The 60,948-nt window shown below is 39.5% G+C and overlaps 1 protein-coding gene across 1 annotated transcript; it reads left to right on the plus strand.

The window, feature by feature from the left end:
- The first annotated feature begins 25,297 nt into the window (after window positions 1-25,297).
- Window positions 25,298-41,278, plus strand: LOC147611062 (NADP-dependent glyceraldehyde-3-phosphate dehydrogenase-like). The gene is made up of 10 exons (XM_086785707.1): window positions 25,298-26,010; window positions 26,188-26,381; window positions 26,492-26,620; window positions 37,540-37,659; window positions 37,763-37,899; window positions 39,246-39,401; window positions 39,491-39,701; window positions 40,383-40,550; window positions 40,640-40,756; window positions 40,834-41,278. The coding sequence occupies exons 1-10, from the start codon at window positions 25,866-25,868 to the stop codon at window positions 40,945-40,947; spliced, it is 1,491 nt and encodes a 496-aa protein (XP_086641833.1). The 5' UTR covers window positions 25,298-25,865; the 3' UTR covers window positions 40,948-41,278.
- The last annotated feature ends 19,670 nt before the right edge of the window (window positions 41,279-60,948 follow it).

Here is a 60,948-nt window from a genome sequence, read left to right on the forward strand (position 1 = left end):
TATGAGATGTGATAGGATGTGATAAGATGTGTATGAGATGTGATAGGATGTGATAAGAGGTGTATGAGATGTAGTAAGATGTGATAAGATGCATATGAGATGAGTTAGGATGTGATAAGATGAGTTAAGATGTGATAAGATGTGTATGGGATGAGGTAAGAAGTGTATGTGATGGGATAAGATGTATATGGGTTGTGATAGGGCGAGAATGGATGTGATGTAAAAGAATAGATGTGAAGGCGTATGTGGTTATATGAATGGGAATGTGGATGTGGATGTATGAATGTGAATGTGGATGTGGATGTATGAATGTGAATGTGAATGTGGATGTGTGGATGTGAAAATGAAAGTGTGGATGTATGAATGTGGATGTGGATGTATATATGTAGATGTGGATGTATGGATGTGAATGTGAATGTGGATGTGGATGTGGATGTATGGATGTAGATACGGATGTGAATGTATGTATGTGAATGTGGATGTATGAATGAGGATGTGAAAATAGATGTATGCATGTAGATGTGGATGTATGGATGTGAATGTGGATGTGGATGTGGATGTATGGATGTGGATATGGATGTGTATGTATGAATGCGGATATGGGATTGGATGTATGATGTGGATGTACGAACATGGATATGTATGTAGAATAATGAATGTGAATGTGTGTGAAATAATGTGTCGTCGATATGAGTGAATGGATGAGAATGAGTACACATATGAATGGAATGTGGAATAAGTAATGTGGACTGAGGAGGGATATTGTGGAAAGACGAGAGTTCGATATAGAAACTGTATTTTGTGACCTGTTTGTAAATGACTGTTTTATGTCAAGAATGCTGGGGAAGCATTTTGACCGTCTTGTGGATTAAGGTCATGGAGACCTAACTGATTAAGTTGCAACTGCTGCTGACGGAGAGTCAATGGAGGACGTCTCGCGTAACAAGGTCGACCGAGGTCTTGACCAACCTCAATTCAATTTAAATGGTGAGCTTCCGGTGTACAGTGGATAAGGGACCAAGGAAGTGAAGCGCTAGGTCACCTACGAAGGATCCTAGAGGGTGCTGACCATACGGTGCTCGGGCTCTGGGTCACCGAAGATACCCGCACGTGCGTCGTGGAAGATATTGGAACAAGGAGTAAGAGTTATTTTCTGAAACCGGGCATGGATCTGGTTGATTGACCTTGCTGGTCCTCAACGGATGAGTCCATGGCTCTCTTATATGGATCTGTTGATTGATCTTGCTGATCTTCAACGAGGATTCCATCTTGATTTTTATATGTGAAAATATTGCCGGGTACTATGAGCTAGGAACTATTGAAAATGCCTCTGAGTGAACAGGTGGTGAGCGTTCTGGTTGCCAATAATGCCATAAGTACACCGATGAATGAATAATTGGAAATATGGATTCAACCAGAGATTTCGAGGATTGTCATCAGTGAAATAATGGTTTCATTAAAGGATTGTTTTAAAGTTAGTTGATGTTGAGAAAAAGGTCATTTCATATTGGGTGTGTAAGTGGTGTGACTAGTTTTATGTTTGCATGAACTTCCGGCTAGGGGGCCTGGGAACTCTTTTCCCTGGTACCCGGGACAAAACCTAACCAAATTCCTAATTGGATCCCATCACTACAGTGGTTGGGCGGTTGGCTAACCCATGGGACTGGATGGGGTTAGGCTGGACTGATGGATCCGTAAATCGAGACTCAATTTCTATTATTACAATAGATAAATTAAATCTCGGATAGTAATTGTTCTATGGATAGGAATCAACAGCTGTGCCTCTTGATGGGGAAAAAAGCGTTGATCCCAATGATCCAAGTGCAAGTTTCTTCCTTGATCTGACCGAGTATCTGTATCTTTATAGGTGCAGTCGGATCAGCTTGATCAGTAATGGTCTTGACTACGTTAGAGTAAAAAGTTATTCTGGTGGAATCGCCCATGCTTTTCGGGTAAAGGGAAGTTTTTCCGGGTTCGGTTTTGGAAAAATCGACGGATTAGTCTCTTGTCCGGATATCCGTAGATGAGGCCCCGACGAGTGTGGGACCCTACCCCATGCAAGAATTGCTACTTCCGCTGCTAGCACCCCGAATCCGTTGCGCGGTGGAGACAGGGATCTCACAGTTGGTATCAGAGCTAGGTTGGTTAATAAAGATCAACTGAGAAGCCAAATATGTCAAAAATTTATCAAGAAGCACAAAAAGGTTGTAATTGTGTGATATAATTCATACAATTTGATATTCAAACTGAATATTCGTAAATTAGTAATTGGGTCTTCAGATGGAAGTACCGCAATTGTATGGAACCCTGACTTGCTTGAGGCCTAGACATGATGGTATTTACCTTATAGTTCCAAGTATCATGACTACCCGTATATACTGAGGGTATAACTGTAGCTGTTTACCGGCAGTATATACGAGTAAATCTAAGACTTGAAATTATAAACATTAATGCTATCCAGATGATGATTTAGAATGTGGTTGATATGATTTTTAATTCTGTTTGAGAACTGATGAGTTGATTTGGATTCTGATTGAAAAATGATGATCCCTAAAATTTGGTTGAAATGTAATAAGCTGAGCGAAACCGCAATGAGGATGAATGGGATGAGTCCCTGTGATGATATTCATATCTAGAATGATGATAATGATTTCAGCAAATCACTATGAGATTAGTGGATTGTGCTGTCAAATTGCTACTGTTAACACTTGTCATGGTAGATCAAGTTAAGGGATGACAAATTGAGAACTTGCTTGACTGAAATTCCCGTGGAGGAATGTTCAGAAAGAAATTTTTTAGTCTAAAATGGACCATTATCATGTTAAAGATATGAATGATATGATCTGAATGAATTGTTATTTAATGATGAGTTCTATATAAGGGATATTTATCCCAGTATTCTATGGGTTGACCAGAATATAAGGAACCCCAGAATAAATTGGATCTTAAGAAAAAGAGTTGTCCTCTACTTTGCGAGATGAGGACATCTCGCATTTTTTTTAAGTGGGGTAGAATGTAAGATTCCTCCCCCAGCCTTCGAGGTATACAGGAGTAAGAACCTCCCTTTCTGATCTTATAATTATTCTCTCTCTAAAATAAAAGAAAGATTCTGTTTAAAAAAGGAAGACCCTTTCCCCAGAATACTTTCTTAGGAGCCCCACCTGTTTTAAGGATTCAGAACGATGAGTTCAGAAGTGAGAACCGGTGTTTTGGATGCCAAGGTTTTGGTCATCAGCTAAAAGACTGCCCGACTCCTGCTATGACAAGGGCACAGGGAAGTCAAGAACCCAAATTCAGAGACCAATTCCTTCATACCAATCTAATCAGGGTCCGTCTCGGACAAGATTGCTTAACTCCATTAACTAGGTCCGACCCATTGATTAGGGTCGAGATGACCAGTCAAATGCTTGACGACATGGAGCAACAGATGCAGGCAATTCATAAAGATATAAAAGTTGCCCAGGATTGACAGAAACGGTATGCAGATAAGAAGAGGACAATCAGAAAATTCAAAGAAGTAGATATGGTATTCATTCGAGTACGGCCCAAAAGAAGTTCTTTATCTCTTGGGAAGTATAAGTAGTTATCCCCCAGATATTGTATGCTATATCTGATTTCAAAGAAAGTAGGTGACTTAGCCTACGAGCTTCTTCTACCTCCTTATCTCAAAGTTCTTAATGTATTTCATGTAAGCCTTCTAAAGAAAAATATGCCAAACCCAAATCATCGAAAGACGGTAAAACTTCAGTGTGGTAAGATACACCGTCAGCTTCTAGGTTACGCTAGTTCCTTCTTTTATATAAGTCGTAACTCTTACTTGTCGCTTGCAGTAATCTTACTTCCATCGATCTCCTTTCTTTCTTAATCTCTTTTATGGCTTGGCAGCAGGACTTGGTTTTATCCGTGATGATTTCTCACCTTCAAGATGCAAGCGAGTCTGTGAAGAAGGATTTTATGGAACTGTATGAGCGTTCACTTTTCCCTCACTTGTTGGGAACTTCTGTAGCTCAGACCAAATGGTGGACCTATCGAGACATCACTAGGGTAACACCGTGGGGTCAATAGCACTTTCGTAACAATGTCCGCTTGGCTATGGTTATTGAAGCTTTAGGTTTGGGTCCCCGATACTATTGCGTGATGAGATCAAGGCAAGGTGGATTTTCTGAGCGGGTCTTCTTACTTGCGTGTTTTCTTCCTTACCAGAAGATATGCCTTTATCCCATTTTTGGCTTGCCTCTTAGTGGTCCTTTTATTAGGTCACCTCATACCAATGAGGTAGGTGCTATAATAACCGGCCGAATTATTCCCATAGATGAGTTACCTTATACGTGTGCTGCTTGTGAGTGCTGCTTTTGTGACCATATGATGGACGGGCTTATGGAATTGTAAAAAGTTCTTTTATCTTTGCTGTATATGTTCCAAGAGTGAATAAAGTTGAAATCTTTGTTCTTGTCTTGAGTCTTGCTCTCCTTGAGACTTTTCTTGGTGGTTACTCTTAATTAAATTTTCTCTTAGTCTCATTTTTTGGCATCTTGCGGGATTACCCCCAAATTGCGAGATGAGGGCATCTCGCGTTTTTCAAGTGGGAGAGAATGTAAGATTCCTCCCCAGCCTCTTAAGATGTCCAGCATCTTCCCCCTGTAATCAATTCCCTCTTCAAAAATATAAAAGATCTTGTCTCTGCCTGTTTTGACAGAGAGAGAAAATATTCTAGAGAGAGAATATTCAGAATTTGAATATTTTTAGATAGAAAAATTTCTCATAATATTAAAATGAATTCCCTTGAAACAAAAATTCAAAAAGAACTTTCCAATGTGCAATTGGAATTAATTGGAAATGGGTATAAAGGACCTTAGCCTAAGGGTCTAGATTTTCAGAAATTTTTGGATTATGGTCCAATTAAGGTTCCTATGGGCCAATAAGATCAATCCATGTGTGGGGAGGAGATAAATCTAATTTGTAAAAGAAATTATCCAAAAATGAGTAAATGCTCACATAAGATGAAGAGTTGACTATGTACAAGGTTTATTAGTAAGAAACTATGAGTAATATAAAAAATATGAGATATTTTGGGTATAACGATTCCATTTTGACACATATGTAAGGAAGGGGAGTCCCTTCAATGCTCACATAAGATGAAGAGTTGACTATGTACAAGGTTTATTAGTAAGAAACTATGAGTATTACTAAAAAAATGAGATATTTTGGGTATAATGATTCCATTTTGACACATATGTAAGGAAGGGGAGTCCCTTAAAGGAGGTGCATACTTCACATGATTGAATGAGTTTTAAACTAAAAAATAATGTGATATTTTTATCTCTCCTCTCTCTTGAACCAAACCAAATCAAAAAGGAACCAAACCGAACCAAAAAGGAACCAAAAGTTCTAAGTCCAAATCTAGTCTAAATTCAACCAAACTGAAATCTGAAAAATTCTAGAAATCAGTTAGCTTTGGCTAGAGTTTCCCTCTCCTATAAATAGAACATGAATCCTTTGAAAAAAATAGGAGAATTTTACTATATTAGAATTATGCTGAAATAATGCTAATTTTTACTATTCGCTAAAATTCTCTCCAAATTGGAGAAATTGGAGCTTCTCTCTTTCTTCAATCCCCATTGGTGGCTCCATCAACATACTAAACCAATTGATTGGTTGGAGGCCTCTACCATGAACAAAGAATCAAGCAATTTGTAAGGTAAATGATGAATTTTGATCTTTTCTATAATTTCTCAATGTTTCTCTCTTCTCAACCCCTCTCAAGCTTGAGAAGCTTAATTGGAATGGTTTTTGAATGCTATTGAAGTTAATTGATGAATGGTAGTGAAGAGTTACATAATTTGATGAATGCTATTGAAGTTAATAGATTAATGATAGTAAAGAATTACATAAATTTCTATTTATGCTTAATTCTAATGGTTTTTATGTAATTTCTCTCTCTCACTCAAGAAATGGTCATACTCATGACCTATTCTCAATCCAAATGAAGCTTTTCCTTAATCCAAGATTAATCTATGCTTGAGGCAAAATTAATAGCTTTTTTCTATGCTTTTAGTTTATGTATTTCATGAATATTGTTGATTCAATCCATTATGGATTAATGATCCAATTAGGGATCATTCTAATTATTTTCTTAATGATAAGCTTTCTCACTTAGAATAATTGAGATTTATCAGTCAATAGCAGCGGAGCTATGGTAAAATTTTTATAAAAATTACACATAAAATAATTTCATTCAAAGCATGAAAAGAGGACTTCCTACCATATTCTAGGAATTATCATCCTAGATTAATTGAAAGATATTCATTATAATCATAGAGAAATTGATTTTTATATTATACATAATTGATTTTCATGCATAGAGGTATGCATAAAAGATTATTATTTTAATATAAAAGTGTTACTTTTATCATAATTGATTTTCATACATAGAGGTATGCATAAAAGATTATGTTTTTATTATAAAAGTGTTACTTTTATCATATTTGGATTTCATGCATAGAGGCATGCATAAAAGATTATTATTTTAATGTAAAAGTGTTACTTTTATCATAATTGGATTTCATGCATAGAGGTATGCATAAAAGATTATTATTTTAATGTAAAAGTGTTACTTTTATCATAATTGGATTTCATGCATAGAGGTATGCATAAATAAAAGATTATTATTTTAATATAAAAGTGTTACTTTTATCATGATTGAATTTCATGCATAGAGGTATGCATAAAAGATTATTATTTTAATGTAAAAGTGTTACTTTTATCATAATTGGATTTCATGCATAGAGGTATGCATAAAAGATTATTATTTTAATGTAAAAGTGTTACTTTTATCATAATTAGATTTCATGCATAGAGGTATGCATAAAAGATTATTATTTTAATGTAAAAGTGTTACTTTTATCATATTTGGATTTCATGCATAGAGGTATGCATAAAAGATTTAATGTAAAAGTGTTACTTTTATCATAATTGAATTTCATGCATAGAGGTATGCATAAAAGCTATTTTTTATACTAAAAGTGTGATTTTCATCATAAATGGGTTTTATGCATAAATAGGATGCATAAGAGAAATTCTTTTATTCTAAAAGTGTAATTCCTACTAAATTGGATTTATGCATGGATAGATGCATAAAGAATTTAAATTAATCTAAAAAGTGTTATTAATTCTTAATTTATGCATAGGAAGATGCATAAAAGATTGAATTTTAATTCAAAAGTGTCATTCTCATTTAAAATGAGTTTATGCATAAGAAGATGCATAAAAGATTGATTTTTAATTCAAAAGTGTCATTCTCATTTAAAATGAATTTATGCATAGGAAGATGCATAAAAGATTGATTTTATTTCGAAAGTGTTATTCTCCTTAAAATAGAATTTATGCATAAATAGATGTGTAAAGAAATCTTATATCAAGTATAAGAATTCTCTTGTATTCTATAAATAAATATTAGGATGTGATAAGATGCGTATGAGAAGCGATACGATGTGATAAGATGAGTTAATATGCGATAAGATGCATATGATATGTGATAGGATGTGATAAGATGTGTATGAGATGTGATAGGATGTGATAAGAGGTATATGAGATGTGATAAGATGTGATAAGATGCATATGAGATGAGTTAGGATGTGATAAGATGAGTTAAGATATGATAAGATGTGTATGGGATGAGGTAAGAAGTGTATGTGATGGGATAAGATGTATATGGGTTGTGATAGGGCGAGAATGGATGTGATGTAAAAGAATAGATGTGAAGGCGTATGTGGTTATATGAATGGGATGTGAAAAATGGATGTATGAATGTGAATGTGGATGTGGATGTATGAATGTGAATGTGGATGTGTGGATGTGGAAATGGAAGTGTGGATGTATGAATGTGGATGTGGATGTATGTATATAGATGTGGATGTATAGATGTGAATGTGAATGTAGATGTGGATGTGGATGTATGGATGTAGATACGGATGTGGATGTATGAATGAGGATGTATGTATGTGAATGTGGATGTATGAATGAGGATGTGAAAATGAATATATGCATGTAGATGTGGATGTATGAATGAGGATGTGAAAATGGATGTATGCATGTAGATGTGGATGTATGGATGTGAATGTGGTTGTGGATGTGGATGTATGGATGTGGATATAGATGTGTATGTATAAATGCGGATATGGGATTGGATGTATGATGTGGATGTACGAACATGGATATGTATGTAGAATAATGAATGTGAATGTGTATGTGAAATAATGTGTCGTCGATATGAGTGAATGGATGAGGATGAGTACACATATGAATGGAATGTGGAATAAGTAATGTGGACTGAGGAGGGATAATGTGGAAAGACGAGAGTTCGATATAGAAACTGTATTTTGTGACCTGTTTGTAAATGACTGTTTTATGTCAAGAATGCTGGGGAAGCATTTTGACCGTCTTGTGGATTAAGGTCATGGAGATCTAACTGATAAAGTTGCAACTACTGACGGAGAGTCAATGGAGGACGTCTCGCGTAGCAAGGTCGACCGAGGTCTTGACCAGCCTCGGTTCGATTTAAATGGTGAGTTTCCGGTACGGTGGATATAAGGGACCAAGGAAGCGGCCTATGAGTGAAGCGCTAGGTCACCTGCAAAGGATCCTAGAGGGTGCTGACCATACGGTGCTCGGGCTCTGGGTCACCGAAGATACCCACACGTGCGTCGTGGAAGATATTGGAACAAGGAGTAAGAGTTGTTTTTGAAACCGGGCATGGGTCTGGTTGATTGACCTTGCTGGTCCTCAAAACGGATGAGTCCATGGCTCTCTTATATGGATCTGTTGATTGATCTTGCTGATCTTCAACGAGGATTCCATCTTGAATTTTATATGTGAAAATATTGCCGGGTACTATGAGCTAGGAACTATTGAAAATGCCCCTGAGTGAACAGGTGGTGAGCGTTCTGGTTGCCAATAATGCCATAAGTACACCGATGAATGAATAATTGGAAATATGGATTCAACCAGAGATTTCGAGGATTGTCATCAGTGACATAATGGTTTCATTAAAGGATTGTTTTAAAGTTAGTTGATGTTGAGAAAAAGGCCATTTCATATTGGGTGTGTAAGTGGTGTGACTAGTTTTATGTTTGCATGAACTTCCGGCTAGGGGGCCTGGGAACTCTTTTCCCTGGTACCCGGGACAAAACCTAACCAAATTCCTAATTGGATCCCATCACTATAGTGGTTGGGCGGTTGGCTAACCTATGGGACTGGATGGGGTTAGACTGGACTGATGGATCCGTAAATCGAGACTCAATTTTTGTTATTACGATAGATAAATCAAATCTCGGATAGTAATTGTTCTATGGATAGGAATCAACAGCTGTGCCTCTTGATGGGGAAAAAAGCGTCGATCCCAATGATCCAAGTGCAAGTTTCTTCCTTGATCTAACCGAGTATCTTTATAGGTGCAGTCGGATCAGCTTGATCAGTAATGGTCTTGACTACGTTAGAGTAAAAAGTTATTCTGGTGGAATCACCCATGCTTTTCGGGTAAAGGGAAGTTTTTTCGGGTTCGGTTTTGGAAAAACCAACGGATTAGTCTCTTGTCTGGATATCCGTGGACGAGGCCCCGAGTGTGGGACCCTGCCCCGTGCAAGAATTGCTACTTCTGCTCTGCTAGCACCCCGAATCCGTTGCGCGGTGGAGACAGGGATCTCACAAAATAATTCCCCGTAGCCACTTTAGAATTGGTGTTTGAACCCTGAACCTCTGGTTGGAGTCTTCATGTCTCCCACAGCATTGCCTAACTAGTTTGCCATACCAGATTGATGTCTTGCCATTCCGCTAATAGGAAAATTAGCAAGAAACAGATACCCATACGGTAATTCATAAACATGTGTGGTACTTTCATAAGCTTCCACAAACAAACACATATGCAACACAAATATAACACAATAAGTTTTTTATAAGGGTCTCCATCAGCATGCGACCTCCTTGCAAAAACGGGACTGAGAGCTCCTTGGTTCACCTCCCAACCATAGCCAAACTACACGACTCCCATACATGGACTCACACTCTTTTAATATCAATTAAGCTCTTCACATGTGCCGGTGACTCTTACTGGTGCCCGGTCACCCCTTAAGTCCATAACCGATTGTATTGGCTCCCCTAAATCCTACCCATGCCTTGTCCGGACGGTTGAGCTCTCTAGGCTCCCAATAATGCCGTTGCCATGACATTACTCCCCCCTTAAGAGGAGTTTTCATCCTCACAAACAAAATTTGAGAACCTCTTTCTGAGTGTCCTTACCTTTTCCCAGGTAGAACCTTCTTTTGGTCTATCCTTCCACTTGACTAAATACTCATGTCATACACAGAGTGTCGAGTTCTTTTCTCTTGAAAATCCAAGACTTTTTCTTCTTTGTGTGGTAAGGATGGGGGTTCGATAAGTTCTACTAGGATCTCTTGACTGACGAGATTATCGTCATCACCCAATTTCTTTTTCAGTCTACTGACATGAAAAACTAGATGAACTTTAGAGCTTTTAGGTAAAGCTAACTTATAAGCAACACTACCTACTTTTTTAAGTATTGTGAATGGACCACAATACCTTGGAGATAGCTTCGGACTTCTCCCCATTTTCAAAGATTCGGAGTGTGCGGGAACCTTTAAACACTTGGTCACCCTCTTCAAAGATGATTTGTCTGCAATCTTTGTCTGCATAATGTTTAGCACGGTCTTGTGCTCTCTTAACATTATCTTTTGAGATTTTTGTCATCTCCTGGAGATCCTGAAGAAAATCTTTAACCTTTTGTATCTTTTCTTTCTCGAGTCCAACAGCCATTGGATCTCATGGTTGAAAATCATACATCAACATAAATGGACTAAATCCCGTTGTTGAATGTTTGGCACTATTATAGGCGAATTCCAATATGGGTAAATAATCTTCCCAATTGGTTTGCTTTTTGCTTACATATTCTCGTAGCATGTCCTCCATGACTCTCTCGGTTTAAATCACTTTGAGGATGATCAGCCGTACTCATACTTAGCATGGTGTCCAATCTCTTGAACACTGCATGCCAGAAATGACTATTAAACTTTGCACTAACTATATCGGTAGGTAAGCCATATAGGCAATAGATAATTTTCAATGAGCAGATTTAACTCAGGTGTAGTCACTGTCGTTTTCGTCGGATATTTTTGTCAACCTATCTACGACCACCCAAACCAAATCGTGGCCTCTTCTTGTTTTAGGTAATCCAACTATAAAGTCCATTGAGATACACTCCCACTTGCGGGATCTCTAGTGGACTTAGTAAACCACCTACCTTTAGGCGTTCTGTTTTATTGACCTGGCATTTTAAGACATATACCTGGACGTCCTTACTTAAGCCAGACCAATAAAACGTCTCTTAACTAGTGCATATGCCTTCCGTATTCCACGACGCCCAGCACTCAAACTATCATGACATTCATATAAAATATGGTGCCTAATGTCTGAGTCCCAAGATATACATACTCTACCTTTGTAAAGTAGGTAACCATTATCGATGGAAAATTTCTTTCATCACTTGTAAGTGACATGTCTCCTTAAGACATCTCTCGAGACTCACCGCTAGTTGCAAGTGTCTGTCTCGTGAATGGGGCTATCTTTATTTATAGTCAAGGGATCCCTCTTCTCTATGACACTCCACATGTGGGCATAATGCGGATCATCAACACACTTCCCCTTAAGTGATTCCAAAAAATCACTCTTAATTTGAGTAAAACTCAACTCGTTAACCATGGGCATGCGACTCAGTGAATCATCTACCACATTGTAACATCCTTTTCTATATCTCAATTGAAAGTCAAACTCCTAGAGCAAATCTGCCCATTGAGTTTTACGTCCGTTCAACTCTCTTTGACTAGATAACCATTTGATACTCTCATGATCAAAGACTATCTCAAATCTAGTACCATGTAAATAATGTCTTCACTTCTTTAAGGCATGAATTAAAGCATATAACTCCCTTTCATAAGCTGAATAATTTTGTTGAGCTTTGTCCAACTTTTTACTTTCAAATGCAATAGGTGTCCCCCCTTGTAAAAGAGGACTTCTCCTACTGCATAATTACTAGTATCTGTCTCTACCACAAAGGGTTAATTCAAATCGACAACTTGGAGAACAGGAGCTATAGCTATAGCTACCTTAAGTTTTTCAAAGCTTCTTTGCTGTGGCAATCCCGCTAAATGAAGGTCTTTCCCTTTCCTTTAAGCTAATCTGTCATCGAAACAGCTATCCTAGCATAATCTTGAATATACTTTCTATAGAATCTAGACAAACCAAGAAAAATTTGTAGTTCTTCAAAGTTTGTGGGATGTGGCCATTTTAATATGGCTTCAACTTTCATTGGATCCATACGAATGCCATCTTCTGAGATTATGTGGCCTAAGTATTGGATTTCTTTTACAAAGAATTCACATTTACTCTCTTTGGCATAAAGTGAATGATTCCTAAGTAACTTAAATACTTGTCGTAAGTATTCGAGGTGTTCTTTCTTTGTACGACTATAGATCAGGATATTGTCTAGGAAAACCACGATAAATTTTCCTAAATAAGGTTTCAAGACACTATCCCCATGAGTGTCATGAATTTGGCCAGAGCATTAGTCAACAAACCGAAGGGCATGACTAAAAACTTATAGTGACCAAACTTAGTTCGAAAAGCAGTCTTTTGGACATCCGCTTCCCAAATTCTCACTTGATGATATCCAGATCGTAAATCGATTTTTGCAAAGTACGTTGCCCCTTGGAGTTGATCAAACAACTCATCTATTCGTGGCAAAGGGTTCTTATTCTTAATCGTCTCGTGATTTGATTCAAACCACGGTAGTCTATGTATAGTCGCATAGACCCATGTTTTTTCTTCATCAATAGAATTGGTGAAGCCCAAGGCGGAGTGCTTCATCGAATGAATCCACTTTTAAGGTATTTCTTTAGCTATCGTTCTACTTCTTATGCTTCCTTAAAACTAAGCCGATAAGGAGGATTACTTACTGGCTTTAAGCAAGGTATTACTTCAATTGGATGCTCAACATCACGGACATGAGGTAATCCTTCCGGTAATTCATTTGGAAACATATCTTTAAATTTTTGTAACAATTGCTTTAAGGATTCATTAACTTTTTTATTCTTAACATGCTTAGGACACTGTAGTTTACTATGACCCTTTTCCATGCAGTGAAAACATAAATTTTCTTTTATAGCTCTTTCAAAATCTTCATGCTTCAGAAATTTATGTGGTCCTTTAGACTTCTTAGATTGGTCATTCTTTTGGTTAGGTCCATTTCTTTTATTTTGACCTTGATGCTTGGAACCCTCGGACATACTAGATGTTCGTTGTGCATTATGTGCATGCTTTTTCTTTTTAACAGTGTTGTCAAAAATCTGAGCAAACTTAATTGCTTCTTCTAAAGTTTTCGGCTCATTTTACTTAACTTGATTCTTATAGTCCGAGTCTAATCTGCAAATAAATCCATGAATTTTTTGAAAGTTATCTATTCCTTTCAACTTGAGAATTATTTCTCTATAATTGGAGATATACTAAGTTAATGTGAGATTTCTCGTCTCACAATTGTCCCACGCTTCCCAATTACAATCCATCTCATTCTCAAAAAGAAATTCTTTCATGAATGCACTTTCAAATTCAGCCCACATAGTAGGTCGATTTCCGGACTCCAAGCTCATACATCATTTGTATGTTTTACCTCCTAGAATTAAGCTTGCTTCAAGCGCACGTATCTCCTCTAGAGTTTTACTCAATCAATGCAAATCCTACCACTTTTATAAAAAAGTGTTGGCCACATTCTTATTGTGTTCCTTCTCCTCCCCATTAAAAGTCGAAGGTTTCAAATCTTTTAGAATAGCAGTAGCATCTCTAGAGTGAGATGTACCGACATTCATGTTGCCCCCTTGGGTGGGAGCCACTGGCATCCCTCCCACTGAAGCACTTGCAGTGATAGAAGCTTGCGTATCATCTTTTAACTCCTGAAAGAAAGAGGATTGTCTTATCGTACTTGGCCTCAATGTCCAAAGTATGGGACTCTAGAGCCTTAAGTTGTTTAGTGCTCACCAAATTATCATCTAGAAGGTCATCGTGACATCAGGATCGGCCACTGCCTTTTCCATGGCTAACAAATGACTGGGATCTCCACTTTTAGACTCATTAGGGTTATTAGATTCCATATGGACCCTCTAAATGCGATGCAAGAGAATAAACACAAGCACTAACCTCAAGTCCAAGCTCTAGGAAAGCAACCAGCAGATTGTTAGCTCAAATTGAGATCGTCAGTGCGATATAGAATTCTGAGAGTTGTCGGTGAAAAGCTCCATCTAATCTTCGTAAAAACAACCCCGAAACTCCACTTGGCAAATCCTCCATGGGAATAGCCACTTGGGTACAAAGGTATAAACCTTTGTAAGGCTATTTGGTTTGTTTCTTTTTCTTTCTTTCTTTTTTTTTTAAAAAAAAAGAAGAAGTCCCACAAACGGAGACTTACAATGCTGGCCACGTGGTGTTTCTCCAATCCTACAATTTGGAGATGGAGAAGGCATTGAAACCAAAAATAGATGAAGTCGTCTATGATGAACTTTGTAGGTTAAGCGATGGCATCGACTGGTTACTGAGATGACGTGTTGGTGTTGGCTAGTTACCACTACCCCAAGGAGGCAGCTTCGTCTACAACTGTCTCGCGGCTGCTTAGTCTACGGCGCTACTATGGCTCCACGTGGGTGTTATGCCTCGGCTCTATAGTAATTCTAGCCGGCAACAAGGTTGATAAGGTTGAGCCCCGTTGTGTTGTGTTGGCGGGATTAGTTACATCACAGGTTGCAGTGCTCGGTGAGTAAGACTTTGTCGTAGCACTACTAGATCTACACCCTCTAATACCAATATAAGGGTCTCCATCAGCAGGGGCGACCTCCTTGTAAAAATGGGACTGAGAGCTCCTTGGTTCACCTCCCCCATAGCCAAACTACACGACTCCCATATATGGACGAACACTCTTTTAATAGCATTTAAGCTCTTCACATGTACTCGGTCGCTCTTTTTAGTGCCCGGTCACCCTTAAGTCCATAATAACCGATCGTATTGGCTCCCCTAAACCCCGCCCATGCCTTGTTCGGATGGTTGAGCTCTCTAGGCTCCCCAATAATGTCGTTGCCGTTACATTTTTCAATCAAAATACACCATATTCACATTCGAAGCAATGTAAACCATTGCAAGCTTAACGAGACATCATAGATCTCTAGCCGAAACTTTAAGTAAGCCGAATTCCTCCAGCCACAACATACCCCGGTGAGGTCTCCTCAAGATCTTTCTATCTTGGGATCATTTCTAAGTCTCAATTCTATAAGGCAATCTAATCCATATTGCCTAAAGTTCTTTAAGTACAAAGATGGCCATTCTAAAGTCATTGGTCTATATTTAGGACTTATCCTATATTGAGAATCTCTAAGAAACTTTGATTGTTCTTAAGGATCTTAAAGACTTCTCTCCTTGAAGGTTCCTTAAATTTATTCCAATTCTAATTTCTCAAGTTCAATTGTCTCTTCACGTTTCTTAAGGATTGGGCCTCATTGAATTAAGCACATCAATCCCTACTTTTCTTTTTCTTGATTTTAGTCTTGATCCTTATTCTCTCTCTAGAATTCTCCTTCTAAAGTTTTATCTCTTTTAATTTTTTACACCAATTTTCAAAAGAATACTAAGTATCCAGTCCTAACAATTTCCAATTGAACTAAGGTATTTTTCTTCACCTTAAACCCATTTTCTCTCTCCACAATCCTAATTCCACTTTCTCTCACACTAGGCCTAGGACTAACCCTAAAATAGACCATATTCTTAATATAAAATCTTAGTCATGTTCTTCATGTTATACTCTTTTTTAATTCTCTAAACCTAATATGAAAAGTGTCAATGTACACATTTATGTGTATATTTCAGTGCACATCTCATTTTAACCCTAAATAATATCAAAAATCAAAGCAATTTAACTTATCCTACCTAAGGTTTAAGCTCCTAAATTTTAGATACACAAATATCAAACTGTAGAGTTTTATCCCTTAGTATAAATTTTATGCTAATGTTATTAAATTAACCTAAGGTTAATCTACTTACATTAATCTATGATTAGGGTACTAATATAAAGCTACCCATAATTATTATCATCAAACAAGTTTCTATACATCCTAGGTATAACTAAATTTACCAAACTATCCACAATATCTAGGGCATATTCTTATTAATTTATCTTAGGCTAAGGTAATTTCTATGACCAAGTAATTCTCTATTTTTGAGGGCATGTGTAGAGAACATTCCCTATTCAAAAAATTAATATAATTCTTCAATCTAAATCAAGTTCATGCCCTAGTATTAAGAGAATGTTCAATTAGATAATTTAATTAATTTTTTACATACAACCTTATGAAAATTAATTTCCTAAGGTGAAATCCTAAAGTATTTCACAATTATCTTTACACATAATATTTAATTCATAATATTCAATTTTAAACCAATCAAAAGCAAGAGAATACAAGAAAAAGGTCAAATTGGGATATAAATGCAAATAGTTACTCTTGGTCATCTAACTTTAAAGCTTGAAGTAGATGCTATTAGGGATAATGAAGGCTTGCACAACTCCCTAGAATCCCACAAGATTTTCTTGCACCCTCCTAGATGCTACAGTACTTCAATTGGCAAGAACCGAGTACTTTGGAAGAGTTAAATATGCTACAATTGTACTTGGTTGGGACATGTACAAGATACTGGAAACTATATAATGGACTCACCGATCTCAAGGATAAAAATTCGTAGATTTTACAAGGAGGAGAGGGGTATTTATACATGAATACGGTGGGGATGGGAGCCTCCACTTTATGGTTACACTCAACTTTAGAGTTACATGCATGCACTTTATCTAAAATGAACTAAGGGTGAATGCACAACTCTTGTTTTATATAAACCACATACAAGATACCACTAATAAAATACCATGGGTAATTTAACTACCACCTAGTTTTAGCCAAACTATGGTTTTCTTGATTTTAGATAAATTAACCCTTTGCCCACTAAATTGAATTAATGTGCACACACACATAGTTATGCCTACTTCTACCAATTAATTTTTCAATGGGAACCCTTACAATTTTAGCCTTTAATAATTTTTTATTTTCTTTTCCACTTGGACCTTAGGTAGATTAACCCTTTGTCCACTAAATTAAATTAATGTGGACACACATAGTTATGCCTACCAATTAAATTTTCCATGGAAACCCTTACAATTTTGGCCTTAATATTTTTAATTAAATAATGACACTTGTTCTTATTTTCTTTTTCAAATAAATTTATCATTTTTCCTTTTTTACCTATATAAAATGTTGGCATGAACACTCATGTCCACGTGTGCACACATGGGTTTTCTCATCAATTTATGCATATGAACTTTGCTAATTTTAATTAGACAAGTTTTTTTCCTATATTAATATATTAATTTTTGTGGCCTTGCACATTTGAACATAGCATTTTTTACACCCAACGAAACTCACTACTTAGTAAGAGGGATATTCCATTCTCCCGCACTTGAAGATTCGAGATATCCTCATCTCACGAACTAGGGATAATCTATTACTATATCATTCTCTTTCTCCCAAGTAGTATCCTCAACTGGAAAAGAACTTCCACTTGATCAAATATTCCTTTACGACCTATTTTTGAGGGTCTTCTCTATGACTTCACTATCGTGTGAACCTAGCAGAGTGAGGCATGGATAGATTTGGGATAGATGTGTGACCCAATTGCCTATATATATCTAGAGTTATTCAAGTAGTCTAGTTTTTTTGTTGATGAATCCAGATAGGGTAGATATTATTATAGGTAAAGAATGGTTTCATAACTAGGACGTCCATGTAAACTAGAAGGATCATACATTGTCTTTTCTACTGGAAGATGCTCCAGTTTGTCTCAAGGGTGATTTTGGAGTCCCACCCTCTACTCTTGTAAACTATGCTGAACTTCATAATATAAGATAGAGTTCATATTCGATTTTGAAGTGTTTCAATGTGTTCTTGATCCTCTTTTCATATCATGTTACTCTTGATTTTAAATCTAGTAAGTTACATATCTGGGAGACTCGTGAGTTAGAAAACATCAAGGCAGAGTTCGTTGATTTTTTGCCCACATAATTATTACCTCATCGTTTACTACCCAGTCAATTGGTTGACCATAGGATTTATTTGATTCCAAGGTCTCAACTTGTGAGTATTGCACTTTACATGATGAGCCAGTTGGAAGAGGATGAGATTGCCAAGAATTGTTGGTATATCTTAGGATGGGATATATTTGATAAAGTAGATCCCCTTGGGGATTTACTCTGTCGTATGGAACTTGAAGGATGTGTGGTCAACTATAAAAAGTTGCACAAAGCTATAATTCAAGAATAGATATCCCCTTCCTAGACCGGACGATTTGATTATGCTAGATTTTAAGGAGCCAACTAGTTTACAAAGATTGATCTTCATATGGGTAATCATCAGATCAAGATAGCCAAGGAAGATGTATTTAAGATAAGTTTCCAAACAAGATGTGGTCATTATTTTACAGGTTTCTTGTATTACCTTTTAGGCTCATAAATGCTCCTACTTATTAGTAGATGATGAACGGTCTCTTTTAGGATTATTTGGGGAAATTTATTGTGGTATTATTAGATAATATTTTGATATATAGCCGTACTTTGGAAGAGCATGTAGAGCACCTCAGATACAACTTGGGGATTCTATGGCATGAATGACTGACTATATGAAAAAATCTCTAAGTGCAAATTCTTTTGCAAAGAAATCACATACCTAGGTCATTGGATTTCCAGAGATAGGATGCACATAGATCTTGAGTGGATCCAAAAGGTTTTATATTGGGCTAATACCTCGGACTGTCAAATAGGTTTATTCATTTTTAGGAATTAGTATGTTTCTTAAGAAGTTCATGTGGTTAAGACTTATGCCAATGATTATGCAATAGGGGATGCCTTATTCCAGGAGAGCTAACCTGTGGCTTTTGAAAGCAAGAAGCTTGATGATACCCAAGTCAGATGGCATACTCAAGAGAAAGACTTATATATAATTATTCATAAATTGATAATTTAAAGGCATTACTTGTATGGAGATCCAAATTTGTTGTTATGATAAAAATAAGTTGAGGGGGAAGAAGGCGTGGTGGAAAGAGTTAATGTACAATTGTGATATGGAGATTTGGTATTGGAAGGGCAGCTTAAATAGGGTTGCAGATGCATTGAATCAGATTGGGGAGGTGACTCTTTTGAGTTTCACTAAGATTCAAGTTGACCTCTATGATTTTTTGAGAGAGCTATGTCAGAGTGATAGATATGCTAGTCAGTTCTGGTAGCAGGTCCATACGGAGGTACGTGACTCTTTTGAGTTTCACTAAGATTCAAGTTGACCTCTTTATGATCTTTTGAGAGAGCTATGTGAGAGTGATAGATATGCTAGTCAGTTCTGGTAGCAGGTCCATACGGGGAGCTTCATTATTATACATACTAGAGCTCAGGGATTATCCCACCTGTTGCGGTTGGAGGTTAGTATCTTATTTAGAAAGGGTTCTAAAATGATAGAGTTTATATGCCGGATAGTGCTGAGATTAGGAGAAGGATCCTTTATAAATGTCATGAGGCTCTTACAACAGTTAATTCAGGGGTACAACGAACCTATGGCTTGGTAAAATATATATTTTAGTGGCCCAAGATGAGGGTGAAATTCCTAGACTATGTGGTAAAGTGTCAGGTGAATAAGCCTAAGCAAATTAGGGTTTGAGGATTGTTACATCTTCTAGAGATCCCTTAAAGTAAATGGGAAAGTATTTCCATGCTCACTGCTTTACTACGCTTGCAGAAAGCATAATGCCATTTGGGTGCTGGTAGATTGTTTGAGAAAGATGGCAAGATTTTTACCCGCAAGGAAAATAGTAATAGCTTTTGAATTGGCATAATAATTTGTCGAGTAGCTTTACAACTTATATGGTTTCCCTTATGACATATTGAGTGATAGGAACTCGAAGTAGTTTACTGGACACTTCTGGCAGCTAGTCTTCTAGAAATTGGAAACCAAGCTAAGTTTAAGTTCTTCCAGAAATTGGAAACCAAGCTAAGTTTAAGTTCCTCTAATCATCCTCACTTCGACGGGCAGACGAAGAGGACGAATTAGGTTATGTGAAATTTCATCTAGTCTTTTGTGTCAATAGAATGGAAGAGACGCTGGGAGAGTTAAAAATAGCGTTGTGACTCATCAGAAGCTTGTTGACATTGTGGACTTGTCCTACATTCCACATGAACTAGAAACAGTGATTGAGGGAAAAGCAAGTTGATCCTTGAGTATAGAATTAAGTGGAAAGATAGGGCAAAGAAGGACTCGACTTGGGAGACAGTTGCTAGTACAGAGCATAGGTTCCTCCATTTCTCGCTTAGATAGATTTTGTTTCCAAGAGTGGAAACGTCTGAGGAGAGGAAGTATGTTATGTACATAGAGTTAATCCTCAGATTAGTGGACCTAATTCAATAGGTTTAGGGGTCTCTAGGATCAGGAGATAGCAGGTAGATACTAAGGGCTAAGGTTTATAATTAATAAACTTGGCTACTAGCTATCTATAATAGGTTAGCTATTTATAGTGGCAATTATGTAGAAAAACATGCTTGGAGATGTGGACAACAATCACATGATAGACACAAAATTGAGGCAGAAGGAAGCTGATGTGATTTTATTATTATTATCCTTCAGTAAGTACACTGCCTCATTTATAGGCTGGGCTAGGCCTTGTCTTCTCACACTCTGCATCACATGTGAGGACGAGTGAGGGAATCTCACTGACATCACATGTGATGTCACACAAGAATCAAATCTAGTCTAAAGGTCAAGTGGCCTTGTCTTCTCACACTCTGCATCACATGTGAGGACGAGTGAGGGAATCTCACTGACATCACATGTGATGTCACACAAGAATCAAATCTAGTCTAAAGGTCAAGTGACCCTACAAAGCTCCCAAAGAGCAAACTCACACAAGTGGCTATAAGACACTTCACACCCACACCACTATAGGACACACACACTCTAGGACTCTACTCACACTAGGACTCCGATATCCAACAAACCCCCCTTCGGTGCTAGGGTGAGTGACAATGACACAACCCAGACTGTGCACCCCATGCAATCTCAGAGGCTAAAGTCTAAGCATAATTCAAAGGTTGAACTAAGCACTCTCATGGCTTAAGATTCAACATGATCAGAGGCTCATGTCTGAGCATGCATGCATGACTAGCTCCGAGGTCTAGGGAAATGCACCAACATCCTGGAGCTCGGCCAGGCTTGATAAAGGAAAGACATAACAACACCCCCTTGTCTCCTAACTGGGTGCACATGAAATAAGTGGAGCCTTTTATGAAACAAGGCACACAAAATCACTCAGATTATTACAATCATTTTAGGGGGACTACCCAAGGCAAAGTACCTAACACTCACATAAGACTCTAGAAAGCCCAATCATCATCTATCTCTTTGGAAAGAGATAGTCCAGACACAACAGTAGTAGTGAATGCTTTCTCCTCTGGTCTAGTAGAGGGTCCATCTCCGCCGTCATCATCGTCCTTGCTCTGCTCTGCAACCAAATTTGTATGTTCTTTGAATTGGTTTTCGGGTAACGTTTTGAAGCAACGATCCTCAGTGTGGCCGGGCTTCTGATAGTAATTACACTTGAGTGGTTTCCCACCCTTCTTTGATTTGTTTCTTGAGAAGAAGGCCTTCTCAAGTTCAGGGGACACTCCAGCTTTTTCAGTAAGTCGACGATCCTCATCAATAAGATAGGCCACCATATCTTCATATCCCATGCCACGACCAACTTGGAGTACTGCCAGCATTTCATTGTCCTCAATGCTAGAGAGTAGTACAGCTACTCGATCTTCATCTCCAACCGTTGCTTTCAGGGTAGCCAGTTGTCGAAGGATATAACCGAGATTGCTTAGATATTCACTCAATGTCTCTATTTCCTTCATCTTCAAATTAAATTTTTTTTGCTTAAGAAAAACTTTGGAATTAATGATCTTATTAGCAAAAAGATTTTCAAGCTTCGTCCAGATTTCACTTGCTGTCTTGTCAAAATCCACATGGTGGATTAGGTTGTCAGCAAGTCCTAGGCCAATAATAGCCAAGGCTTTGTCATTCTGGTTCTCCAAGAGAAGGATCCTTCTTTCATCAGAGTCGGGCTTCTCTTCCTTGCCATTTGCCACGTTCCAGATTCCTTCTCGCATGAGAAGAAGCCGGATTTTGGTTTGCCAGGTGGGAAAATTATCCCCCGATAATTTTCATATCAATGGAGGAAGTTTCAATGCTTCCATGATGATTATAATGAGGAAGGGGGTAAACTATTTTTTTTTAATACAATGAACTAAAAAAGAGATCTCAGCTTTATCAGAGAAATCTGATCATTTAACTATTAATGAAGAACTGATGAAAAAAAAATGCAGAACAAATGAAAAAGCAGGTACATCATGGAGCTGAATATGCGGGCAGGTCTAGCAGGTGATTCTTGCCTCTGCTCAGCAACAATGTAGCCAAAATTGCCTCCCTTGAAATGACAGGCTGTATGGAGACAACGTCTTCAAGAACAGATAATGGCGGCTCAGCATCTACAGATTTGGAGAAAGGGCGGCATATTATGGAAGAGATGAGAGAGCTCGAACGCAGATCTGTTGATGGGTCGCCAATTGGCTTGTAGTCTTTAGAAACGACAGCAGCAACGTGTAAACGTGGGCAACATAGCTTGAGAAAGCATCGTTGTTGTAGAATCAAGAGCAAGAGAAGCTGTGCACGATGGCTGTGTAGGAAGATAGCAAGGAGAAACTAAACGCGCTGGAGTAGGCAGGCAGAATGACGTAGCTCAAGAACTCATCAGTGGTGGAGGAGATTCAGGCGATGTCAAATCCAGGGAATGATGAGCCTACTCTGATACCATGTAGAAAAACACGGTTGGAGATGTGGACAACAATCACATGACGGAGAGGCAGAAGGAAGCTGATGTGATTTTTTTAAATCATCCTTCAGTAAGTACACTGCCTTATTTATAGGTTGGGCTAGGCCTTATCTTCTCACACTCTGCATCGCATGTGAGGTCGGGTGAGGGAATCTCACTGACATCACATGTGATGTCACACAAGAATCAAATCTAGTCTAAATGGTCAAGCGACCCTACAAAGCTCCCAAAGAGCAAACTCACACAAGCGGCTTTAGGACACTTCACACACACACCACTATAGGACACACATACTCTAGGACACTACTCACACTAGGACTCCGATATCCAACAAATTATCACTATATAAGTGGCCTTGGGTTACTATTTAGTAGTCAGTCGTCGTGGGTCTGCATGCCTGGACCATAGTTTCTACTCTTATCGTGGACATGGTAGATCACAGATAGTCTTACTAAGGGTCCATAAGGGCAAGCATTGGTGGTATGGGATGCCAATGCTAATTGTACCTGTGGAGTGGAGCCTTAGCCCATGGCTTAGGAGTGGATTAAAGTACTAATCTTATGGTTGGGTGGTGAGCTTGTTTACACCCCTTTTGTTTGGTTTTCTCTAATCTTGTTGGGACTATGTTTAGGAGATGTTGGTTAGACATGCTTGGGAGGCCTCTTACATTGCTCCTACTCTACTTGCTCAATTGTGAGATTTCTATGTCAGACAATGCCACAACTGTCTAGAGCGGCATCTGCAACTCCCCTCCCACAAACCATTGACTTAGAGTAGCTAATGCTGGGTATTTTCTTTTAAGTGAGTCTTTGTAGCTTCACCAGCACCTATGTGGTTGTCTTGTCCTTGCCAAATCTCTTAAGGAAAGCACTCTTGAGCTCATCAAATATCTAGAAGTGGTCTAGACGAAATGGTTGCTTTACTTCCCAGTATTATGTTAAGATTAGGCTTGGCACCTCAAGGCTATGGTGATGGAGGTGAAGCTATGGTGGGTGAAACCTAAGCTTACTCATGGTGTGTGAGTGTGTGTGCTAATTAAGATGCACTCAAGCTTACTTATGGTGTGTGAGTGTGTATGCTAATTAAGATACACTCAAGTATAATTAGACACCAAGATGAATTAACTTGGATACATAAAGAGACTTGAGATAAGTGCAAGTGATATTTCATTGCTTGAAAATGGCCCCTTTTATATGGGTGAGTACAAACATTGGCTTTGCCAGCTCATGGTGGGATAAATCCAGCTTTGCTCATGTGGCTTCTTGCTAGGTTTGATACATGTTTGGGCTTACTTATACTCACTCCCTTCCACATGTCTCAACACCCCCCCTTGGTGCCATATTCTTAGGCTATTTTAAGGTGGTCAGATATGAGTTTTACCAATACTTCACCCCCCCTTAATGTAGGTGGATTGACATTTGAACTTTGACATGGAACATCTCCCCCCCCCCTTCTGGGTGCTTAATTAGCTCCTCTTAGGTGGTTAGGAGTGTTTACATTTGCATCACTTCCCCTAGGTGCTCTTTAGCTACTCTTAGGTGGTAAAGCGTGCTTACAAACACATAGACTTGCCTGCTCATTACAATGTTAAGTTAGGGTAGTGGTTGGTAGCTCCTTTATTGCTCAGTGCTGCTACTTGCTTGAGATCTCCTTGCATTTGCTTGATGAAGATCCCTTGTTGCTTTTTTGGCTCTCGGTCTTTTACTCTTGGCTTTGACTTCGGCTTTTGACTGCTTGTCCTTGCTTATCTTCATGTCCACCTTTTGGCGTTGTTTTCATGCTTTGCAATGTGGTCACCTCATGCTTGTGTACTTTTGGCATGACATCGTAGTTATGCTTAAGGATTATGGTATCTAATGTATGACATGTAGTTAGGCTTAAGGATTATATTAGTGTGATTTTTTTTTCAGTCTTTTCTTTGCTCGATGAGATATTTGGCTTAAGACCTTCATGGTCTTTGTATTACGTCTTAGTCTTGTGGGTCATTTTGGCCTTCAACAAGCGTTAGTATAAATTTCTCCCTCTCAAAGAAGAGAATCCTAACCCAAAAAAATACATATAAACAAGGTTACCAAATGAACCATACAACCTGAACATATTCTAAAGACCCATGCTCGCACATATCCAATAATATACAAATGTTGAAGAGTTTATAGTCTTTACATGATTGTAAAAACTCTCCCTTCAAGGCATAATTTATACCTTAATTCTTTGTACAAAAATGAGCATTAAGCAAAAATCACCCAACATTGCACTTTTGAAGCTGCATACCCAGCAACTTATCATGGTTTTAATCGTTGATTTTGTACTACATATACGTATAGCATATTTGATTTTTTATATTGAATAATAAATACTGTCCGCAGTTCACACGTGGGACTCGAGTCTCGCGGGAGGAAGGCGGGCCCCACGTTTTGAACAGAGGTGTTTTTCATGCTCAAAATCTGACGTGGCAGACTAGCAGCCGTACATGTAACATGACCAGTTGGCAAGCCAAATGGGAGGCTGCCATTGGCCAAGACATTCAAGGCAGTTGGAAAGCATCTTGAATGCAGTCGGTTTTTGGCTGCCTCTGAGGGTTTATCTCCACACTGCACAGATTAAGTTTTGACAGAAAGCTAGGGTTTTCTGATTCGGATTAGGGTTTGGCAGAAAGCCCGGGCTCTTTCTGTGCTTTGTAGAATTTATTTTCTCATTGCTCTTTCAGGGTTTTGGCAGCAAATTAGGGTTTTCTGAGCAAATTATTGGACAGGATTGCTCGCTCTACTGTCTCGCATCCTCGCATCAGGGCCGCTTGCATCCGCTTTCTTCACATGGCCGGAACAGGCGTTTTCCATGAGATCATCGACAAGGAGGTGTACAAGTATTACGCAGATGGGGAGTGGAGGGTTTCCGCATCTGGCAAATCTGTGACCATCACGAACCCTGCGACTCGCCAGCCACAGTACAAAGTCCAAGGTATTCTACCAATGCCTTACCCCAAAATGTCATGGCTGCTTTTTCATCAGTTCTGTCGTTCTCATGTTTATGAAGGCTGCATGGTCTCTGCGCTCAAAAATCTTCATGTCAGGCTACATTATGCATATAACGTTTTGCATGCTTTACCTGATTGTGCTCTCCTATGTAACCTTGCAGCTTGCACTCAAGAGGAGGTTAATAAGGCTCTTGAAAGTGCTAAGGCAGCCCAGAAGCTATGGGCGAAGACGCCGCTGTGGAAAAGAGCCGAGGCTTTGCACAAGGCGGCAGCCATTTTGAAGGAGTACAAAGACCCTATAGCCGCATGTCTTGTGAAGGAAATTGCCAAGCCCCAGAAGGATGCAGTGACTGAGGTTGGATTGTTTGTCTGCTTTTCCTTAAAAACATTGTGTTCTTGGTTTTGTCTTGTATGCATTGTGGTTGCATTCTCTGGACCTAGAGTTTGAAGTTTCCTTCGTATCAGGTGGTCCGATCTGGGGATCTGATATCCTACTGTGCAGAGGAAGGTGTGAGGATTTTAGCAGAGGGGAAGCTTCTTCTTTCAGACAGTTTTCCAGGAAATGACAGGAATAAATTATGCCTTGCATCCAAGGTGAAACCGATTTCCTCGACGTGTTTGATTTGGAAAATTTACCTGAATTATTTATTTACTTTTTCATTTAAGCAGTAGGGACTGCACACTTATGTCTTTCCACTTCTGGCTAACATTGAAATGCTGGCTGTGAGGTGAGATCTTTGTGCTTCCTGGTACATCCTAGATAAGGAGTGTGAGCTGGTGAGGTTGGCAAGGTGCCATGTTCAAACAGTTGGGGTGGACCTAAAAAATATGGTCACACTAACAGTAGTGTCTACCTGCTCTCTCGGAGTAGGGTTTTAAATTAATTAGTTAGTAGTTTTTTCAGAGTCTCCGTTCACACTTGTCAATGGGCAACTGGGATAATATTGAGAACACCATGCCTATGTGGGCATGCCCTTTCACACTTCTCAAAGTGCAACTGGGATGGTATTGCAAAGACCATATCCATGTGGGCATGCCTTTCTGTTGGGATGATATAGCAGCACATCAAAGATATGTAAGATATTTTCAACTGAGTAGGCCTGGCAGGTGGCTTTGCCAGAGTTTTCTTAAGGGATCTTTTTCCCCGAGAGAGAGAGAGAGAGAGAGAGAGAGAGAGAGAGAGAGAGGATGTTAATAAATATCATCTAAGAGACTAATACAAGCAACACATCAGTTCGGGAGTGAGGGTATATAAGCAAATTCAAGCCCCAATATTAATTAAGGACTAAGAGTTCATTGGGCTAGAAAGTGAAAAAACAAGGAAAACAAAAATACATGAGTCAGCTAGTGGAATTTTGTGAGCCACAGGCTTACCAATTGAAGACTGAGAATATGCTGATTTTAGGATGCAGAACTCCTGTTTGAGAGCTTGTCCTTCACAGAGGACCGCCACTTTTTTGCTTTACATGCTGCCTTCACTTTCTCTAATTTTGCTCTCTTTTGCGTAAGCTGTGCGGGTATGAGCTCCTCTGTTAGCTAGATCCTTGTACTCTTTAGAGTTCTGTTTGGCAAAGGATTGCTCATTGGGTTGAATCTAAGATATGGCTTCTTCATCCCATGTGATAGTTGATGTGGCGTCGAATACATTCTTCTGTATCTCTGGATTCATGTCTCAGTGCCTCCCCTCAGAAGCCCCCCCGACATGGATTTGAAGGGCACAATGCTCTCTGCTTTTGTGCTCCTCGATTTTCGAGGTCGAGGTCAAGGTCGAGAGAACACTAAGATCAGTTTCTGAGGTGTCTCAAGACAAGTCCTTAATGGGTGTGCCCTAATCAAGCTTTGATTGGGTGGTCTTGTGGGTTGGTGTCTTCCTCAATCTGCATTGGCCATTCTTGGTAATGAAAGAAGTGAGGAGTGTTTGCCTGGTATCTTCCTGCCTGCAATCGTGCTTTTTCAGGTGTTTCTCTTCAGGTCAAGGTTGTCGATTATGTTACGTACCCTCCATTACGAGGGTTGATGGCCAAAATGAAACTTGTGGTCCAAAAATGTCACATGCATCCCACACGTGGATGCCACGTGGACATATTTGTGTACAGGTGCAAGGCCAATGGTGGTTACTTGGTCCCTACATCTTTCGCATTTTGGGGGGCACTAGTGCGTTTGCCCACACCATGGCCGGTAATGCATAAAATATGGGCCCTTTTGCGCAAAGGGCCACTGTTCCACTCATGCCCACAATATTTGAATTTTGCACCTGCATGTAACATACTCTTGCCTACGGGTCTCACAATAGTCACGTGCTCCCATTGCAGGCCTTTGGGTCTCCCCATCTTGAATTTGGAGTCCTGTTAAGCCCCAATTTTCACCAAGTTCAATGGAAATACTACACTAAAAGTCCCAGTTTTTCAGAAATAAAAAACCAAGCCCCAATTTTTGCAGGTTTGTAAAAGGATTAATTTCTGCAAACCCCAATTTTCCCAAATTTTTAAAAGCCTAATTTTTGCAAATTTTCTGCAGGTTGGAGGTTGGGGCCCTGCACAGTGCAGGCTGGGGCCTAGGCATTGGGCCCTACTGTAGCCTGTGATGGGCCATGGCCTAGCCGCCCAGCCAATTGCAGCCATACTGCTGTACAGGATCACGGGTCGTGACCACTGACGGGCGTACCTGGCTGAATGGGTCCTGGTTGGCAGCACTGACGGGTGCAGAGGCACGGAAGCAGAGGCTCGAAGTTGGCACAACTTTGAAGTGGGTGCAAGAAAGTGCACCTGTCAAATACAAACAAAAAAAACCCTGCACATATGAAACCCCAATTTCATTCGCGTTTTTTTCGAACGTTTTCGAACGTTTGCCTCACCAATGATATGAACCAACCATTCGCGAACGATGTGAACTATGGCTGGAAGCCCTTCTCTTTCCAGTGTGACTCTTGCCCTTCGAAGGGTGTTTGGTTTTAGCCTCGAGAATGTAAGCGGGACAATCACCCACACACACAGTGGATGGTATTGTTGAGGTTAGAAAGAACCTTGACCACTCCCACCATGGCGACATCAGACTACAAGAGAGAATAGGTGATGCTCGGAGAGACAGCCATGTCTATAGGTATGGCTTCTTGGAGCACTTGTGGTGTGGAGACCAGTTGGCACTTATGGGGCCTCATGTAGGCCATGAAGCACCAAAGTGATCAATTGCAATAGAATCAAGATAGGATGCTTGCCTTGGAGAATTGGTTACCTCTTCCACCTTCTTCTCCCCCCCTTCGTTCTCTCCCTCTTCCTGCTTCAGTTCTGACCGTGACACCTATCTCTACCTCTTCTTCTTGTACCATTTCTACCACCGATGTAGTGTTAAAGCAGCATGTGCTCCAATAGCAACATGAGTTGAAGATGCGCGAGCTTGAGCTTTGGGTGCAAGTAGTCCACGAAACAGCACCTTGAAGGTTGTGATGCAAAAGCCTGATGGTTGGCTGGAGAATAAGAAGAGCAAAGAGGACACGTGGAACATGATTGATTCCTTGTATTTCTTGACGCTAGGGCGGCACCGATGACTTCCTCGACTTATCTTCATGAGATGGTAAATTTTAGTTAGTATATTGGTGGACTCAATCCCACAGCTTTGTATTCTTGGATTCATTAGTTTGCTGGTGGTAGCAAGTCTTGAATGTAGAAAAGGTTGTGTTAGCAAGTTGTTAGCGTGAGGTAATATCTTGGTGAATTACTTAGCACAGGCAAACACACTGTTTAGGGTTGCTGACTATAAATTGGACCAGTTCTTCATTGACCTAAAGAGGCGGTTCTTACCTCCTCACTATCTTGAGTGACTTGAAGTTGAAGAGGAGCTGAAGCGATTGTGCTAGAACATGCAACCAATTCTCCTGTTTGCCAACTACCACTCACTTGGATTTGCAATTGCCCAAATCCAAGGACAAGAAAGGTTAGTTCCTATTTGGCTTGGACACGCAAATTCAATGGGATGTGTGTAAGTTTGAGCCCACGACCTTTGAACAGGCTCTAGTGCTTGAGCAAAGTGCCGAAAGAAAGTACAACTGTCAAATCCCTAGAGAATCTCCTCGTAGAACACTCCTGGTACAAGACTCGAAACCTGCAAACAAACGAAACAAACAGGACAGGGGTGCAGGTCTGACTCACCTCCCAACCTTGACAGCCGTGGGCAAGTCCACAAGTCTTGGCTGTCTCCACACCGAGCCACGAGCTGAGCTAACTAGATGGACGCACCGACCAATCTCTACCTCGTGACGTCCCATACCGCCACGAAGCTACCCTTGCGGGCCTCGAAACTGCTGTCGGCCTCGGCTGCATGAAGCAGGTGCACGTCTGCACTAGATTCGAAACTGCTGTCGGTCTCGGCTGCATGAAGCAGGTGCACGTCTGCACTATATCCAAGCTCTTGACCATAGAGCTCTCACAAAGACACGCGAGACTCTATATGACTAATGACTAACCTTGGCCACCCTTTTATAGGCTCTTGGCCGGTCATCGGGTGTCCACACTTGGGCGCTCGCCCGTCTTTACTTGGGTGCCTGCCCGCTAGTCTATCCCTAATTCAGCTCGTCAATCAGCCTGCCTAGCTCCAAGCTTCTCCAAACCTCGAAGCTAGTCTTGTGTGTGTGTAGCACATGGTAGATACACACTGTGCACATGACATACTCTCCTTCCTCTAAGAGCTCACTCCTGAGCTCACTAAAAAGCGAGGGTAATCTCTTTGAAGAGTAGTCAATGTCTCCCATGTAGCGTCCTCCTCAACACGATCCTTCCACTTGATCTTGTATTCCGTGATAAGCGTATTACGTAATCTTCTTTCACGAAATCCAAGAATCTTTTCAGGTTCGTGTGGAACAAATGTCATGTCCTCGACATCTATGATTTCTCGAGGAGTAACTAATTGGTCTGTTTCACCCAGTACTTTCTTAAGTCTACTGACATGAAATACAGGATGAACTTTCACATGAGAAGGCAAATCCAATACATATGCAACTGAACTAATCCGTCGTGTTACACGAAATGGTCCACAGTATCTAGGGGATAATTTCGGAGATTGACCTGTTCGTAAAGTCTCGAAATCTTTTAGAACTCGCAAATACACCATCGTTCTTTCAGAGAACTCTCTGGGTGAACGATGTCTATTAGAATAAAATCTGTCTCGGTCTTGAGAACTTCTAATAGATTCCTTCGCAACTTGTAACATTTCTTACATATCTTGCAAAAAATTACGTGCGGCATTATGCTGAAGCCTTGAGAATCCCACTGTAACAGGTGATCTAGGTTGAAAACCATACATAAGCATGAAAGGACTAAAACCTGTACTCGTATGCTTAGTACTATTATATGCAAATTCTAACATAGGAAGATAATCCTCCCATGAACTCTACCTTTTGGATACATATGCTCGAAGCATATCCTCCAAAATTTGATTCACTCTTTCAGTTTGGCCATCAGATTATTGAGGATGATATGAGGAACTCAAATTCAAAGTTATTTTCAACTTCTCAAAAACAAGTTTCCAAAAATCACTCGTAAACTTAGAGTCCCTATCACTGACTATGTATTGCGGTAACCCGTACAGTCTAAACAATTGCTCGATAAACTGCCTTGCTAATTGCGTAGCTGTAATGGTCTTCCGCATCGGTAAAAATCTAGCCATTTTTGCCAAGCGATCTACCACAACCCAAATAGAATTGTGGCCTTGATGTGTTCTTGGCAATCCAGTAATAAAATCCATGGAAATACTTTCCCATTTATTACCTGGGATTTGCAAAGGATGCAACAACCCATCCTGTCTAAAGCGTTCAGCTTTATTTGCTTGACAAACTTGACACTTGAGAACATAATCTTCTACATACCCTTTCATCTTTGGCCAATAAAAAGTGTGTTTCACTAACGATAATGTCCTGTGTACCCCAGGGTGTCCAGCAAAAGAGGCGTGACACGCCTTAAGAATCTTGGACCTAATGTCTGGAATCTGTGATACACAAATTTTGTCATTACGGAATAGTAAACCATTCTGAATCATCCACTGGCCTCCTGCAGTCTGAATGGTAGGCTACTCAGTCATCGAGTCTTGGTCAATTAATGAGCTCCCGTCCTGGATCTTCTGCCAAAATGGACCAAAATAACTATCAGTCCTGCAAAGCCCTCGCAATGACTAAAACAAGTCAGTAGAAATCTCGGTGAATGACAAAGTATTCACCTCTCTAATTCGACTAAGCGCATCTGTGACACTATTCATGGACCCTTTTCTATAACGAATCTCAAAATCAAAATCTTTGGCATAGTCACTGGCATCAATTTCAAGAACATAAGGCCGATTAGGATAGAGTAATGCTAAGATAGGTGCTTGCTTGACTCTATCTTTCAAAAGTCTGAAGGCTATATCCAGATCATTATTCCAAGTGATAGGCTGATTTGACTTACGTCCAACGACCTTTCAACAAGTCGGTCATCGGTAGTGTGAGCTGAGAGTACTCCCGCACAGATTTATGAAGAAAAACAACAAAACCGAGAAAAGAACGAAGTTGTTTCACTATTCGTGGTATAGGCCAGGCCAGAACCTTCTGAACTTGGTCACAGTCAATGCTCAATTCATCTCTAGTGATCTTGTGTCCCAAGTAAATGATGTCTGTCATGAAAAACTCACATTTACTTAATTTAGCATATAGTCGATTTTGTCTTAAAATGATTAAGACAATCGTGAGGTGTCTAACGTGATCCTCAAGAGTACGACTATATATCAAAATATCATCTAGGAACACCACCACAAATTTTCCCAAATGTTCACGAAAAAGATCGTTCATCATCTGTTGGAAAGTGGCTGGAGCATTGGTTAACCCAAAAGATAATACGAGAATCTCGTAATGGCCATACCTAGTCCGAAAGGCGGTTCTTTCGACATGCCTTTCATGAATACGTATCTAGTGATAGCCAGTACGTAAATCTATCTTTGTGAAATATTTCGCTCCTGCTAACCGGTCAATCAGGTCATCTGATCTCTGGAGAGGATAACGGTTCTTAATTGTCAACTTGTTCAATCTCTTGTAATCTATACACATTCTCTAGGTGTTGTCCTCCTTTCTCCTAAGCAACACAGGTGCACCCCAAGGTGATTTACTTGGACGGATCTGGCCTATCCTCAAATAATCTTCGAGTTGTTTGGCCAACTCATCTTTCTCAGCTTAACTCATCCTGTGCGGTGGAATACTAACAGGGTGAGCACCAGGGATCAGGTCAATACGATGATCTACTGTCCTTTCAGGTGGTAAGTCCGATGGCAGTTCCTTAGGAAATACATCTTGAAACGAATCAAGTATCTTTTGTAATTCTTTGCTTTCAAATACACTTAATTCATTGACATCCATAGAAGGTATGAGAAATGAAGAAAGTGGAATCAATACACAATGGAAAGCAGTATACAAAGAAGAATCCATTATATTATCAAAATCAATTGTATTTACAAGAGGTCCCTGAGAGGGATATATACAATCACCTAAGATACCATACTGGGTGTTCTTATGTTCAAAAGAAAAAATATGACTAGATCAATCTATTTGGTCTATTTGGACTTAAAGAGTCTTAAACCACTCAATCCCTAATAACAAGTCTACATGTTCTAGGTGCATAATATAGCATTCCAGAGTATCTTTGTAGTCCTGAATCCGGATCGGTAGCGTCTCCACCTTTCGATCCCATACTTGCCGACCCGCAGGTAGGCGTACCTCAGAGGTATGATTGCTGGGTGTTGTGTCAAGATCCAATTTCTGCACAAGTTTGTAATTAACAAAGTTGTGTAATTAACAAAGTTGTGTGAGCTGCCAGGGTCTAGAAGAATGTGGATTCTATGGCCATTCACTTCTCCATAAACTTGGAGAAGATCATGCAAGCCAAAAACTTTAGAGTTGAACAGACAATCAAAACATGCACTAGGGCGAGAAAGTGCAGTAACTGACGTACCTGTCAAAGACAACTGGTTAGCTGCCTTTGGCTTGGGTCTTGCGTTGGTCTTTGCATCCTTTTGCTTTGGGCACTTGTTACGCATGTGTCCTTTTTATTGGCAAATGAAGCAACGTCCCTCCTTCTTGAGCTTCAAAGCCTTAAGGAGACGTTTCTTCTTTGCGGGTGTCGAAGTTGAATACTTCGAAGGTTGGTTCGAAGACTTTTCTTCGGTCGTGCTAGCCATTGGTGTGGAGAACTTTCTTTTGTGCTTGTTTCCCTGCTCGGTAACGGGTTTAGACTTGGAAGAGATCATTGTATCATCATAGATACGAGCGGAATGAATGGCTTCGTCCAAAGTTTTGCATTTGTTGTTTTTAACCTGTAAACGGTATGAGTCGGGTAAACTGGCTACGAAGAACCCCAAAAGAGTTGTGGGAACCATCTTCGTAGCTTTTATCTACAAGTTCCTAAATTTTTGGAGATAGACCTCATAAGTGAGGTTCTGCGAGGTCATGGTCAAAGTAGTAAACCGAGCAACATCATCCTCTTTCTTGAGGAAATCTTTCTTGAAGACGTCTTCGAATTGTGCCCGAGTCGTTGGTTTAGCATTGAGTTCCTTCCACCAAAGCAAAGCTTTGCCTCAGAGGAACCCTGTTGCCAATTGGATCTTTTTTCCATCGTCATATGGATGAAACTGAAAATGGACTTGCCACTTATGTAGCCAAGTGCCCACTATCTCCTTGGTACGCTGCTTTTGCTCGCCCCCAAACTGTTCCGGAGTAATATTGGGGCCTAAAGCAAATGCCAAGGCATCCATACCCGAAAGAGTAGATAGGGTAGTGGTCAACAAAGAGATGGGAGTTCTGTAAAGCCTGCATCTGCACGGCAATTTGTGCTTGACGTTCCGAGGAAGAAGCTTCGAGAGTAACTTTAAACTCTTGGAAATCTGATTTTGATACATAATCGTTGAAAAGATCGGCATCAGTGGCTTCCGTAGCCGGCAGGTCTTCACGTTCGATAAAGGGCTCCAACTCGGATTCTTGGGTCGACATCTTGAAGAGGGCAAGAGGAGGGAAAATATTTATCTTGCACAAGGAGAGTGCTAGAGAGCTTGAGAACTCGAGAGATGTGTGGCAAGAAGTCCGCTGAAGGGGAATTTATAGGCTTCCCCAAAAGCTAACTTTAGCTTTTGCTTTTGTGTTTTTTTTGGGGCAAAATAATAAAAAAAAATAAATAATAATAATAATAATAATAATAAAATATATATATTCTGTTTTCTTTAAAAAAAAGAAAAAGAAAAAAAAACACTTATAAAGCAATACTTAGGTTTTTAAACCCTTTTTTTTAAACATTCTGGTAATTAGATGGGTCTTGTAAACCCTCTAGCGAAGGCTCAAAAACAAAAGCAACGCGTGTATTTTTTAAAAAAAACAAAAGCCAAAAAATATCGAAAGCTTTTTTCCACCCGGCGACTGCTTTTCTCTGTAGGAACCGTAGCGCCACCCATCGACTACTCTTTGCGCTCGCTTGCAAGCGCCGACTGGAGTGCCTGGAGTGCCGCTGTGCATCTGTGTGCACCGCCTGCTTGCTTGTGTGTACTGCCTGACAGCATGTACCAGCCCGCCTGCCTGAAACTGGTGTAAAGCTCATACAGCTGGCGTCTTCGCTCATAAGGGCTGCGCAACCACTTATGCACCACACAGCTATAACCAGACAGTCCTCATAACCATAGACGCTACTTCTCTCTCTCTCTCTCTCTCTCTCTCTCTCTCTCTCTCTCTTACAAGAACACAACCGACTGGCTTTTACTACTACTCTCTCCTCAAACTGTTTACACAGTTGAAAACACCTAAGCCCTACTTCTTGCAAAGTAAACCAACCCATACAAGACCAACCCTTCTTCACGGGTTCCCACGATGAAAAAGTAACATATTGAATCGGAAAAAACAGTAGTATGCACAGAAAGAACAGCAACTTGGATGCCACGTGGACATACCTGTACGTTACAAGTGCGAAGGCCTATGGTGGTTACCTTGTCTCTTGTGAGCCCTTGTCCAAGGGATGAGTTAGCCAGGAATCCACTGTAGAGCGTCAAGTCAGGTGTGCATGTCCCGCACGTATTTGTAACCCTCTAAAATGATGTAGAGGTGTTCCGGGAACTTATTACGCCTGTAGCCGGGTGTACATACTAAGAACCAGTCTAGGACTAGGAGTCAGTATTCTGGAGCGTGCACGTGTGTGAACCTATCCCAGGAATCGCAACTTATTAGGCTTGCAGCCGGCTGTATAGGCACCAAGTCTAGGACTAGGAGTCAGTGTTGGAAGCGTGCATGTGTGTGAACCCATCCCAGGGATGGCATCTAGCAACATGTGGAAGGCGGAAGATGGTGAGCTGAGGGCCATGGGTTGTGGAAAGACTTTGGCCAGGTCCATGCTCGTGAAAAGGACCTATAGGGGCTGCCCAGTCTTATGGGCCCGCATGTGTGAAAAATGGCCTTTTTACAAGTCGGAGCCTTTGTGCAAGTTGGCCAGCATATTCAGCCCAATTCTCCCCTAGATGTAGGTCGCGTGTTCTCTTTCTCTCTCTGCACTCTATCCTCTTCATATTGTGCAATTCATCGTCAAGATTGAAAGTGCCGAATTCCGTTAATCAAAGTATAATACTTGTTAGTAAACTTCTGCATGTCACAAAAAAAGTGGCAAAACTCAAGATTTGGTTGATTGATAGGCTTTCAGTTCTTTTCCTCAAATGGAGTGTGAGTGCAACATAGCTAAACCTTGACCATAATTGAAGGCCGTCTCTTATTCCTGGTCGAGTTTTACCCTAGCTTTGCTGGAAAATGTTCTTGAGAGGTCACTTACCTTTCTTATTACATGAGATCTAGTTGTGGAAAGGGAAAAGTGAAAATTCATAGGCGTCCGTCTCTATTTGGATCCGCTAACCCTATGCCTTTTAATCCTCATGCAGGTAGAGGGCCACCATCTGTGGTCCTTGTACTTGACTCTATGCAGAGCTGAACCCCGCTGGAACAAATATTGATAGCACCCATGAATCTCATAGAATGCTGAACAATTGGGTAAAGCATGTTCCTCTTGTTTACTACACACTATTTGTATTTGGTGCTCCCTGCACTCCCTTGTGAGGTCTACCTCTTGTCATGTCTCTTCATGCAACCTATGTGATGAAACACGGGGCTGCCCCATAGAAATTCACAATGAACTGTCGAGTATCCCTGGTATTTTGATAAACCCTTGCTCTGTAGAGTGTGAAAGTGGCCTCTATGTAGATTCGCCACTCATTCTGGATGCGAGCATGTCATGTTGAACCCATGCCTGGCGGTTTCTGAAACTTTGTTTCACTCCTACTTGGTTCATGTGGCTTCCTGTGATTGTATTTGGTTTTTCTTTTTTGGGTGGGGGAGTGGGGGAGTTTTGATGGGCCCATTTTTCGTAAGTTGCACTCTGGAGTCCCTCTATACGGAGGGATTGGGCTGGTTGGTTTTCAAATTTTCATAACCTACATGCTCCTAGTTTCTTTAGGTACTGTAACTGACTTGATACTTTTTGCAGATCCCCTTGGGGGTAGTGCTTGCTATTCCTCCATTCAACTACCCTGTGAATTTGGCTGTGTCTAAAATTGCACCTGCCCTCATAGCAGGCAATGCTGTGGTGTTGAAGCCGCCAACCCAAGTGAGTATATTTTATTATTTTGTTCAGAGCAGGATCATTCATCATATAATTTAGTGTACAGATGTCTATTTTTTAAATAATAATATCACATCCTTGTTGTCAGGGAGCTGTTGCTGGGCTCCACATGGTCCACTGCTTCCATCTAGCTGGATTTCCTAAAGGACTTATCAGTTGCATCACTGGAAAAGGTTCTGAGATTGGTGATTTTCTCACCATGCACCCAGGAGTGAACTGTATAAGGTATGAAGCTTTGCTTTGTGTTCTAACTTCTTCGACAAATATGAAATGCAAAAAGGGGCTTGCTAGCATATGTTTTAAGATTGATGTGGTTAGTTCTAATCACAAGTATACTAGCTATTAGCTGTGCTGGAGGAGTATGCTTAAGTCTTTCAAGAGGAAAAACATACGTGCTATTTTTAGCCCAATGGCTGTTATACAAGGGTCCCCAAGAACTGGTAGACTAGTTGTTTATGTAAAATTCTGGTAAAAACTTATGACATTTGTCCAAACTGTTTTTTTTTTCTGTCTGAAAGTGAAGAAAAAGTTGAATAAACATACAACCAGTTCTCTCTTTAATACTATTCGAAGATGCATGATACTTTGTGAAGATGCAGGAGATTCTTTAGTCATTAATACTACATGCACAGTTCCTTCTACATGAATATGATTGCTTGCAACTGGTTGTGCATGCATGCTGCTTATCCATGTAACCTGCAGCTGATGCACGTTTGCTTTTCATAACTTGGTGGGTGTGGAATGTAAAGCTTTTGAGTGGATACCACAATTCACCATGGTTGCATGTAGCTAGGTACATTGAACATCTTCGTAGTCTTCTTTCCTGGAGCTTGCAGCTTTAGGGGTAAAGTATCAGCAACCATATGCCTTGGTCTTCAGTGCCAGCCTCATCATAGAGAAGTGATCAAAGTTTGAAGAAGGCAGTGTCTCGGAGATCAAATTATTTTATATTTCCTGATTTACAAGCAGTAATTTGAAAAACTGAAACACACGCGCAGAGTGCAGTAAGATCTGCCATGCATAACATATTGTATACATGTAATTGGTCTGGTGTGCGTCATAGGTGCATCAGTATTTCTTCTTTGGCATACATGCACCGTGCATTGAATCCACCTCACGGAGTAAGTAAAATAATGTTAAAAGTAGTGGTATTTCACTTGCACCAAAGGCTCCCACTTATTCTACACCTCTCATACCATGTCATAGGATTTCTCTTTTGGCAGTGAGGATCTTCTACCTCCATTCCCAAAGTGTGCTAGAAGGGGTTATGGCTTTCTGTATCTTCTTCTAAAGCACCTGATCACTGCTGCACCCCTCAAAAGCAGCAAGCAATCAACCTTCCCGGCCTGAACCTGTCATTGATCTTTCTTCTCAGTTCCAATTTTGTTAGCAATCAGTACTCTCTGCTCTTGGGGTTCGAGACTGTTGAGTTCTTGCAGGGTCGGCATATTCGGGCACTTAAAAATCTCTCACATCATTGTGTGTGTGTGTGTGTGTGTGTGAGAGAGAGAGAGAGAGAGAGAGAGAGAGAGAGAGAGAGAGAGGACTCATTTGCTCATTGTTCTCGACAGCTTTACCGGAGGTGATACTGGCATTGCCATTTCAAAGAAGGCAGGCATGGTCCCCCTTCAAATGGAGCTTGGAGGCAAGGATGCTTGCCTTGTGCTTGAGGATGCAGATCTTGATCTTGCTGCAGCAAATATTGTCAAAGGTGGTTACTCATACAGGTGCGACCTGGATAGAAGTGCTGGTCGTACATGGTTTTGGTGATTTTATATTTTGGTTATATCATGCAAATGTGTTGTATCTTGAACAGTGGCCAGCGATGTACTGCTGTTAAAGTTGTTTTAGTCATGGAATCGGTAGCCGATGTACTTGTTCAGAAGGTTACTACCAGGATGAGCAAGCTGACAGTTGGTGCACCAGAAGATGACTGTGATGTAACTGCTGTCGTGAGTGAGTCATCGGCCAAGTTTATTGAAGGGCTAGTTGTGGATGCAAAGGAGAAAGGCGCGAAGTTCTGTCAGGTAAGCAGCTTGCTATGCTTTTCCTCTTCACAGGGTCCAAGTTTGCTTTCTCATTATTTTCCTTTACAGCTAGACAATCTGAACCCAGAAGGTTCCCTTCTCAATGTTCCAAAGCGTTGTATATTTGTCATGTGCTTGTATAAGATGCCCTTCATACATGTCCGTTTGGCAAAAAGCTGTTGGTGGGCATCTTTTGTCTGGGGAATGATATCATCACATTGTCTGGTGGACGGAACTAGAATGGGCTTGCTGTTTTAGCTGGGTCACTGACTGTTTTGGGGTATGTCCAACAGCAAAAAGCTCTTGGTGGGCATCTTTTGTCCAGGGGACCGAATCTTCACGCCATGGCACTAGAACAGGCCTACCATCTTAGCTATAGGTCATGTATTCTATCGTGGTCGTAGTAAAAAGCATGAAATATTAGTCCTGGGAGCTTTGAACCCGCGACCCCCACCATATGACTTGCTTGCCTTAATCACTTTGGTTTACACACCCAATTACTATCTACACTGCCTCGTTTATGAAACTCTGAACTGATATTCACCCTGCTCTTGTGAAGACCCAGATGGACAACTGCTGAGGCTGTTCTTTCATGGAGGTGGATCAGGGGTTTTTTCTTCCTCTCGTCTGCAGATGTATCTAAAGCGCTTGTAATTCTCATTCTTTCGTTTCTTTTGGCAGGAATACAAAAGAGAAGGGAACCTCATTTGGCCTCTGCTCATTGACAATGTGCGGCCTGACATGAGGATTGCTTGGGAGGAGCCATTTGGGCCTGTGCTACCAATTATCAGGATCACCACTGTGGAGGAGGGAATCCATCATTGCAATGCAAACAATTTTGCTTTACAGGTATGGATGCAGTCATGCAAGGGCCATGTGAAACATGTCATGGGTCTAACTTGGGATCAGTGAGTTCAGAGTTTTCTTATGCATTGCAGGGTTGTGTATTTACCAAAGATATCAACAAAGCCATCATGATCAGTGATGCAATGGAGACAGGAACAGTGCAAGTCAATTCGGCTCCTGCTCGTGGACCTGATCACTTCCCTTTCCAGGTTCCAGTCTAGCCCTAGTGTGGTTTCCTTACTGGACATGTCGTGTTTTTGGGTCATAACATTCACTTATTTTGCAGGGTCTTCGCGACAGTGGTATTGGGTCTCAGGGCATCACTAACAGCATAAACATGATGACAAAAGTGAAAAGCACAGTAATCAATCTGCCTGGTCCTTCATATACCATAGGATAGCTGTGCTGGTATACGATGAATTTCGAAATGAAACACCTGGAGGATCCTATTCATCTTTGTTAGTAGAAGAACAGGGGAGGGCCTATTGGTAGTATATGATTGTACTCTAAAAGCTTTAGCAGAACAGTGACCTATACTCAATGATCCTTTTTTTTTGTATAAAGTCTTCTTTGGCAGTGTTGGCAGAAACATAAAAAGTGGGGAGAGCCTACTTACCCTTAACATAGAGAGGCATGCATGCTTAACAAATGAGGAGTGTATTTCTTGAGGGGTTCATTTATTGACTTCGAGCTTTGAAGGCATTCCAAAATAATCAGTTGGATTTTCCACATAATGCACGCATTTCAACAATAATTGGTAGGATTTTCCACGAAATGAGTTGAGATGTGATATAACCCCTATCACAGGCGCAATTTACCATGTGTTATAAGAAATTTGACTGTGTGCAACATTGTATCACTCATGTTATGTTACCCTAGGGTTTAGGGTTGTGAGCCTTGGGTTGGCATGAGTGGGTGCTTCGTGTGACGTGCTTGTTGGATATTGTCTGGTTGGCGGATTTGTGTAGTATGCATGTGGGATCTAATTCCTTCACTGTTTACTCCAATCTAATTCCTTAACTGCCTACACAGCCAACAGTAAAGGGATGCAACCATTGGCACTTTTTGTGCTTTACAGACTTAACCCAAGCAAAACTACATGATGATGAAACAATCTCAATGATTTTGTATCTGAGAGTACTGATGGAAACCTACCTATTATAATAAGACCTTCTCTTGCATCTCTTACCACCACTAACAAGTACCCCCTATTTAACAGTGAGCACTCCATCTTGGCAAACTTTTTGGTAGTAAGAGGTAATTACCTATGTGGCAGGCACAGGGATGCTCACTCTGACACAGTCATTTCAAACTTAACCATACCATGGTTTAGGGCCAAATTTGGTGTCCAACCACATAATTGCCCCTAATCGTTTCTTAATAAGTTTCTCTCAACATAACCCCCCCACCACCCCCCCCCCCCCCCCCCCCCGCCAATGAGGTAGAAAAGACTAAGGTTTAACCTTTTATTTAATGAAACACGTGAGAAAACTAGCACCTTCTACACACCCTAGTGCCCATTCTCCATTTACATGAGATTTGCACCCCTCAACTTGCCAAGCTTTGTATTAAATAATTAGGAATGTAGCCGATGATCATTTAATACATTACAATTGTTTTAGCGTAAATATATATCATAGATATTTTATTTTAGGGTGTAGTGGTTTTTTATTGAAATTAAATTTGTCTATTTTTTTAAAAGGAGAAATTTCAATACTAAAGGACGAGCCTATGAAGTGGATAGTCCAAAGATATTGCTTTTTTAAGAGGGCTCACTCAAGTAAGCAAGCATGCACACTCAATACACTTCATCAACACACACAAACATGCACCAAAGGCGTGGTCCAATTGCAAAAGACTGCAATGAAATTACGACTACGAACACGCGAATTCGCTGTTGTTGTGTTGAGAGAATAGAAACGCTTTTGGGAATTATCCATTGGGTAATCAAGCTTTGCATAAATCAAATCTTGGAAGGTTTGATTGACTGGTTGGTGAGTTCCAAACTCTCTCAAATTTACTTAACAAGCATTAAGTTGTGATTAATGCTAATGAGGTCATCATTTGTGAGTCTTTCAAGCTTTAAGGCTCAAGGGGTGGAGTTTCTCTTACACTTTTTCAACTCAGATCATCAAACCCTCTTGGTTTACCACTTCAATTGTGCACTTCAAGATCGAAATGTTTTTTTTGTAGCAAAGTGATTAGTGAAATGTGGTGGTTTTAGGGCTTCATTAACATTCATTTGCAGTTGTTTTCACAATGCCCTATTATTGTGAGTCTTCCAATGTAAACAATCTTAAGGCCAAGAAGAAATTCGGAAAGGCCAAACTCAAAACAAGCTCAAAACCATACTATTATGCATATGCTACAGGAATTTCTGAGCGATAATACGCATTTATATTGAGAGGAAGGATTCAAGTAAGTTGAGAGTGTGCAACCTCATATTATAAAGCATTAGGCATTGCTTAGGAGAGTCTTCTAAGTAAGACCATGCTCATAAATGGCGTCCAAAGCACACACTAAAAAGTTTAATGGGAAAGGGTTATACATGGGAAACCAAAATCAAATGAAAAAGGGGCTGTGGGCCATTGGTAAGGAGAAGAAACAAACCACAAGAGAGAATGAGGTACCAGGGCTGCACACAATGAAAAAGCATTTGCTATTATTGCACTTGGGTTGAGTGGCACATACATTCATCACATAATTGAAGCAAAGAGTGCAGTCAAGGCTTGGGATACATTGATAAAATCTTTGGGCCTAAAGGTAGACACACTGAACATTTGAATAATATGAAGCGTATTATGGCTCAATTAGCAGCTATTGGTATGATGAAGGTGATGCCATAGCAGTACTCCTAAAGAGTATGCCCGGTGAAGACTATGGTCACCTAGTTACCTCCTTGAAAAACCTCCCCGATCCAAGGTTAAATGATAAAAGTAGCATTGTTTGAAGAGTACAAAAGAAACATGGAACTCAATGGCTGCTCCCACATCAACAACAATGAAGAAGCTTAAGCATATTAACAACACCACCAAAAGATTTAACAAGAAGACACAAATATGAAGGACAATACGCCTTGTGGTCCATTAAAAAATAGAAAAACTTGAGGAAAAGATAGAGCCATGAATCACTAGGACCGAGAGAAGAAAAAGAAATAAATCCTTCGTGGGTGGTGAAGTTGAAAGGGAAGATGGCCCAAAAAGAAGAGGAAGATGATGATGAACCAAATGTAAGACTAGTTCCGAACCATTTCATCACAACACTCGAAAGAGGATAAGGCTTATCATATGATGGGCAAACCAAAGGTAAGGAGATTGCCATAGCAAAACATGGTGAGGATCTCAAACTAGTGTTTAGAACTTGACCCTTGAAGAGGAGAAAGAATTGGTTGATCTCTTGAAAAACATACATGATTCATGAAAGAACTTAGTTCGTCTTAGAGCCAATGCTCCAAAGAGGGCCAAAGTGAGGATCTTAAACTAGAATTTAGGACTTGATCCCTAAAGAGGAGAAAGAATTGGTTGATCTCTTGAAAGTGAGGATCTTAAACTAGAATTTAGGACTTGATCCCTAAAGAGGAGAAAGAATTGGTTGATCTCTTGAAAGAATTCAAGGATTGCTTTACTTAAAAGTACATAGATATGAATGGAATTCCACCAAAAGTGCCGCAGCATATTGTTCCAATCGCTACACTCCATTTTGCAACAACAAGTATAAATCCAACAATGAATGTAACGCACAAAGTTGGATAATCAATATTTTCCTCTGGATTGAGGGATCTAAACCATTGTCTAGCCTTCCCATCATCTAAACTTATCCCCAGTGCTTGCACTTTTGTAACTTCATGCATATACACAAAAGCTTTCTACACTTGTTCAAAGTTTTCTATGTGTTGAATTGGGCCCCTTAATCCATCAACAAACTTTGTCTTGCATTTGATATATGTGTAGGTGTATCTCTTGAATCTGATCTCCCTACTTCCATGGCAACCCCCCTTCCCATATCTTGTGCTGGTCTTAGAATAACAAGCTGGTGGTGGTGGTGGTGGCTAGAATAATATGCCATCAAGGGTAGAATCCCTAGGCCCAGATTTCCATGGCTTGTTGCATCTATTGGAGGTGCTTGAGGTAGGTATCGATTGGGCTCCTCCTAAAGGTTCTAACAAGATTGGATTGCCATGTATTGGCATTATTTACAAGTCCTAGTCTTTGAGTTAAGGGATTTAGAGCTATAGTGGTTAGGGATCAGTTTTGAGTGGCATTCACTGTGCCAAATCTAGATGTTAAGGGATTTAGAGCTATAGTGGTTAGGGATTGGTTTTGAGTGGCATTTATTGTGCCAAATCTAGATGTTTCTTCTCCCATCTCTTAACGGTGGATCAATTATTTTAGTTTAAATTATTATGGTTCTAACTATGGTTGGAATGGTAACTAGTTGTAGTAAGCCATCGACTGCCTAGTAGTATAAAACTTATGTTTCTCTAGGGATAACCATGATTAGAGAAGGGAGGGTGCATATCAATTGTTTGCTCCATCTAACCAACCTTTAGGCCCTTGGGGTCTATGTACTCTTACCTGGTCTCCCCAATGGAATCTCGTGATATTTGATTTAGGCCAACCATTTGATTTGTTTTACCTACCCATTCATCCCCTAGGGCAATACTCTTTTCTTCTTGGCTCATGATTGACACATCCTAACTATTACTAGACTCTTTACAACAAAGGATTTGGGTATTCCTTTGAATATTGACATAATAGAGTCTTGACTAGAATGATATGATGTTAAGACGTCACTGAATGCAGGATCCTCACAGAGTGGATTGTATTAAATAAACCTCCTTGAATGAAGGTGTATAAACTGAAAAAATGAGTGAAGGGTAAGGTCGGATTATTATACTCTCTAGGCTAATTTGCAAGATCTTAGAGATTTCTGACTTCAAACATAGGTGTGAAATGTCATTTCTACGAGCATAGAAGTGACATGTGACTTCTACGAAAATAGAAGTGTCAATAATTCTACAGAGAAAGATGTTCACATAGTTAGTACGACGTAGAATTGTACAAACATAGAAATTAGAAGACTTCCATGGACACAGAAGTAATTAAAAGATTGTAACTTCTAAATTTCTCCAAAAATAAGAGGATTTCTACATATGTAGAAATCAACTTTAATTGTTTGTGTAGAAGTGATTTCCACTAACATAGAAATGACTTCCATGGACATAGAAGTTAGGGACTTCCATGGATCTAGATATATTACTTCACATGTAATCTAATCACACCTAAACTGAGACCAAGATTGGTCTAGTGAATATAAAAATCAAGACAAAAAATGTTTGACTACTAATATTTGTTGTGTGAAGACTTCTTCAACAACATGCAATTTAATAACACCTAATTTGAGACTGAGATTGGTCTAGTGAATATAAAAATCAAGATAAAAAACAATTGACTACTAATATTCGTTGTGAAGATGACTTCTTTGAACATGGAAGTGATACTTCTTTGGACACGAAAGTGGTACTTCTTTGTGCATGGACGTGGTACTTTTTCAGATGTAGAAGTCATATTTTCTATGGGTAAAGAAGACGAGTATACACTTTGAAGCCCGTAGAAGTGCTTACTCATTTGAGACAAAGATGTACATATAGTAGGTACCACATAGAATTCTACAAACACAAAAATTAGAAGACTTCCATGGACATAGAGAAGATTGTATCTCCAAAAATAAAAGGATTTCTACATACGTAGGAATAGAAGTTAGGGACTTCCAAAAATAAAAGGATTTCTACATACGTAAAAGAAGTGCTTACTCATTTGAGAGTAAGTTTCCAAGCAAATCTTGAATTTTGATCACCTTCATTTGTCCAAATGATTCTAAATAAATCTTAGTCCTATTTTGAATGAAAGAAGATGCTATTTAATAAATTCAAGAATGCAAGAAACAATTAAAAACAAAGATCAAATGAATCATACTCCTTTACCATTTTTGGTAATTTTTAGGATTTTTTTGGTGGAATTTAATGACTCAGAATTGCATAACTTATTTATCACACAAAATATCAAATCCTTTGTTTTAAATGAGTGCCAATAGGCAATATGACTTAGTGATGGTATGATGGGGTGGGACAACAAAAAGACATCTAGTACCCCATTCAGTGATGTTAGGAATACCTTTGGTTGTGCTGATTCAAAGAAATAAGGGACACCAATATTGCTATGTGTCGCTAATAGAATATAACACAGCTAGTATTAGAGTTCACACACTGAACATGGTTCTTATTATTACAGAGGGATATACAGTTGGCTTTATGGCTCATTTGTTAGGGAGTTCAATGAGTGGACGCTACCTTGGGAGAGGGGCCTCCCTAGGAACCCACCTTTCATTAGCCTACTAGTTAGTTACACATCAAGGATGGAGGACGGTCGTTGAGGATTGAAGGTGCATGGTATGGGACACACATGCCTTGAAGGTGTAGGCTGCCTAGAGCTACCTTGAACTCTAGATTGGGGGTGGTGTTATATGCACATTATGTGTGCATATACTAGGAGGCTAACCCACATTAGGCTTGTGAGCATGGGAGCTTGGGAACAAGCTCTAGTGGAGCATGGGTTAGGACTAATCTTAAGAGTTAAGGTTAGGGTCAGGCATCCAAGGGTCACACATGAGGGAGATGGAGAGTCAAGAGTCACTTGAGGGCCCTCCTATATAATAGGGGCATGGGGCACACTCAAGGGAGGCTTAGGCTATGGTCTCTTGATGTTATCTTGAGGCTAGGTTATGATATGATGTTCTCTTGTATAGAGGATTATATCTACTCACCTACCATTTCACACTATATCTACATGCTACTGGATTATATGATGTTCTCTTGTATAGAGGATTATTTCTACTCACCTACCATTTCACACTATATCTACATGCTACTGGATTGGAGTTATACCTCTTGATGGTATGTGACATCAAGGTAAAGGTATGATGTACTTCATTATAATTCATGTGTGCATCCCTTGGGCTCGAGGGTGGTTGGGTGGATGAGTTTATGCCTGATTTATGCATGTTTATGCATAACAATTATCTAGAGAGATCTAAGGATTATAACAGTGGTATCAGAGAAATCTCTAGTTAAGTGTTGTTAATTTTTCTTTCTTATTGTACTTTTTTGGTATTTTTTGAAGCAAATTTTAATATTTACTAAAAAAATATTATTTTGTTTTTATAATTTACACGTGGATCGTTGATATGGCAGTTGGAACACGTGTTTCTTCTATTCAATGGACGAATCGACATTGCGAGAGAATTCTGTGAGTTTAATGCTATTTTTCTCTATTTTTTGTGGTTTAAAATAAGCATTAATGAAAATTTTTACCAAAATACCATATATTTTATTGTGGATGTTTTTGGTAGAATGAATTCCCTGATTTTCTATAATTTTTAGGGATTTTTTTCTATTTTTTTAGAATTTTTTGAGCATTTTTATGGTTAAAAATGTATTTTTAACGTTTTTGCGAGTTTTTCACGGATATTCTTTCGATTTTCTGTCAAATTTCTGCTAAAATGAAGAGTGGAGCAGTCAATTGATGCATGGAATGCTCTCCCGTGTGCGTGGGATCCTCTTCCCCTCTCAAATCGGAATTTCTCTTCTATTTTCCTCTCCCCCATGTGAATGCCTCTTATTAGGCACAGTTTGATTAAGCTTAATCATAATTAAATTATAATTATGATTTGAAAAGGTTTCATTAAAAGTTAATTAAATTCTTAATCCTCCTCTCTCTTAACAGAGAGGGAGGGGGTGGAGAGTGAAAGTGTAGAATGGAGAAGAAGGGGAGGAGCGTGGAGAGAGGAGAGAGCTTCAATCTCTCTCTCTCTCTCTGGTATTTGGTGCACGTGTGGGGGCGGCGGGGGGGGGGGGGGTGTGTTTTCGCTGCAGGCGGGCAAAAATCGCCCCCCCTCCAAAATTTGTTTTTTTAAAGGTTTAAACAATCTAAAGCTTAATTAAGCTTTAATTTATATAAAAAAGAGTTTTTTTAAAATTAAAAAAAAGCTTTTGAAATCCTTTTTTTTAAGGCTTGGAAAAAAGAAAGAAGATATTTAAAAATTTTCTTTTACTTCTCTGGAATTTTTTTCCCTTGAACCATTTTGCTTTCCGCATTCCCGGGAAACATTTTGGCTTTCCGAATTCCAGAAAATCTTGACCTTTCGGATTCCGGAAACTTTTGACCTTTCACATTTTGATTTTTTTTTTGTCTCTTCATTTTTCCGAAACTGGTGGCTTTCCGTATTCTGGGAAAACTGTTGGGATTCCGAAATTTTTTGACTATTCGTATTCTAAATGCGTTCGGGGTAAATTAAAATTTTTTAAAAATTCTTGAAAATTAGACAAAGGTTATTTTAAATTTCTAGAAAATGTGGAGTTGGTGATTGGCATGTGGTGTGTCCATTCGGGAGCCCGTGACCATTCAAATTCCTTTAAAAATATATTTTTGACCTAAGAAATTAAAAAACCATTAAAATTAAAAAATTTCATTGGATTTGAGAATTGTCGGGCGGAATTAGAAATTTCGAACGATGGGATTTCAAGAAAAATTAGGAATATTCTAGAAATTATTTTTAGAAATCCTAGAAATTGGATTTTTAAAATATCAATGGTATTTTAGCAAATCTATTTGCTGAAAATTTTTTGGAAAAGAAATTTTAAAAAAAATCATGATAATTCTTTTTCTCGAGAATTTATTATTTTCGAGGGTTATTTAATGTTGAAGTATGTTTTCTCGTGCTGACATTAAATAGATGCGGGTTATTCGCATATTATTAATATGATTGTACCTCGTATTAGTAGATATTTCTGTTTGGATTTATTTTAAATGATGTTTTCATGATTTTTTACCTTTGTTTAGTCATTCTTTTTGGACATGTTCCTTAAGTTTTTCAATGATGGCTATAATCTGTGTTCAAAGTGTGTTTCACCTTTGACACTTTTCCATGATAATTTATTTTACACTTTTTAAAGTGTAGTCTATGCTTAATTTCTTAAGCCTAAGACAAATTCTATCATGGATTAGTTGATCGGTTTGTTTTGGTGGATTTTATTGGATGTTTTCCAAGTTTTATATGGACTCATCAGGTTCCGCCTAGATCACTTGTATCTAGGGTTTTTTATTGAGTGTTACACACATGTGTTTCACTTACTTACTTTGGAGTTTTGCTTAACTGACACCATGTTCATATACTCTAGATTGATGAGTTGCCCGCCAATTTTAATGCTTCTTTTGGTATGATTAATAACCATTAGATGGCATGCATTGATTGTTATGATCAACTATGGTTTTTATGGATTCAAGAAGCTTCTATGCTTTTATCCATGGTTTTATAAGGATCTTTTGATCTTTTGATCTTTTGGATAATTTCGTGTGCTTTGAAGGTGGCATTTGCCTTCGTTTTTTGCACATAATTTTGGACTATGTTCCTTGTATTCTTGTACATATTCCAACTTGGATACCTAGTTGCTTATATATCTAGGTGAGTTATTTTTCTACCCTAACTTTATTGTGTTTTGGGTAGTTATCATTAGAAAGGCACCAATAATTCAAAATTCTTTTCTAATGATATACTCGGAAAGAGTTATTCCTTGATGTGGTCTCAGGAATATAGATACAGGTTTTAGTATGTGAAAGTCTGGGATAAGGCCATCTTATTTCTTTTATACATGATTTTATTCATATTTCCTAGACAGCATACTAGGGAGTTTATTCATCTTATTCCTTTTATACAGGATTTTATTCATATTTCCTAGACGCCATACTAGGGAGTTTCAAATTGGTAAGGTATGTATGGGTGGTATGGGACGCTAGCGATCCCTCACATATATTATCTTATGGGATAATTTGGGCTCAAGATTGTTGCTTTGCTAACATCACATAGCATGTTGACCTCAACATTCAAAGACAATCTCATTTTCTAAATTCATTTAAAGTTATTGTGTGGGCATTCTCTAAATAAACTTCTTTTATCTATAGCCTGCATGTATTGATGAGTGTAATCTCATCGACATTTTCACTTGTTGAAATCTCTTTCTTTAGAGTTCAACGAGTTTATCTTATTGTGTTCGGATTAAGGAAATTTGGATTTTTTCTTTGTTGGCATTTCTTTCTCTAGTTCCGTACTTTAGGTGATTTATACAGTCAATCTGATGGTTTATGGATGGACATATGTGACTCATCGAGACGTTGATGACTCTTTATGTTGATATGGGTAACTCGGGACGCCGATAATTCCATGAGAAGCAGATGTGGGGTATACCTAGTTCCTGCTGCTTATAATGCCATGTTTTCCTACTTTATTTCGAATGGTTTACAAAATGAGGAAATTACTTTGAGTATAAATTCCTCTGATCATCCGTAATCTGATGGGCAAATAGAGCGTATGAATCAGATTGTAGAGGATATGTTTCATGCATATGTATCTGAAAAATCATCAAATTGAAAAAAGTATCTTCCAATGATGGAATTTGCCTATAACAATTCTAAACATATGGCTATTGGTTTTAGTCCGTGCATACTTATGTTAGGGTATCAACCCAAGGCACCTATTGATGTCGGTCTTAAGGACATCGAGCTTTGATGCATCGAGGGATTTCTTGCGTGATATGCAAGAAATGCTGACCGAAGCTCGGGATTCTATTAGGATTGCTCAGGATAGTGCACGGTTCTATGCTGATAGAGGACGCTCAACTTGGTCTTTTAACCAAGAGCGTTGATTTATTTAAAAGTTCCTAAATATTCTCAGACTTTGTCAAAAGGAAAATGCTTGAATTTATTTCTTAGATATTGTGGCCCATTTCGATTGATACGTCAGATTGGCACGGTTGCGTATGAACTTAAACTACCTCCACATGTTAGAGTTCATCCAGTCTTTCATATCAATAGATTGAAAGGGAAACTAGGAGGTGAGGATAACACAGTTACTCCTCAAGAACTCGTTGAAGTCGAAAAATTATCCTATGTTCCATATGAACCTGATAAGGTACTTGAATTCAGGGAAAGAAAACTTTGTAGTTGACTAATCCCTCAGGTTAAAATTAGGTGGAAAGATAGGAAAATAGAGTATTCGACTTGGGAGTTGGTTGAGATTGTTCAGCGCAGCTCTCCTTCTTTTCATTGCAAGAGTGCAATGTTTTGAGAGAGGGGAAGTATGTTATATGCACATTATGTGTGCATATACTAAGAGGCTAACCCACATTAGGCTTGTTAGCATGGGAGCATGGGAACAAGCTCTAGTGGAGCATGGGTTAGGACTAACCTTAAGGGTTAAGGTTAGGGTCAGGCATCCAAGGGTCACACATGGGAGATGGAGAGTCAAGAGTCACTTGAGAGCCCGCCTATATAATAGGGGCATGGGGCACACTCAAGGGAGGCTTAGGCTATGGTCTCTTGATGTTATCTTGAGGCTAGGTTATGATACGATGTTCTCTTGTATAGAGGATTATATCTACTCACCTACCATTTCACACTATAGCTACATGCTACTGGATTGGAGTTATACCTCTCTTGATGGTATGGGACATCAAGGTAAAGGTATGATGTACATTATAATTCATGTGTGCATCCCTTGGGCTCGGGGGTGGTCGGGTGGATGAGTTTATGCCTGATTTATGCATGTTTATGCATAACAATTATCTAGAGAGATCTTAGGGTTATAACAAGTGGCTTACCACCCACTATGTGTGGTTTAGAGCCTATGGTTCCATGGCAAGTGCTAGCCAAGCCCCTTTACTTTTCCTTTGTTTTCCTGATTGTGTGATGATTTTGTGTGTATGGCTATAGTGGATTGTATATGCTTCTGGACCTTACAACTATGAGTATTGGTGTTGGGCAAACACACATGTAAGTGGATTCTTACTATGGGGAATTTCATTTGCTCTCAAGTTAATAAATCTGAACGCTTCAGACATGGTGGCTTACTAATGCTATATTGGAATACCTAAAAATATGTAGAGAATTTCTATGGGTTTTATGGTTGGATTACCATGAACATAAAGGGGGAAATAATGCCATTTGGGTGTTAGAATGTAAGAGATAACTTGGTTTTTGAATAAGAGCTTGTACGACCTAAGGATTTATCCATTTATGTTCCCCATGAATAACAACCAATGGAGAACATCAAGAGCACACTCTTAGGAATTAGATTATTCGTGAGTGTTAATCAAGTGGTGGGATCATAGAGATGAAAGACAACACTCGAGAAAATATTTCTTCACTCAAACACCAATATCTAGATTTTGTATCGCAGCCTTCCTCTCAGTAGGAGGGGAGACTCCTGTGATAAGACATATGTGGCTAGTATTAGAGGTTGATCATCAGACACATGATTCTTATATGAAATTTTTAAATGGCTATATAGTTGGGTTTGTGGCTCATTTATTAGGGAGTTCAATGAGAATACTCTACCTTAGGAGGAGAGGGGCCTCCCAAGTAACCCAAGTTGTATTAGCCCAACCCAATAGTCACACCAATTAACAGCCATGATGACTAGTACACGCGTGCCTTGAGGTTGAAAGCCTAGATAGGGTTTCCTTAACCTCTAGTTTAGGGGTGGAATGTGGTTTAGAGCCTATGGTTGAGTGCTATCCAAACCCATTTTCTTTTCCCTGATTTGCATGATCGTGTTATGATAATATGTGCATGATCATGTGATGATCGTGTGTGCATGATTGTGTGATGATCATATGTGCATGGTTGCAATGGCTTGTACATGCTTCTCAAGCTTAAAACTCTGAGTATCGGTCTTGGTAGACACACGTGTAAGTGGATTCTTACTATGGGGAATTTTAAAAATAGAACATAATAGTAGAGGAGTTGAGTGCTTCACTACTAAATTAGTTGAGCTAACAATGGCAAATGGGTCCAATGATGAGGGAACCACAAGGTCGCAATATGGTTTAGTCGTGTTGTGTGTGTAGGAAAAATCAACTAACATGGAGTGTACTATGGAATATATATGCAGATGGGAAACCAGAGATAACTCATTGGGATAGAAACGTACAAGTGGATAATTATGTTAAACATCCTAACTTAGCCCTACCAAACATTTATAGCCCTAGAAACGTACAAGTGGATAATTATGTCAAACATCCTAACTTAGCCCTACCAAACATTCATATATGCAGATGGGAAACCAGAGATAACTCATTGGGATAGAAACGTACAAGTGGATAATTATGTCAAACATCCTAACTTAGCCCTACCAAACATTCATAGTCACCCTTAGCATTAGTGGCTCCTCCAAGAACTTAAGCAAATGCTAGAAACACTTTAAATACTATAATAAATGCAAACTAAAGAGGGTCCCTAAAGTATCATTGCCACCACCTGTCCACACTACCACCATAGCCACCCTTACCAAGCCTCACACCTATGAATCAAGTGTAAGTGGAGGAAGCACAAGAGGTTGGAAATTTAGACTTGGACTATCCATTAGAGTACATGGATGAGCCAGGAGAAATTCCACTCTATTATATATTACATAATGACATACTCAGTGTTTCAATAGTCAACAATATACCACCAATGGGTAGAGGCTAAGATATGAACAACATGGCCAAGAGAGGCCCATTATAATGCTATCATTTCCATAGTTTGCATAGAGTGGCCGAATGCCCTATTAGCGTCAACATCAACCCCCATAAATACACCTTTGCATAGAGGATGTGATGTTGATTATTTGTACAAGGCTTGTCTTATATGAGGGCAGAGTAGACCACTACCCCCCCAAAAGGAACGCATACCATGATTCTTAACATGTTGAGTGTCCAAGGAGATAGAATCACTTCTATACCTCTTAATGAAATTACGCATGATACTTGTAATGTAAGAAACCATTTGATGTAAAGGGAGAAAATAGAGTTAGTCCTTCTAAGCGTGTACCTATTTTTTCTAGCTCAATCTATCATAAAAGGGTAAGAAGAATAGAAATAAGCAAATTGGTTTTGATTTAAGCAAACGACCAACACTTTGTAAAGTGCTTCCTTATTAAGAAGGCTAGACTCCTTTGAATCCACCTCAAGCAAGGAGCCTTGGGAAGAAATGAGCTAACGAAACCCATACATGAGCAGAGGAACGTCAAAACACCTAGAAATAGGAGCCACCAATGGTCCTCTAAGATCTAGATTCACCAACTGGCTATAAACATCACCATAAACTTCATGAAAAGGGCATTAAACTACCCTAGTTTTTGGCGAAGCTCTAGTAAGTAGGAGAAGGACCAGGTACCTCAAGATTTGCTCCCACACAAGAGCTGGCAAAACACCATAATGTTTCATCAAACATTTGGTGTCTGAACTGGATCTATCCCAAGCGAACTAGAACCAACAAGTATCCATATATATATATGTATATATATGTATGTATGTATGTATGTACGTACGTACGTATGTATGTATGTATGTATGTACATACATACAGACATACATATGTACGTACGTATGTGTCTATGTGTGTGTATGCATGTATGTATGTATACATGTGTGTGTATGCATGTATGTAAGTATGTATACATGTGTGTGTGTGTGTGTGGAGACAGAGAGAGGGAGAACACACACAAAGTGAGTGCAATAAATCCCCACTCCTTGGTTATAGAAGTATCCACTTTATTTTTGGCTAGAAAATCTCTTTAGAAAGTGGGCTTACTTTGAGCATCCCCATTAAGACTAATATTGGGTGCCCAACAACCCATTTCCTATGATTTTAAGTGTGTTAAAGTTCAACCTTGAGAGAGATAAGGCAACACAATTAAGACAAATGGGATTGTCCCTTTTCATATTTCATCAAATGTCTTATATACATGAGCTTATATTTACAGTGTCCGACCGCCCAATTACAAGTGGGGGCCCAAAACTAATCTTCCTAGTTTTACTAGCTCTATGTACATCAAATCATCATGACCGGCGTTACACATGCCGTAAGCTCGGTCATCCCATGTCTCATTTACAATTAGCACATTGTGCAGTTACAAAAAGATGAGTTACAAAAAAGGCATGGTAGCCGTGCGAAGGTCATCTTAACCAGAGTGGTTAGTATACCCCCTCCCTAAAGTAGGTCCATCCTTGGAACTGGTCAGATCTATCGATAATAGATGTAATAGGTTTGGACAAAATCTCAACGGGAGGTTAGAACGGGAGGAGTTTGATGGAAGACCTGGTAGTTGGTCCAAAAAGTGGTCTCCATCATGTCTCTATCCACGTGACATGCTCATAATATGCGAAGAGCTGCTTGAGTGTAGGCCCCTTTTTGATGTCAAACGCGAGACCTTGGGTACCTTCGTAGTAGGGTTCCCAGTTGGGGAATGATGACTCCAATAGTGTGATAATAAGGTTGAAGAACCGTATGGTGGCGATCACTGTGCTGGTGGGTCGAGAACTTGGTCGTAGCGAGACGGATAAATTTGTTGAAGCGCCTAACCATATGCTCCTCGGTGCACGGATGCTACACGGATGAGGGTGCGAACCATGGGAAGTTGAACTGGATTTTGGGGTTCTTTAGCTGCTCTCCCCCTTCACCCTCTGTTGCCTCATTCAACATCAAGGACAAATCCTGACAGGCTGGAGCCTTCTCCTCCGCTATGGCTTTCCATCCGACCCCACCCACCCCACCGACTTACTCGATTTATCTATCCCCGATAGCGTATGCCTTTACCCGTACCCCTCTAACCTCTCCCAAAGGGCACTGTAGTACTTTCGTACCATCGGGTGGCATGTGGTCAATGACGCCTACTTGTCTCTTCTGCATGATCCTCTACCCCCATACTCCGCAGGTGGATTGCTACTTCTGTACCTTAGGTGCTTCCTACAGATCGAAGTTATGGCACTGGCATCTGCCAGTTTGATGACATGCATGTGGCCTTTCCCTGGGAGTTTAGTGTCCCTAAACTCATAGTCCTTGACACACTCTCTCTCTATGTGTCCAAGGCTACTACAAGTTCCCCGTGACCTTAACTAAAGTGCTCACACATACATCTATCTACCACGTGGCCTACATCATCGGTGGCTCAAAGGTGGTTTTACTTTCTTGGGGCAGGTTACATTGGGTTGTGGGGTCTCTCTCTCCCAGAGATTTTCACATGGCTCCTCACTCTTTGGAGCCTCACATCTTCTCTTCTCTTCAGTCTTCTTGTCGTGGGTAGCTTCTCTCCACGCGTCCGTGTCTTCTTCTTCTTTCAGTCTTCTTGTGGCAGCTTCTCTTCTCGTGTCCATGTCTTCCTTCAATTCTTCCTTTAGATCTTCTTCTCGGTGTGGATCCTCTTCTTGGAAAGAGATATTCTTCTTCTTTCATGGCTGGGGCCATGAGCTTGTCCGTCAGGTCTTCTTGCTCCATGTGAGCAACATGTTTAAATGTTTTGCGGACAGTTCCTTTGGGTTTTTGATGTTTATCTTGTGTCATTATGCAATGCAAACCCAAATTTATGCAGGAGGTCTTACCTCTTGCCTTATTCTGGACAAGGGCAGTGTCTGATCCCATTTTTACACTGATGTAATGTGCCCAATACATAATGCGTATAGCATTCATTCTTATGCACATTCCCAAATGTAACTCTGGCTGTGAATAATCTTGAATTTGAGTGAGATTTACAGGCATTAACCAAGGGTTAAATGCAAAATTATCACAAATTTATCAACACAATTTTACCAGAAATTACATTAAATCAAGGGTAACCAATTCGTACGGAATGGTTAGAGTATCAAACCAACTCCGAATTGCAATCTGAAGTTATAGGGATCTGTATCAAATACCTAATGGTTAATTTGAACCCTCAATTGTACCAAAATATAGTGATTAGCAAATTAATTCACTGTTTTGTGTGCAAAAAACAGAGTATGCGGGGAGTCGAGATCTGATGCCTTAGACTTTCAGAGCTCAAATGCTTTCAAGGCCATCAATAGCAATGTCTAGTAGAGGATTAAGCCAATAAATATAAGATTTGACCAAATATTGAATGCTTAATCTCTGTTTTACCAAAGTCACCTGCAGATTTGATGAAGAGCTTAGATCTCACTGTAGACTTGATGAAATTGAATTCTGACTTCACCAGCTTGTAGAGCATGCTTGAAAACCCCTAGGGCTAAGAGGAATTAGGCTTATTTGATTTGATGAAGTAGAGATCTCAATTTCCCTTCTGAAAAACGGCGCCTGCAAAACGTGCTGTCGTCGACGTTCTGCCCTGAGATCCTTCAATTCCTTTGAGGTGACTATAGCCCCTTGAGTCTAGTTTGAGTACCTAAAAGGGCTTGGGCTAATTTGATGTGTGCAAGGAGAGGGAGCTCCTCCACTGGCTAGGGGTACAGAGGTGAGTTGAAAAATAACTAAGATTTTGATTATTTTTTAATTATTTGTTAATCCTAATTAATTAGATAATGGGCTCATAAACCTGATGGATTCTAGGCATGGCTTTGATACCATGTTGAAATTATGGCAATGTGATGAGCTATGGTGGATCAAATACTAGAATCAACATCATTAACAAAGTGATTAGCAAATAATTAAGACGTAATTAGTGAGAAATTAAGACGTAATTAGTGAGAAATTAACAAATAGCTTAATGTAGGCATGGATAATCAAAAACCAGCAAATTCTCATTAGGCCAATGCCTCAATTTATAGAGTTTACATCCAAGCATCAAATCCCACTAATTTCTCCTTGATTCACTCCACCTCTCCCAGAATATCTCCACCTCTCCCAGAATATCTCCACCTCTTTTGCTTGGTTTTCTCCACCTCTTCACTTTTCCCAAAATATCTCCCAGAATATCTCCACACTTCCTAAATCTTCTCATGCTACCCTTTATTTTCTCCCAGTAGATTCTTCTCAACTTTACATTTACAGATTCTCTTTTACAGCCTCTAACCAAGGGCTTGTTCCTGCACACACCCTATTCACTTGTATATTTCAACAGTGGTGTGGGAGTGAGAGGCATTTGTGTGGTTGGCATGAGTAACGACCTCTTTTTTAGGGGGACGGATTGGCATGGGTGAGGTGATTGAATGATAGTGGGCGGTGGAGTGGGGAGTGCTTGGCCTGGGAAAGCAGTGGGATTGGCTCCTCATCTGTCTCATGAGAACAATAACATGGCCTAAAGCCAATTGTAGGGTCATCGTCCATGCGTCCCAGTCGATGTGGCATTGGTTATGTCCCATCCACCCTTTGCCTACTAAGAGGATTTCTTCATGCATTGTTCCTATAGGCATCACATAGAACTTCCCTTCCAAGGGATTATTTCCAATGTGAAATAAGAGTGTGATTGTGCCAATGCAATGAACTTGTTGTGAGGCAACTGTTGTGACAGTGGTGGGGCAGGGGTTTCTTTTAGTGTGGGTTCTCCAAGGGAACGCCTAGTTTCATATGACATCAAATTGTAACTAGCCCTTGTATCAACAAGAACTAATTTTTGGACAAAGCTTGTCACCTCAGGGTAGTCATTTCTAACCACAACCAAGCTGGCTTCACCTCCGAATCTTCTTCTTCTAAGTTAACCACTTGGGCCATGTTAACCACTTGGGCCATGTTAACCATGATATGCTTTTGCCTAAGCTTGGCTTACCTTGCCTTGGTCTCTTCCTGCGTAATTTTTTTCATATCCTCATGGTACATATATATATGTATATGTATATATGTATATGTGTGTGTGTGTGTGTGTGTGTGTGTGTGCATATATATATATATATATATATATATATATATATATATATATTTTGGAGCTCTTTATTTTTTGATTATACTGTTGACCCTTAATAAGGGTCTAGGCATGCACAGAATATGGCTGATAGTACGAATGATCTAACTATGATTGATAAGTAACATTGGGTTAATCTCAAACCAAGTTATTACGGGTTAGTCACATAATGACTCTTATTAGGCATGACTTACATGAGTAGCTAGCTTTTAATATATTGAATAACTTTCCAAGCCTTATATTTAGAGGGTTTTTGATACATAGACTGAATTCTAGGCTGTTGCAGAGATAACAATATTTGGTTCATTAGGCTTGCTCTTGGATGGTTAGTATAGATCGCTAATAATATGTACATTGTATTGTTTGATCTCTACATAAGGTTGTGGTGGCTGTCTATGATGGTAACATGGCGGTTTTCAAACTAGGCATTCTGAATGTAAGGAACACATTTATTATGGTTTGGATATACATACATGCTTTCAATAATTTGTTGACTCTATGGATAGGAAATACTATTTTAAATGATGGGTTGGGTCCAATTTGCTGTTTATTGGGATCTATTGTTTGGGTAAGATTATACCTATGGTGTTAACTTCAATTAATCTGACCCTCTGTTTGTTGGGATGCATGATGAGCATGCGGTAGCTTATGGATCTTCTCCCCTTTTCTGATTTTTTCAGTCGATAATTCAGGTGTTTGAGTCTATGGCCAAACATAGTAACTCAGCCGATAATTCAGGCGTTTGAGTCTATGGCCAAACATAGTAACTGAGCCCCCTATCTCATGTTGCTGATGATGTTGGTTGCTGGAAGATAATGGGTTGAATAGTGGATGACTAGCAATAGAATAGTTGATTAGTTTGTAGCTTGGGCATGGACATACTATGCCCATTACTTCACTCACTATGTGGATTATTATGCCATGTATTTGTCTTATTTTTTGAGGATGGTTACATGTTGGGCTATCCCTATTGGTTATTCATCTTAAAATTGGGGAATTGACTGTTGAAGTCTAAAAAAGGGTATAACTAACCCAATCATAGCTTAAACTTTGGGATCTTTGAGTGACATCTATAACATGTGGTAGGTCTTAGGATACCTATAATACACATACATGCTAACAATTTGTTTGTCTGTGTTGGATGGATGTAGGTAACAGGATCTACCCTCTCAAATATCTCGTAGTTCAATCTTTAAGACACATGTTTCACCATTTGAGACATAGTCTCCCATATCTTATGACATGATTATTACAAACAATACTTTTGTTTTGTAATCATGTTTAACACTTCATTTATCAAGACTGTTTGGGTTCTCGAATTTATTGTTTGGCTATGGATATAGTATATGTATAGATCAAAAACACACACAACGCAGGAGAATGTAAACCATGAGAGTTTCTTCTCTCATGTGAGTAATCTATTAGAGAGCAAAATTTCAAGTCTATCCTTATACACAAGCTCCATGCAAGCCTTTTCATGCTTATTATTTTTTTCCTACTCATATATGTACAAGTGAAGTAGGAGAGGGGAAAGGAGGGGGAGATAGAAGGCAAGTAGGGAGGTGGTAGGTGGGTATTGATTAGGGAGACACAAGGGGGTAGGTGCTAGACATAGGAGACGAGTGGGGGAAGGCCTAAGAGATGATGTAGCTTTTTGAAAGGTATTACCTTTCATAAGAAG

This window comes from Cibotium barometz, chromosome 48 (genome assembly GCF_041138505.1).
Source record: "Cibotium barometz isolate CiBa-2024 chromosome 48, ASM4113850v1, whole genome shotgun sequence".
In the NCBI taxonomy this organism is placed as follows: domain Eukaryota; kingdom Viridiplantae; phylum Streptophyta; class Polypodiopsida; order Cyatheales; family Cibotiaceae; genus Cibotium; species Cibotium barometz.

Bases quoted from the DNA above. Each gene is read 5' to 3' on its own strand.
- LOC147611062 (XM_086785707.1), top strand. From the start codon at position 25,866: ATGGCCGGAACAGGCGTTTTCCATGAGATCATCGACAAGGAGGTGTAC. The intron at 26,621-37,539 runs GTGAAACCGATT...TACTTTTTGCAG, and splicing joins AATTATGCCTTGCATCCAAG to ATCCCCTTGGGGGTAGTGCT. The intron at 39,402-39,490 runs GTGCGACCTGGA...TATCTTGAACAG, and splicing joins AAAGGTGGTTACTCATACAG to TGGCCAGCGATGTACTGCTG.